At 32.2% G+C, this 62,080-nt stretch overlaps 7 protein-coding genes and 1 pseudogene across 15 annotated transcripts; 4 read left to right on the top strand and 4 right to left on the bottom strand.

Annotated features, from left to right (window-relative positions):
- The first annotated feature begins 5,940 nt into the window (after window positions 1–5,940).
- LOC140977042 (superoxide dismutase [Mn], mitochondrial-like) lies at window positions 5,941–8,446 on the top strand. Its single transcript, XM_073441569.1, has 6 exons — window positions 5,941–6,419; window positions 6,711–6,757; window positions 6,852–6,977; window positions 7,098–7,154; window positions 7,650–7,727; window positions 8,101–8,446. Exons 1-6 carry the CDS (start codon window positions 6,146–6,148, stop codon window positions 8,191–8,193), a joined length of 675 nt encoding a protein of 224 aa, XP_073297670.1. The 5' UTR covers window positions 5,941–6,145; the 3' UTR covers window positions 8,194–8,446.
- Window positions 8,447–8,983: 537 nt separating this feature from the next.
- Window positions 8,984–9,959, top strand: LOC140977041 (uncharacterized; annotated as a pseudogene).
- Window positions 9,960–15,469: 5,510 nt separating this feature from the next.
- LOC140977040 (5-amino-6-(5-phospho-D-ribitylamino)uracil phosphatase, chloroplastic-like) lies at window positions 15,470–23,615 on the bottom strand. The gene is made up of 11 exons (XM_073441568.1): window positions 23,479–23,615; window positions 23,228–23,353; window positions 20,661–20,729; window positions 20,444–20,548; window positions 18,491–18,545; window positions 17,988–18,061; window positions 17,616–17,699; window positions 17,398–17,538; window positions 16,246–16,311; window positions 15,896–16,005; window positions 15,470–15,757 (listed from the first exon to the last, which is right to left on the bottom strand). The coding sequence occupies exons 1-11, from the start codon at window positions 23,569–23,571 to the stop codon at window positions 15,589–15,591; spliced, it is 1,092 nt and encodes a 363-aa protein (XP_073297669.1). The 5' UTR covers window positions 23,572–23,615; the 3' UTR covers window positions 15,470–15,588.
- Window positions 23,616–26,490: 2,875 nt separating this feature from the next.
- Window positions 26,491–29,420, bottom strand: LOC140977038 (uncharacterized). Of its 2 annotated transcripts, none has more exons than XM_073441566.1 (4): window positions 28,909–29,420; window positions 27,791–28,526; window positions 27,367–27,439; window positions 26,491–26,907 (listed from the first exon to the last, which is right to left on the bottom strand). In XM_073441566.1, the coding sequence occupies exons 1-4, from the start codon at window positions 29,216–29,218 to the stop codon at window positions 26,785–26,787; spliced, it is 1,242 nt and encodes a 413-aa protein (XP_073297667.1). In that variant the 5' UTR covers window positions 29,219–29,420; the 3' UTR covers window positions 26,491–26,784. The 2 variants fall into 2 exon arrangements, with proteins under 2 accessions (XP_073297667.1, XP_073297668.1); XM_073441567.1 differs by having other exon boundaries at window positions 26,493–26,907; window positions 28,942–29,420.
- A 2,452-nt stretch (window positions 29,421–31,872) lies between these two features.
- LOC140977731 (uncharacterized) lies at window positions 31,873–32,769 on the top strand (the record flags this gene model as incomplete). The annotated part of the gene is made up of 1 exon (XM_073442473.1): window positions 31,873–32,769. A coding segment is annotated over one exon (630 nt), but the record flags the coding sequence as incomplete, so codon positions are not given.
- A 5,083-nt stretch (window positions 32,770–37,852) lies between these two features.
- On the bottom strand, window positions 37,853–38,752 carry LOC140977044 (protein EARLY RESPONSIVE TO DEHYDRATION 15-like). Its single transcript, XM_073441576.1, has 3 exons — window positions 38,582–38,752; window positions 38,240–38,499; window positions 37,853–38,167 (listed from the first exon to the last, which is right to left on the bottom strand). The coding sequence occupies exons 2-3, from the start codon at window positions 38,490–38,492 to the stop codon at window positions 38,025–38,027; spliced, it is 396 nt and encodes a 131-aa protein (XP_073297677.1). The 5' UTR covers window positions 38,493–38,499; window positions 38,582–38,752; the 3' UTR covers window positions 37,853–38,024.
- Window positions 38,753–40,578: 1,826 nt separating this feature from the next.
- On the bottom strand, window positions 40,579–44,494 carry LOC140977043 (GRF1-interacting factor 3-like). Of its 4 annotated transcripts, none has more exons than XM_073441573.1 (5): window positions 44,162–44,494; window positions 43,739–43,832; window positions 41,799–41,875; window positions 41,388–41,478; window positions 40,579–41,311 (listed from the first exon to the last, which is right to left on the bottom strand). In XM_073441573.1, exons 2-5 carry the CDS (start codon window positions 43,814–43,816, stop codon window positions 40,967–40,969), a joined length of 591 nt encoding a protein of 196 aa, XP_073297674.1. In that variant the 5' UTR covers window positions 43,817–43,832; window positions 44,162–44,494; the 3' UTR covers window positions 40,579–40,966. The 4 variants fall into 4 exon arrangements, with proteins under 4 accessions (XP_073297674.1, XP_073297675.1, XP_073297673.1 ...); XM_073441574.1 differs by having other exon boundaries at window positions 43,739–43,829; window positions 44,172–44,494; XM_073441572.1 differs by having other exon boundaries at window positions 43,739–43,829; window positions 44,162–44,487.
- A 7,197-nt stretch (window positions 44,495–51,691) lies between these two features.
- LOC140977037 (uncharacterized) lies at window positions 51,692–58,295 on the top strand. Of its 5 annotated transcripts, XM_073441565.1 has the most exons (12): window positions 51,793–51,903; window positions 52,132–52,168; window positions 52,537–52,705; window positions 52,806–52,990; window positions 53,235–53,969; window positions 54,076–54,156; window positions 56,160–56,472; window positions 56,544–56,743; window positions 57,069–57,145; window positions 57,473–57,574; window positions 57,766–57,952; window positions 58,067–58,295. In XM_073441565.1, exons 3-12 carry the CDS (start codon window positions 52,537–52,539, stop codon window positions 58,154–58,156), a joined length of 2,139 nt encoding a protein of 712 aa, XP_073297666.1. In that variant the 5' UTR covers window positions 51,793–51,903; window positions 52,132–52,168; the 3' UTR covers window positions 58,157–58,295. The 5 variants fall into 5 exon arrangements, with proteins under 5 accessions (XP_073297662.1, XP_073297665.1, XP_073297661.1 ...); XM_073441561.1 differs by lacking the exon at window positions 52,132–52,168 and having other exon boundaries at window positions 51,692–51,822; XM_073441564.1 differs by lacking the exon at window positions 52,132–52,168 and having other exon boundaries at window positions 51,692–51,826; window positions 54,079–54,156.
- The last annotated feature ends 3,785 nt before the right edge of the window (window positions 58,296–62,080 follow it).

Here is a 62,080-nt window from a genome sequence, read left to right as displayed (position 1 = left end):
ACATATGGTTTATATATTAGACATTTTTGAGTCAACATAGCGAAACCACATTCGACACACAAAAAAAAATCGTTGCAGATTCACTTACATCTTTTGTTATTTCTCATCAAATTTCTTTTTGTTTCGAATCGGGGATTTTCTTTATTGATTGGATATTTCTTAATCTTCGATAATAAAAGTTATGCGATAAAGAATATTAAAAATTAATTTATTATAATTTTTAAAATCAATTATCCGAGTGGGTACCACTGAATTCAATTTTCAGTTCTTTATTAGCAGAAATCCGTATTACTCATATTTGGGTAAACTTTCATTTTTTTCTGTGTGCATTGAACTTGAAGAAAATTATTTGTAATTCTCATTTTACTTGTTTAAAACATGTATTATACATATTGCATAGTATATTGATGGCTATTATTTTATTTCGATAGATCAAAATGGCTAAAAACTTTTAAAATGAGAATTTAAATCCAATATTTTGTTTAAAATATAAAAAATATAAATTAGGATATTTAGAAAAAGTTTTTACCTTATGTTACGTTGATGTGCACATTAGGTTTATATTTAATCACAATCAATTTATTTAAAAGCTATATTTTTTCATACCCATAAGCGTTGATCAGGCCTAATTTTGTCCATCATTTTGAAAATTTCCGCTTTTACTTGTATATACTGTTCCCATCCCTTCTTTCACCACAAATGAACTAGTAGTATTGATAGATAGGTTGGAATCACCCACCTAGCTAAGATGCAGGCCTTTCATTTCAGATATCCATGTGAAGAAGCTGCCACTGTGGTCATCTCTACAGTGAGGAATTGGCGAATGACTTCAAAGAGGTAATTCTTTAATTTCGGTTGATCAAATCTGCATAATATATTGCATTCTGAATGGACATGACCGAGACCATAGAAAGCAGACTCGAAGCATAAAATTGATGTAAGCGAATAATCAATTGTTCTTTCTTTTCTATCTGTTTCAAGTTAAAGCTACTTGTCGACTGGCAACCTTTTGAGAGTTGAAATTACATATTTTCTTTTTTCTTTTTGTTTTTTCGCCTTAATTTGTTCTTCTTATTTGACTCCATGTTGCCATACAAACTTTGTCCGGAGAATCCCAGCATCTAACCATCCTATCATTCAGCGATGCACATTAATCCATGCTATAATGTGAATACCTGTTGCAATATCAAGATATTAACGGTAGACCTCAAGTCTGAGAGACCTAAAAGATTATTCTTTGAGGTGCAGAAGATTATGGAATTTATTGGTCATTTCTTGATATCTTTTGGAGCCAATGTGAGATCATAACACACTCCCATTTACTTCATTGTTTGTTGTTGCTCTATTTACTTTAATCTTATTCGCCCCAATTATCAAAAATATTCTGTCATAATCTTATTTGTTACTGTAATCATCTCGATTATATCTCATGAAAGCTAGCACATTCCTCAAACCCTGAATGCACCAAAAATTGTCAAACCTTCAATCATAATACGTGGGTTTTATTTGTATCCTTACCAAATTTATACTATTGTTTCAGGTTCACTTTGTGCTGTTCTTGGATGAGATATATAATTTATGGTTGAACAAAGCCAATGAATTGCTCCAGAATTAAATTAGATCAAATTTCTTAAGAAATATCGAGTTTGAAGATGACATATTGTCAACGTTCATGAAGTCGTGAATGGTTTTTTGTTTGAAAATTTTGAACGATTAAGGAAAATCTCAATTCTATGTGGTTTATAAAGAATCCAGATTTGACAAATTAATTTGTTCGATGTTTGGTATAAAGTATTTTAATAGCTATACTTATATCTTACATTTTAAAAATTGACAATTTTAATTTTTAAAAGCCATTTCTTTTTTTTTTTTTAAAATATATAAATAACACGCATATCATTTGACTGAATGAGCCGCTAATATATAATAAATGTTGGAGATTGAAATTGTCATTAATTTTATTTTGATACTAATTTATCAAAGATTTAAATAGTAAGTAAATAGTAAAAGATACGAAAAATGAATCTAAATCTTTACTATCTTTAGATATTATAATATGAAAATTTCTCTAAAAAAAAAATTTGATAATTTAATAAGTATATATACAAATTTACCATTACCATTTTTCCAACATATTGAATAATTAAAATACAAAAAATATAAATTATTCACTCAAAAACTTCCCACTATCCAATTATTCTAACCATTATCTCATTATCTAACATGAATCTCTGTGTTTGTTGTTTCTCATTTGCACCAGTTGTGCCTTGAGGTTATCATCTGCTCTCATTTTCTCATGGCATCTGATGATGATCCAACCTGAGGAGTGGTAGACTTGTATCAGAAGCTTACCTTAGAGGAAGGAGGAGGGGTGATCGATTTAGAACAATTGCGTGAAGCAGGAGAAAGACATGAACTTAAATGGTGTATTGTGCGTTGTTTCTTAACTAATAGACCCATAAATTTCTTGGCTATGAAGAATACTTTGGCCTCTGTTTGGCAACCGGTTAAGGAGTTTGTATCACCAACCTTGGAGCCAAGTACCTATATCTCTTTCAACTCTTTCATGGAAAGGATGCTGATAGAATTCTCAGAGATGGTCCGTGGACCTTTGATCAACACCTCTTAGTTATGGCTCGTCTTGGTTTTGGCACGAACATCAACAAGTTCCTCTCTTCCATTTTGGGTGCAAGTCCACGACCTTTCTAGTGGTTTTATGTCGGAACATGTTGCGAGGAACATCGGCGATTTCATTGGAAGTTTTATTGAATCTGACCCGAACAACTTCAGTGGTTTCTGGCGATCTTACATTGCGTGTTCGAGTTTCTATGGATGTTCGTCAACTCCTGAAACGTAGAATGAGAATTAAACTAGCTGAAACAGATGAATATATTATTGTGACAGACCCAAAGCGTCTTCGAATTGACCAGGCTACTGATGTGGGCTCTTGCTATCTAGGCCTTCAAGCCGCTCACCTTTAAGTTCAGTTAACATTCTTCAGGTGGTCTTGGGCCTCTAGGCCCACAAGCAATTATGAGTACTTTAATATGGAATTCTCGTGGGCTGTCTGGCAACCCACGAACAATTCAAGATCTTTTGGACTTGGTGTCCAAACTCAGGCCCAATTTTGTTTTTACCATGGAAATAAAAATAGATAAAAATAAGTTGGATTGTATTCGTATAAGCATGGATTTTGAAGGTTTTTTGTGGTTCCTGGAGTTGGGGGAGATCAAATTTTTTTATTAACTGCCCGAACCGAATTGCACTGCATCGTTTTTCATAATATTTTATAAAAACCGTGATTAAAAATGTTAATCATAAACCACACCGCATACGCGGTTTGGTTATTTTTTTGCCAAGAACTGCACCAAACCGCACCGCCTAAACCAATTGCCATAATATTTAGCCTAGATTTATAATAAATTGTAAACAACATATTCGAATAAAGAAGTCATCATTCATTATATCTCAACTCCTTTCAAAATTATTATTCTTAAAACTTATTTCTTCTTAATTATTCTTCATATTAGTCTTCTATTAGAGTATTTATTTCTTTTGCTTCAATATTTTGTTTGAAGTTTGAAAGCAAAAAAATGATAAAATAGTGTAACTATCAATTTTGTTGTGAGTGTGTTGTGTTGTTAAATTATTAACTTAGTTTTGAATCTTGATTATTGTTTTATCTATTTTTATCTTTATATGCTTTGAACTATATTTTATATTTGAAGACAACATATTGTTGTTGTTTTCAAATAAATTAGAATATATGTTATAATATTTTTCATTAAAAAAAATCGTAAACCGACCACAACCACTTAAAACCGCTCAAAATCGCAAGGCTAATTCTTCATGTAAAACCGCGATTATTTTTTCAAAATACTAACCGACCGCATATGACAATCCGGTTTGAATTTTTTTAAAAAAAACCGCAAAACCGCACCGTGATCGTCCCTGCCTGGATTGAACAATGGAGGGGGACTTACTTTATGTTGGAAAGAACAGAATATGGCAAAGTTGTTAGCTTGCTCTGATTGTGGCTTAATTGACTTGGGTGTGAAAGGTCATTGGTTTTACTTGGGAGAAAAGTAGAGGGACTTGTCATTTTGTGGAAGAGAGACTTGATCGAGTTCTGGCTAATTCTCTTTGGTTGAGCACTTTCAACAATACGGAGGTTAACAATCTTGAAGTGGCTACATCTGATCATAATGCTATCTTTCTGACAGTTCAATTTTTTATTATACACCAACGTTGAAATCTCTTCCGTTTTGAGAACTCGTGGATTTCTGAACCAGAATTTAAAGAGATTGTTAGACATGGATGGTTGAAAAAGAACAGTCGGATATCCAAATGAAAATAGCAACATGTGGGAAAGAATTGGGGATCAAAAGTGAAACATCGGTTTGAGAAAGCTATCTTGTTTTTGTCATGAGCAATTAAGTCAGTTGAAAAGGCAGCGTACATACGATACTACGATGCAAATTGTGGAAATGAAGGCTACGCTTATCTCTTTGTTAGCTCAGGAAGAAATTTTTTGGAAGCAAAGATTAAAAAATTTCTGGCTTCAAGCAGCTGATGCCAATACTAAGTTGTTTCATACTTTCATCATTATGCAAATTATCTGTCGTCGTAAAAATACTATTGTGCAGCTAAAAGATGATACGGGTAAGCTATATTCTTGGGGTGCTGGTCTTCATGAGCTCATTTTGAATTATTCTCAAGACTTGTTCTCTTCTCGTGGCTGTGAGGATAATCATATTATTTCTCTGGTTCCCAAAAGTATTGATGATGATCAAAATCAGGCTCCTGTTATACCATTTGTGAAGGAAAATGTCTTAAAAGCTATTCAATCCATGCATCCAGACAAATCTCCATGGTTTCCTGATCTGGTACATCCATATATAGAAGCAGTTTGTATGCCATATTTGCGGAAATTCATTTGGAACTCGAAACTTCTTGCTAAAGTAAAAAATTTCTTATGGCCATCATTAGCGAATTGTCTTCCTAGCTACCGTGACATCTTTACAAAGACGACATGTTGAGGTTCAAGAATGGTGTCCCATCTGTCGACATGAGTCAGAAGATGTATTTCATGCTTTAGTTTCTTGTCCAGCAGCTCGAATCATTTGGGGTCTTATTTCTATATATAGGTAATTATCTTGGCTCCATGACTCGATTTGCTGAATGGTGTAATGTTGATGTTACAAATAAAGAGCTTGAGGATATTGAGATAGCAGCAATAATACTTTGGAGTCATATAATTTATAAGAATATGAATGATGTTGTTTGGAATGGGAAGCACAAACCAGCACCTTCCATTGTTAGATTGGCAATGGACCTTTCGGCAACAATGGCAAACGGTACATAGTGCGTCTGTCATCCCTCTTGCTGTTCAACGGCGGCAAATCATCCCAAGATGGAGTTTCACCCCCTGAAGATTTCCTAAAATGCAACGTCGACAGATCGGTTTTCAGTATTCCTTTTCATATATATCTGTTTCGGTTGCATAATAAGAGATTCATTTGACAGAGTGTTAGCAGCCTCTCAATGAAGCTTTCCAGGAAATTTTCAGCCAACTACAGCAGAAGCATTCTGCATTCGTGAGGCACTCAATTGGATTAAAGAACTTCATCTTTCAAACATCATCGTCAAATCCGATGTTCATTTGGTTATTAATGTTTTGAACAATCATGTTAATGATTCTTCTAGTTTGGGTTTGATTATTGACGACGGTAAAAACATGGCTATAGAAATCCAGTCATGTTTTTGTGTTTTTGGTAATTAATCAGCGAATCAAGTTGTTCATACATTGACTCGAGTGGTTGGTCCTATGTCTAGTTTAAAGGGTCGAGTTTACCTGTTGCCTCGAGTTTACCTGTTGCCTTCAGTTATTTCTTATGTAATTATCCATGATTTAGTTTAATATAAGTGTTTATATATATNCCAAAAGAAAGAACACGTACACCACACTACAGTGTTATACTTCTAGAAAGTCCAAGCAGCTAAACCGCCGCCAGTCCGGTCTCAATTTTGCCGTAGGAACGGTCTGATGTAGAAAAATCCAACCATCCTATAAATCTGCTGCAGCTCAAAGGTATCAATTCATTCAATTTCCGGTTCACAACTTCTTTCAAACATCTGTTCAGCAATGGCGCTTCGATCCTTGACCAGATATACCCTAGGGAACGCACCTCTCGGGTTTCGCGGTCTGCAGACGTTTTCGCTTCCCGATCTGTCCTACGATTATGGTGCGCTGCAGCCCGCCATCAGCGGCAAGATCATGCAGCTCCACCACCAGAAGCACCACCAGACTTATATAACGAATTACAATAAAGCCCTCGAGCAGCTCGATGCTGCCGTTTCCAAGGGAGACGCCTCGACCGTAGTTAAGCTGCAGAGTGCCATTAAGTTCAATGGCGGAGGTACTAATTTTATGTTGAAATTCTTTTTTTGTAATTTTCGTTTTTTTTTTGTTATGATTGTGGTCTTTGTTTTCGTGGAATTGAATCGGAGACCGGGGTAATTTAGAGGAAACTAAATATAATCCATCTTAAGTTTTCTGCTTAACATAAATGTGAGGTATGTTGAAAACATCGCCATTGAAATCCTAATGCCGGTGGCATTTAACAATTTACTGCTCCCCAAACTAAGCAAGTAATTTTTTTTATCTCAACATCAGATTGTTCTTTACCACTCCATTATTTTTTTAATAGGTCACGTTAATCACTCAATTTTCTGGAAGAACCTAGCACCTGTTCGAGTAAGTCTGCGCCTTGAGTTGATTTTTAATTTATTATGGTACTATATTTCGAAATTGGGTAAGATTTTATCTAAACGCTGAAATCTCCTTGCAGGAAGGTGGTGGTGAACCTCCTAAGGGTGCTTTAGGTTCAGCTATTGACAGTAACTTTGGCTCGTTGGAAGCTCTAATTCAAAAGATGAACGCAGAAGGTGCTGCACTGCAGGGTTCTGGATGGGTGGTGAGTGTTTTGTATATTTATATGACCATTTTGTTCTGTGGGATAGACGTTTTTCTCCTATGTACATTAATATCCTGTTTGCTTTCATTTACTTGATTTACCTCATTGATATATTTGCAGTGGCTTGCTGCGGACAAAGAATTGAAGCGGCTTGTGATTGAAACCACTTCAAATCAGGTAAATGTGGATCCTTCGCATCGTCATCACATTTTAGTTTTATATGTGCGACATGTGCTGTAGTGTCGGATCATTTCTTCAATTTATTGTACTGCTTTTACATTGATCATATCCCCGGTTTTGTATTCAATAAAGCAAGCATGTTATATTATGGTTTTGATGACATGTTAGCTATCCAAAACTTGAGAAGGATAATTTGTTTTTCTATCGGAAGTCGGAACCTTCTCAAATTTGTCTTCCTGTTAGAATACACCTGACTTCTTGTGCAAAGGCTGATAATGATTTGAGGTTTTAAACGTGCTGTAATCAGATTAGTTGCGTATGGATGACTCCGTATTATTAGCCGTTCGATAATGGGGCTTGATATCCTAGCACTTGTGACGAGAATTAACTATTAAGATGGTTCTTTTTGTAATCGTCTTGTAAATGCTTAAGATGAAATAGAAGCAATTGATATTTCATAAATCCTTTTGTGTGATCCGTTTTCTATTGCAGGACCCACTGGTTACTAGAGGACCAAGTTTAATTCCCCTGCTTGGGATTGATGTATGGGAGCATGCTTACTATTTGCAGGTATTACTTCTTCCAACATTTGCATTTTCTTTTGTAGCTTTAATAATAAAAAATTCTGTTACCTTTTTAAGCTTGTCACTGATACAAATCAAAAGCCGACAAAAGGTGATAGAAATGAAGCACTAAATATTTTTTCCACTGAGATAGACACGATGAAATGTTTATCTTGGATTTTTTTACAAAGGAAACAAGCGCATTTAATTGTCACGTTCATTTCTTGGCTAAAATGTAAGGTAGTGAGTCTTCAATGTCCATGTTGCGAATGAGTTCTAATTCTGCTATAGTCTGTTCTACTAGTTCCTGGCTTCAGTCATATCCTCATGTAGCAAGTTCTAACACGACTTATATGCTTTCTTGCTTGATATGTATGCAGTACAAAAACGTGAGACCGGACTACCTAAAGAACATATGGAAGGTCTTGAACTGGAAATATGCTAGTGAAGTTTACGATAAAGAGTTCCAGTGATCATGATTAGGAAATTGTTTGGATTGCTACACTTTATGTATCAGTAATGAGAGGAAATAAAATTTGTGTCGTCACACAACCAACTCTTTTTGTTAGCTTGGAAACTCTCCGAGTTTATGATCGTCTTCCTTTATTATGGCTCTGAAATAATCTTCTATGAAAAAAGATTTATTTTTGAAGCGCAATATCTTATGTACATTTGGCTTTGAAATTTGTTATCAGTGAAATTAATGTTAGTCACAGTTTTCTGGTTTGGGAGGCCTCATTGTACTTTCGTTTATTTCAAGAAACATTTTTAGTCTCAAATATAAGTAAACATTTTGTTGGTAATTTGTATGCTGCTGAAGACATGGATCGAGGAGCAAGGGAACAAAATCTTTCAACCTTTTTTTTATGAAAAAATTATTAATCTTATACTAACACAATGATTAGTCGTATCCTTGATATATCAAGCGAATGATTAAGAAAATCTTCTCCTTGTTACTTGCACAAACTACATTTATCCTTTTGTATGGTGAAACATACTCGCTGTACGTATCTTGAACATAATCAAGACTTATATAATAGATACGCTCCAGAATTTCTTTCTGAGTTGAGCAGTTTACTAACTAAAATCAATCAATTCAAATATATAAAATCATATATAAAGCGTAGATCAGCATAAAATAAAGAATTCATTCATTTTTTGTTGTTGACCACACATAGATGAACCTCGTTATTTGTTTTTTTATTAATTCTTCTTAGTTTTTTTTTTAAAAAAAAATTGAAATAATTAGTAGCCAGCCAAGGGGCCACATTTTCTCGTCTTAACCATTAGGCGATGGTATGTGGTGTGACCAGACCAGAAAAACAACGGCTCCAAGCCACCAATATAAAACCCAACTCATACATTTTTTTCCTTGAAGAATCACTGAAATTTGACGACATTCCAAGGAAGGAAATTAAAAGGGAAAATGGGACTGAAAGCTTTTTCCCTTTCGCCTTCACAAAATGGTCTTCTTCTTTCTCCCGGAAACACCACACAGAGCTATTTTCAGCACGTTATGGCAGAAAATCAAGACTTGCAGCAGTTACCACAAGTTGCGCCAAAAATGGGAATATCGATGACAAGGAAGAACCTGCAGCATGGAAAAGGAAACAAAACATATTCGAAAGTGTGACAGAAGCTTTAGATTTCTCGCAGGTAAGATCAGAAAGGGATGCTCAGTTGCTTGATGAAGCTAGAAATGCCACTAAATCAGGGGACAAGATGTCAAAGGAACAGGTTTCTAAGATTACTTGTTTCTTGATTAAAGATTTATTATTATTTTCTAGCCATTAATTTTGTTTTTTCAATATATATTTCAGTAATTGTTATTACTTAAAGTGATCTTGGTTTGTTGTAGTATGGAGCTCTGAGGAGGAAGATTGGTTGTACATACAAGGATTTCTTCAAATCATATGTAGAGGGTTAGTTGTCACATTAGTTTATTATTATTCAGAATGAATGTCTGATATTCGTGCATCTCTTAGTATTTCTGACATGGAACTTAAGGTTACTTTTACAGAAAAAAAGAAAATGATGGGAAATTTTTTATTAATAACAGTGGAAGGGCAATATGTGGAAGAAGGATGGGTGGACAAGACATGCAAAGTGTGCAAGAAAGACACGAGGTGAAGCGAGACAAGTTGACAAATTTGGGAAGTATGTGCATGTTTCTTGCTTGGACAAATCCAACTCAGGGAACTTCTTCACAAGACTCTTTTCAGGATGAAATATATATATATATATACTAGAAATAATGCACGTGTCACGCACGTGGGAAACATATGTTGAAGTAATTAGAATTTGAAATAAAATTAGTTAACTCAACAAAAAACAATGATAATAATATTGTAAATTTTGACAATTCGTGTTAATTAGCATATGAAACTAATTTGAAAAAAAAAACATATTTTTTTAATTTTAAAAAAAGATTTGGACTACTAAAATTTTTATCATATCTTTTTTTTATCATATTGTTTTCTTTTGTTATTTGTCATATTCTCTCAATAATGCATATATTTTATTATAATATTCAATTATTACAATCTTTTTTGACAATCAACGATATGCAATTTTTTATTTACAATGTTGTTTGATTATTATTCTCTTTCATGTAAATTGACAACAATTTCTACTTGATGCTTTTACTTTCCTAGTCACCTTTAATTTATTAGACACTTATACTTGATAACATATAAACTACACATTATTATTAGGGGTTAGCAAAATTTCGGTTAAACCGAATTAACCGACCGAACCGAGTCAATTCGAAAATTCAGTTTTCAAAGTAAAAAAAAAAATCGGTTATATCGGTTAATTCGATCGGTTCGGTTACGATTTTCAAAATTTTGAAATCGACTAACCGAATTAACTGATATAATAAATATTATTATTTAATAAATTCTTATTGTTTTTTCAATTTTAATATATATTTTTATTTTTAATTTTAAAATCAGCACTANAGTTTTCAAAGTAAAAAAAAAAATCGGTTATATCGGTTAATTCGATCGGTTCGGTTACGATTTTCAAAATTTTTAAATCGACTAACCGAATTAACTGATTTTGATTCGGTTTGATTTTCATAGGTTATGAAAATTAATTCGGTCGGTTCGGTTGTTGCTAAATATTTCGGTTCGGTCCGGTTATGACTAATTCGGTTCGGTTCGGTCCGTAACAGAACCGACCGAATGCTCACCCCTAATTATTATAACAATCTATCATCACATAAAAAGTACTGATGGATTGATTTAAATAAATATTGATTAAATGTTGTCATTTATTTGTAATTTATAATAATAATATTTTTGACAATAAATCATCTTTTTACTGACTCTTATGACATTTATTTTAATATTTCATATTAACTCATAAGTATAATTAGCACAATCAAATTACTAATGTTATATACTTATATCGGTATTACCTCAAGAAAAATAATATATTTAGTTTTTCTAATGTTTTAAAAATCTTTACGGGAACATTTGTGTACCTTTATATTGAGAAAAATTCATTACATTTATAAAGTTTGAACGGTAAATATAACTTTATAGTATACATTTAATTTGAAAACTGAATTCATTGTATGACAAACACTTCTTTCATTTCTATTTTTTGTGTAACCCAAAAGAGTTAATATTTTTTCTCTTTTATACTCTCCAACTCATTATAAAAAGTTATAAAAAAATATTTATATCTAGAAAAATATTTTTATTTATTGTTTTTCTTGTCTATATATTTTGTTATATGTGAGCATATATTCTACTTAATTGTCTTAATTGTCATATATCTTTACTATATAATTTGTGTACATTGAAGATGAATAAGTTCATTTTGTAGTTTTTTATTACCTGGACTTAGGTTGATATATTAATATTTGATATACATAGATATAAGAATTTTCAAATTCAATTTATTCACAATGATTTTTCATAATTAAGGCCAACTCAAAATAATAAAAATTAGGATTCATAATTATTTTAAATATGATATAAAAATAATACGTGGAAATTTTTTTTGACATTTTAGTTGCAAAATACAGTGATAAATACATGTAGGTGCATTATTTCATTGTGACAATTATAACTTTATTTAAATATCTTATTTCTCACTCAAGGATCAAAATTTGTTTATTTCTTATTTTGATTATCGACAAATCCAATATTTCTTTTAAATGTTTTTGTTAATAATATTTACATGAGTTTTATTGTATATTTATCCAATTTGAAAGGGATAAATTATAATTCAATATATAATAATATTTGAAAACTGTAGAATGCTTCTAAATTTAAAAATCGAGTAACATGTAAGGGATCAATTCAAAACTAAAAGTTGATGCAACATGTTTCTTCTAGCTTTACAATCGAATAATATAGGATCGAGCGTTTGTCGCTTTACCAAAAGCTATAACTGATGATAACTATGCAAGTCAAATCTTTAAATCATACAACAGCTCAAGCGCCTACCCATAGTGGACAATTATTGTACCAAACAATCTATCTCCTAATAATTGCACCAATTGCAATCAATGAAAATCAAAGTCGCGATCTTGGCTCTGATACCAATTGTAGGCTCAAGCGTTTACTGTTTTATCAAAACCTATAGATTATGGTAACAGTGCAAATCAAATATTTTAAATAGTACAACAGTTCAAGCACAACATTTTAATTACTCTACCCAACATGATCAATTATTGCACTCAACAAATAAGTTTATGCAAATAACCTTTTACTATATCATATGAATTTATAAGACATTTGAGTAGAATATATACTTGATATTCTACATAAGTAGTATGAAAAAAAAATCATTTTTCATTTATTTGAAAATTTATATTTTAAAATAAAAAAATCATATATACACACACACACACACACACATATATATATATAATGATCTCATTATTATTACGTTACAATGATAAATAAATTATTATTTTTAGTTTATCATCATAGTATTTATCTCAATAAACACATTTTTGAATGTATGATGTTAAATTTAATATTGACATTAGATAATTATAGTATTAATTCTAACATTCTTTTTTTATTCTTCTCAATATATTACTTTTTATATTTTCAAAAATATTAATCTATTTATTATTGTATACAAAGTATAATAATTATTTGGTTAATTGATCACATTTAAGATTAAATGTTTGGAAAAAATTCTAATATATCTTTAAAGACCAATAGACGATGAAAAATTAAGAAAATGTAGAACACTACAGTGCATAAACTTTTGCTTTGTACAATGACAAAAGATAAGGTGAGACCAAGTGAGATACTTGTATATATGAGTCTCATTCAACAGCCCATTATAATATTTTTATTAACCGACTTTGTCTTTCGTTTTTACTTCACTAACTTTTCAGTGTGACTCATTCAAGCATTAATTTTTTATTTTTTTAGTACATGGTGACCTCCACTCTCACCGACTTCAATCTTTAGAAGTCGGTATTAGTAGTTTATAGATAATAGACAATTATTTAATTTTTATTTTCTGTCTTTTGATTAATTGTGTAATTTTTTATGTTATACCTAATTCATTTTTAGAATTTTTATAATCATGATTAGAAGTGTACGCATACAATATAAAATTAATATATTTTAAAATGTTAATATTGAAGTGTCGAATAAATGTATTGAATCATTATTTAATAACTTTTATAAAAACAATATACATCATAATTCAGATTTAAAGATTAACATCCAAATAAAGAATTGCGATGAATATCTTATAAAATAAATTGTGTTAGCTCAAAAAGATTAAATATGATTATTGTAAATGAATTTTTCTTAATTAATTAGAAAATTTTCAGCAAATGCGCTGAATTAATTAGAATGTTTTTAATATAATATGTCGATAAATGTTTTCTATATGAGTTAGTGATTGAGTCCTTATGAACATTTTAAACAAAATTGTCTTTAGTTATAGTAACGGTGTCTTTAATTTAAAATATTAAATGAAACAAATTATCAAGATAAAAAATTAATTAGGAAATTCAAAAATATGTGACTACTCTATTAGTTTAATTGACACGCTCTTTAGTCTGATGATTTAATAGATGTTAAATCCACAATCACTGAGTTTGACAAGAATTCTTGTAGAATAAAATACAATTATAATAAATTATTTGATTGTATATGTAATAAAATTTTGTATATTTCATATATATTTGATTTATTTCATTTATAAGGTTGAAATTTTATATATTATGACATAAGATTTGTTATACATCTTAACATCGATAAATTCACTAAAAATTTATATATTAATTTCCGCTACCATATGATTCTGGTTTCGCTTTGTATATTCATTTGTTTGAATTTATTATTCCTCATTTTGCCAAGACTCATAATATGTCAAACATGAAAGTGAATATTAATTTAAAGATATGATAATATTTATATATTGTAATAAATATATTTACCCTCACAATACTGATAAAACTAAATTAAAAATAATATGTTGACGAACATATTGTCAAGAATCCAAAAATACAACTCAAATGTCAACATTGACACTCAATTTTGAGTGACTGCCAAAATGTCTCAACAACCCACGATTTTTGGACAAGATAGTAATATCACAATTTTGAAATCAAATGATATTTTCCCTTTTATATCAAAAATTCACGATTGAAAATTGATAATATTATACATATAGATATTTAATATAAACTTGTGAGAGCTCATTTAGGCTCACCTTTAAATGAGTAGACAAAATTTCAACCCAACTCACATAAACTGTTTGGCGGTGTAGGCCAAACCGACAGACCGAACCCAAACTGACAGCTCAAATCGCAACGATCTTTTACCGTGTTTTATTTAAATAATTTATAAATATAAACCGCAAAAAAATTTCGGTTGCAAAAAACTTTAATTTAAACACATAAATTCTAGCAAACTGTCACATGAGGACATGAAAAAAATTAATAAGATTCCAAAGAAAATTCACAATTCGATAATGAGTTATTTCTAAACTTTAATTAATTTAATTTACATAATGAAAAGATAAATAAAAAATCTAAATCATTGGATTAAAAATAACATATTATAATGTGGGTATGCATAAAAAAGCTAAATACTAATTTACATAATGAAAAGATATCATTGGATAAAAATAACATATTATAATGTGGGTAAACATAAAAAATTAAATATTAATAATCACACATATTTAATATATGAATAAAGAGAATGAAAAGGCACATTTAAAATAAGCAATTAATATAAAGCAAACAATTAATAAGGAGACAAATGAAAATTCACATATAAAGTCACATATTTATATATATAATAGATATAATGTTATAGGTTTTGTGGTACTAAACATTTTATTTAGAAATTTATTAAAATTGAGTTATATTGAGACGATACCATCTGCAAACTTATTTTTGCCAATATTAAAGACGTCCTGCGCTAAATCTCATATTTAAAATATTTTTTGAAAATGATAATCTAAAAAATTAATTTATTTTTCTAATTATCCCTTTATTTAAGAACTATATATATATAAATTAAAAAACAACTTTGGTCAAACTAAGTTTTTTTGAAAATATCATCTGAAAAATTAATTTATTTTGCTAGCCAACCCTTTATTTAACTTCTTATCCGGTTGGTTGGTTTGTTTTTCTGGGGCCAAGATACACTTAGAATCCGTCGATTATAGTTGATTGTGTAGTTTCATCAAATTAAAATTCAATTGTAGCTTCCACAAAAGAATTGATTAAACACATGAGAACAGATGGAGTATACTCAACACTGCTTAAATTTCTATAAAATCAAATATGGGAATTTAAGGAAAGAAAAATGGGAGAAAATGAGGCCTTAATTACACATGTACAGAGTAAAAAAATATAAGTCGGAAGTTCAGAAGATGGTGTCAATATGAAGCTTTCTCTTTGAAGGAGCTTTTTCTATCACCTGTTTTTGCAAATCCATGAAAGTCGACCCTATGTGAGCAAACAATCTCCGGAGATTAATCACAGAAAGCTCGTGGAAGCTCGCAACCGTCAAATCCGCCTGCCCAAGATCATACCTGCGATATTTTTCAGAATGTGGAATCTTGATCTAACCAAGCTAAGAGAAGGTGGCAAAACTAGATTCACGGAACTCATTTGTCGGAATATCCGAGCAAGCATTAAGTCAAATTGAAACTAATTTACATAATACATACGCTGGATGAGCACCAATCAAAGCTACAGCCATCATCGTACAATTGTGAGCTGCAGTTACTCCTCTGGGATCGTCTTCAAACACAACACACTTGGAGGGTTTTCTGTCGAGCTGCATAACAAGTTTCAAACATAATTTCATGATTTCCAGGATGTTTAATATAATAATGTGGAAAAGGAGAAGAGTACGCAAGATCCAAGGTAAATGGAACTAGAATCAATGCCAAGAAGCACAATCATCTTGTGATACACCTCACCATTATATTTCCTAGGTGAAGGCATTTGCATATCAAGAATGGAAAACTTTCTGTTACTTTTTCCACTGGTGTCAAACAGTAGGTGCCAAAAATACCTTTACAGCAGCAGAAAGGAACCTATGTGCAATGGACTCCATACCATCTTCCTCAGACACAATGGCCTGCAACTCCAGAAGAGATAATTTAGCTTTCTCCAAATAAAGACTCAGTTAGTTTACACCTTTTCACTACATTTCAAGTCACAAGCACTCCTATTAAATTTCTGACACCTACGAGATAATAGAAGACATTTCAATTTTCTGTCATCAATCGATTTTTACCTGGCATTTATTTTACAAATTACAAGTATATGTCCAGTGACACTTTACCAAAGAGACTAATCACCATTTGAACATGCAACAAAGGGGATTAAATTCCGGGAGCAAACATTGGTAGATGTAAATCATAACCATTTCACATAAATGAGATGAAGTCCATCAATAAAAAGCAAAGGGGGAAAACTCACACACATGGAGCATAAGACACGTTGACAGAGCCTTTGGGGATAGATTGGACCCTGAACATGTATGTTGGGGATACTCCTTGTATCAAACAATATGGTAAATACTAAATGACAAATGATAAGAGCTAAAGATAGTAAATCCTAAAACTCAAGGAAGTAAGTTGGTGCATAAAAGGGTTCTCATTCAATAAAGGCCGTGTGGTCTTCTTTTTCTGTACCTTGATCTTGGAAGCATAAAGAGCAGGCAAAACATGCATTACAATGCATAATCCCACGAGGCATAATACTACATGCGGAACTAGAGGATGTAGTTTGGTCAGAGGGGAAGTTATATCAAAAGAGGCAGGCAATGTGAGTGATGACTTTGTGGAGGCAGAAATTGTCATGTCCACATGTGAGATAAATTCCCTCTATGGAAGTGAAAAAAGTAACTATACATGCATGGTGCGTGGTCCAAAATTCACTGAAGCTTTTGAATTAAGATAGGGTTCCAAATAAGTAATTGGGCTCCTTTCTGTGACAATCCCAAAGCAAGATACACCAGAAATAAAACCATAATTACACTATCACAGAAAGTAAAGCAAAACAAACTAAGATTTTGAAGTTTATTCAAATATTAATAATATTCTATATTTCTATTAGATACCATAAGAAGGTAATGAACAGAAAGCTCTCAGTGTTAAAAAAAAAAAAAAAAAAAAAAANCCCAATGTTCGTAGGCATGAGAGAAGAGAAACAGAGCAACCTGGAAAAACTTCTTCAATCCCATTCGCTCTAGAGCCTCAACCATGTTTTTGCGATCAAGACTTGATACAACAGCACATGGAATGCGAGATGTAGCTATAGCATCTAACCACTCTTTTAGCCCTTCCATTGGTTCTGAAAGCTACAGAAAACATTAGAATATAAGTTACTGCAACTTAAGCGACAACATTCACGTGACATTTTACAGAACAATCTTACTTCGACAAGATTGTGATAGTACAACTCCGAGAGTCTCAACTTCAGTCTATCCAAATCAGGCTCAGCCATCCCCCAAAGCAGAACCTAGGATTCCGTCAAAGACATCTATATTTAAGTTACAAAGCAAAAAGGTAAAAATGTGTGAAGCTTATACAAGTTAAGCTTGATGTTGATGATATATCCCAAAAAGTGGAAACTTACAACTACTATTTTATCCATAAAAAAGTCTTAGATATACATATACAGACTGAAAATAACTTCTAAAATATCCAGTTCACTAAGCAAACAAGGATAGGATATTAGGTGTTTAGGTTCATGAACTATTAGAAGAAGTGGATGGAAGTTTGTGAAAACCAATGGAGATTCCCAAACCTTGCGCAGAACATGATCAGCACCTGCATAATGCAAAACTCTTTGCACACTGTCATCTCTAGGGATTTCCTTTCCTGCACAATAACCCCCCCATACATCAACCCAATTTCAAGGAATCTCAAGTGTATCACAAGTCTCTGCTTCATAGCTATGCTACAGAGTACTGACAGAAGTGGTCAATCTATGCAATTGAAAAAGATAAAATATTGAGGCAACAAAATAATAATCTCTATAACGATAACGCAAATATTTTATCTGCTCTAGAACAAAGAACATTTTTTATGCATGCGCCTTGAATCAAAACCTTGGGATGCCAAAATATTGAGGAAACTTCTCAATTTATTTGTTTATGAATTCCAGAATAAAGAAAAAAATTAGATTGAATTTACTAGCTCAATTTTTGCAAGTGCAGATCCATAAGTACCTTAGTTGGTTTCAACTGTTGTCTTACCAATACTCAACATAAGGGTATCACTATTTTTGTCAGAACATGTTAAACTTACCTTCCTCAGAAGCAAGTTTTTCCCAGGCATCCAACTTCAAAGCTCTAGTATTTGCCTGTAATACCAGATTTGAGGCTTAGAAGGCCAGTCAAATTGATACAGAACAATTAGGTACACATTGAGCAATGAGATTCACGAGAATAACATGATTGTCTAATGAAAACACAGCCGTTATGCTCTATTATTAGTTATTTTCTTTTACAAGTTGAGGTTTCATTTGTGTGATCCAAAGTGGCACAGCCATATGGTGGAGAAGCAGTTACATTCTATCAGGTACAGCCAATTTGAAAGGCAACGCTTAAAATAGAAGTCCAGCAAAAGCAATTCGATAAGAGGAAGGGTGTCCTTTTAAGACATCAATTTAAATGCTGACAATGCTAGATCCTTGAAATGCACGTGCAAAAGTTTTCAAGTAAAGTGAGAAATTAGAAGAACAATCAAAAAGATTATCAGCTAGTAAGTGAAACACTGATGACACCAGCCATCCACAATGGTTCAGAATCAATCTCCTTCAGCTTTAAACATCCTCTCCAAGTTTTACGTAAAAGGGTAATTTAAGCAGTACAGATGCCAATTGAGCAATCAGCAGTCATAACCATAAATATATTTCCCTATATGCAATGGGCTATAAATTTATAATTACTGGTGTAATATATGGCGCTGTTTTCACAAACAAAAGGTGATGATTGTTGATTCATTCACAAAAAAAATGGTTTCGTCCACCACATTGTGGTTTGACTGAAAGATTTACATAAGAAAGAACAGAATCGAGAATTCGGTCTTACGCCACTTCTGTTAGTCTTTTTTTGAATTTATTAATTCCCTCTTAGAAAGATAGGAAACCCGAAACCTTGCTAAAATTATTACCTTTTTGAATGGCCTACTTTGAATTGTTATCTTGGAATCCACGAGGAAACCTTATCAATACAAACTTGTATGACTTCTATAACACAAGAAATACTACAATGAACTTAAATAAATCAACCTGATATTTTAAATCTAGCACCTAACCCACCAGAGATTAGTGTCAACCACATGATTATGAAATATGAAGCCATGATGCCACATTGAAGTTAGAATTGAAAAGATAATTAACAAAAATTGTGTAACGTCCCAATAAAAATTTTCAAAGTGTTGCTTTAACTAAGAATTGTACTTAATATTTTTTGGAGTCCTCGTTGTATCATTATTCTAGCTTAAAATTGTAGAAATAAAGTAATACATTTTGGAAAAAGGTATAAGATTATCAAACTTAGTTTAAAATGCTTGAGGCATCACCAGGAGAGCCTCTTGCACATGCACCTGGGTATGTACCCAGGCGCAGCGGCATACTTGGGAGAGGAAGTTTTCCCCAAACCCTAATAAATAAGTAGATAAATATCAATGAATCTTTGCTTTTCACAACTTAATGAGTTCAATAATAGAATTTTTGTCATATAATACTATAGTAGATAATTAAATTTTTCTAAAGAACTAATAGTGCGCCTTGCTTCGATAAAGCGAGCGCCTCACCTTGTGCCTTGCGCCACAAGCTCCACAACCACTTTGCACCTTGGTGCCCATCACAACCATGTTATCAACATTATGATGTACTTTAAAATGATCTGATTGGGTTTACTATAAGAAATTTTATATAAAGAGCTGGTGATTGAAATCTAAACGAAGAGAAAATAATAGGAGTTTTAACCATCTGTGCATTGTGTTGTTGACATAAATCTCTAAAATGCAATGTGCGATTAAATGTATCGAGATTCTATATCAGAATAGAACCAAATGGGTACCTTGGCTGTTTATCTACTGGGCAAAAGCTAAAAAAGAAAATATATTCAATTATTTCATAATATGAACAGAGACACGATAAAATATCCACGCCCATTAGAGGTATTAAGGAGAGAATAGAACTGACACGGCTAGTAAATAACTTTCCACCATGTGATAGGCATGAAACTTTACCACAACATTATCCCAAGAGAATATAAGACCATAGGCTTCATCAGGTTTCATGGCATATCGAATCCTTTGCAGAAAGCCTTCTTGCATTCTATCATTCAAAAAATCCTATGGATGGCAGCAAACAATAAAAAATAATTATAAATTTTCCGACACAAGAAATCAACCATAAATATGATATCATAATGACGATTGCTTTCTTTTTCAGTCTAAAGCTTACCACGTCAACTTTAAGTGGCCCTTCAGGTCTAAATGTTTCAAAGCCTTCCCCATATTCAGCTCCAATGACCTACTAGATATTAAGATAAACTTCATTTCGACTGCAATATGGACTGATACATCTTCCTCAAAATACAACTTTTAGGGATAAATACACTTGAAAGTGTTCGAGAAAAATGGCATAAAGTACATATTTGTACCTGTATGAGTCTAAAATCAATACGCAGTCTATTAGTTTTATTTAAATATTGGATATTAGCTTAGTTCAATTTATTAGTTGAGTCGGTTATTAGTTTGTTAATAGTCGGTTAAAAACCGTGTGCGTATATATATACACCTTTGTACAGACTGATTACTCGCTAATTCTGATAGCAATAATATGGAAAATTCCCCACTTTGCTCTGTTCTTCTCACGTCTAACATGACATCAGAGCCTAGATTTCACCGTTATGTTTTGAACTACTCACAGTTGAGCCACTCGTTGTCTTGTAAGCTTCACGCTCGAGATGTTCATTTCTGACCGTGAGAGGATGAATCCACAGCCTACTGCTCGAGCTTTATACCCTCTAAATGACTACCTATTATATGACTCTTTGTCACCAAAGCATAAAGCTTTTGCCTTACATGTTTCTACACAGTTTGAACCATAGTTCTACCAATGAAGTTGTCAAACACCCATAATGGAGTAATGCCATGAACGAGGAATTATCTGCTTTGGAAAATAATTGCACATGGTCAGTTGTACCATTACCTCCTGGAAGCAAACCATTGGTTTTCGTTGGGTCCTCAAGATCAAATATGCCTCGAATGGATCGACTGATCGACAAAAAGCTAGCCTAGTCGTCAAGGGGTACACCCAACAAGAGAGTGTTGATTTCTTTAAAATTTTCTCACTCGTAGCAAAACTTGCTACTTTCAAGATTCTGTTGGCTCTTATTGCCATTAATGCATGGCATTTGATTCAATTGGACATCAACAACGCATTTCTAAATGGAGATTTGTTTGAAGAAGTGTATATGGATTTACCATTGGGTATTCGAATAAACATGACTCAAAATTTGAATCAAATTGCTTGGTTTGTAAGCTTCATAAGTCCTTATACAGACTAAAACAAGCTTCTCGGCAGTGGTATTCTAAATTCTCTCACTCCCTTATCAGTTTTGGTTTTATGCAGTACAAATCAAATTATACTTTGTTTACCAAAGGTGAAAATTCTTCATTTGTTGCCTTGTTGGTCTGTGTAGATGATATTATCATTGTCGGACCATCTCATTCTGTCATTGATTATCTAAAGTCCTTAAAAAGTTAGTTTAAGTTGAAGGATCTAGGTCCCTTGAAATAATTCTTAGGAATGGAGATCACAGGCTAGCATATCCCGATGTCAACAACAATATACATTGCAGCACTTGGAAGACACTGGTTTTCTTGTTGGGAAGCCAACCACTGCTCCTATGGATCCAACAGTCACTCTATTTGCTGCTGAAGGTGAGCTCATTGAGGATGCATCCATTTATAGATGTCTCATTGGTTTCCTATTATATCTTACCATAGCACGACCTGACATTACATATGTAGTACATAAACTGAGTCAATTGGTTGCTCAACCGCAAACCACACACTTGGCAACAGCACATCATTTACTCAAGTATCTAAATTCTTCGCCTGGGCAAGTCATTCTCTTTTCTGCTTCCACGATTCAGCTTAAGGAATTCTCAAATGCTGATTAGGCCTCTTGCCCGGATATCAGACGTTCTGTCACTAGATTTTGCGTCTTTCTTAGTGACACTCTCATGTCTTGGAAAGCCAAGAAGCAAACTACTACCTCTAGATCATCTGCTGAAGCGGAGTATCGAACTATGGCAGGGACTACTAGCGAATTGGTTTGGATTGTTCAATTGCTACATGATTTCCTCATCTTTCTATCTTCTCCAGTTCCCATTTTATGTGATAATCAAGCTGCCATTCACATAGCTAACAACCCGATTTTTCACGAACGCACAAAACACTATCAAGATTGATTGTCACTTTCTTCGAGAAAATATAGTCATTGGGCTTATCAAACTTCTTCCTATCAGATCGTATTTGCAACTTGCTGACATGTTCACAAAACCGTTCCCTTTCTCCACTTTGTCCACCTTTATGGTCAAGATGGCTGGCTATTCAAGATATATATCGTCCATCTTGAGGAGCATATTAGTTTTATTTAAATATTGGATATTAGCTTAGTTCAATTTATTAGTTTAGTCGGTTATTAGTTTGTTATTAGTCGGTTAACAACCTTATGTAAAAGGTACATACTGATTCCTAATCGATTCTGATAGCAATAATATGGAAAATGCCCCACTGTGCTCTGTTCTTCTCATGTCTAACATAATCAGCGCTGTGATACCTTAAACAAGCTAAATTCTTGTCAAAACAAAGCCAGTTACCCAAACCGCCTAGTTACTAAACACTAATTCTCTAGAGATAAGAATAAAAACCCGACAAAGAATCACAAAAGAAGAGCAATAAACTATAACTGACACAAACTTAGCAAATCAAAAAATAAACTAACAGAGAAAACTGGACCTCTTCCATGAAAATGTTGTTGGGCATGCTCGAAAAACCATTGAGCGACCCATTTTCATCCGAGCCGAAAGCGTTTCTTGCAAAAATGGTACGATTTCCATGCACCGAGTTTGAGCGGTTTAACATCTGTTCAGACAGATTTTGAAGAGTTAATATGGTGACAAATGAAAAATAAATTTGTTCTTTAAAAAAAAACTGGAGAACAGTTAACTAGTATTAATATTAAAAAAAATATGTGGGCAGAAGCAAACCAATAATCTGATTTTATCTGGGAAACGAGGGTGAAACGGCCTCCGAGAGAGAGGAGGTAGAGGGGAACTAGCAAAGCTCAGAGCATTCTCCATCTTTACCAGACACGAGAGACGCCAGAGTCGTGTTAAAAAGGAGATATTAGTATACAGATTGGGCTTCATTCTTTCTTTATTGGGCCATTTTAATAACCAGGCCCTTTGGGCTATTTACGCAAACTACATGGTTTTATTAATTGTTACTCGGCCTTCAATGGCCCCAATTGATTTGAATTTCATTACATTCTAATATATGGTATAAATTATTTGACCAAATTTAGCAATTATCTCTGTGTTTGGTTTGCAGGATGAAGGATCTCACATCATTGTTGGTACAAAGTTTGTCTATTTTTAATTATCCGGTTGGCCCTCATAGGGCCCGCATTGTACAAGTATTATTGTGATGCTTCATCAAAATGGGCTCGTATGATAATTTACTCATCTCAATGATGATGATTTGTTCTTTTATCATACCTTTTGGTACGTGTTTTATTCACATCTTCATCTTCTCGACACATGACGTGTGTATTGAATGATGAATCATGATCACTCATTCATAGATCATGGTTCAATAAATAGACCATGATTCAATAAGTGGCCATAATTTATCCTCTTAGCTCACGCACCATGTGCTGAGTGGATAAAGATATTACTCATATAAATATAAAGTTTTTTCTTTTATCAGTTGTTACTAAAAAATATATATACAAATGTTATTCAAATATAATATCTTAATTTATTGGTATTATTTACATAATACTCTATCTTTCATTGTTTCTTTATTACAAAAACAACTATGATTGTAAATTAATTTATATGTCATGAAATCTGAATCTAAAAAAAAAAATTGCTCCTACTGGAAAACCGTCTACCCAAATTTTAGTTATTTGAATGAGAAGTTGAAAAAATTAGTATTTTGAGCATTTCTACCATTCTATTTTTTAAAATAAGGATTATAAATAATTATATGTAGCGCATGTTAGCATCCTCACCGCGGAGAACAATTTCGGCCCGCCTATAACAAAAATCACATTAAATTATAAAAGTTTTTTAAATATACAAATATCAAATTATAATTTAAAATCATTAACAAAGAAATAAATAAATCACAGTTTTGATTTTAAATTTTGGTTAAAAATTGCACATGTTGAAACAAAAACAGGTATCCACAAATATCAAATGCATTTTCACTTAGCTAAAATATATGAATGACTTCTTATAAGCTCTCTCAATCAGTTTTTCATCGTCATAATTAATAATCGTTTCTGAAAGTAAATAATATATGTTCGACAATGAAAATTTAATTGAGTGACATAATTTTTCCATATGCAAGATACTCTTCAATATAAAATTCTAATTTTAACATTCACTTTCTTTATACTAATTATATTCCTTCCAAAGATAAAATAGTCCTTAAGAACTCTCACAATAAATCATTTATTTTACTTCTATACATGTGATTGTAGATGAGAGAAATTGTTTTTGGTATGATTTGGAAATGGAGAATGAACGAGCATTTATAAGTGAGATTTAGAGAAGAAAACAAAAAATAAAATTTTACATAATCAAACCAACCATTTTTTACTAACTCAAACCATGTGTTAATTATTTGTCAAAGTGTGTTGTTGAATTCCATAATGGTAGCTTGAATTTAACAATTCTCTCCCTCAAGCACATTTTGTGAATTTGATTAGACCTGCAACAACTATACAGTATTTCAACTTCCATGTCGACAATGATTTGATCATCATATCAAATTTGTTTTCATATGCATGAATCTTCTCAAGTTTTAATAACTTCTTATCCAATACTTCTCGTATCCAATGATAGTGGACATCGATATGCTTTGATCGTGAATGCATTGAAAGATTATTTTCAATATTAATTACAGTCTGACTTTCACATAACAACTTATATTGAGCTTATACAAAACTTTATCGTATTATTGGTTATGATATTATTAATTATATGTGACCTCACTCCATGTTAGAGTCCAATAATAAGGAAATATATATATAATATTGACTCATCATATTTAGGAACGTTGGCAAAAGGAGCTCCAAACTCATAAAAAGGCTGATACCATAACACAACGCCTGATAAATTCGCGATAAACAGTGTAAAAAAAGCGAACAATTAATACCAAATCTTAGTCTCGAACAAGTCATCACTAACAAAAATCATGACTGTAATCGAATCTGAATCACCTCACATTCAAGCTGGGCTGTGTTCTCTTCTTGGTTTTCTAATTTCTTATAAGTTCTTGTTCGTCATCTTTGGTCTTCTGATTACAGTAGTAAGTGCCAAACGAAGTTTTTCAAAGTTAAAGTTCATCAAAACTTTTATCTCCAATCAACCATGTCAAAACAAAATATTAAATGAATTAACTATGTTATCCACTGAGAAAGAAATTATTGAACAATTTGATTAGTATTTTAAGCTATAAAACTATAAGGCGGATTGTTTTTTATATTATGTATCTAAAAGAAAATGAATGTACGGTGTGATTCATGGGTTTTTTTAAAAGTAAGAGGAGGGTTGGTGTTCAGGACTCATGCTCGAAGAGGTAGTGTGATCTCCACAATCCCACCAACAAGATATATATATATGGATTTGATTTTAAGTGAATAAAGCAAAGGAAAAAAAATACATTATTACAGACACGACTATGGCCGAAGCTGCCTTTTGCGTGATTGCAGGACCGAATGATCGAATGGGTTAAAAGTAAGATGTTTGGGTACAAACAAATTAAGGCCAATTGAGGAACACTGCGGTTAGCTACAAGTTGCGTAATTTTATCACCAACCATAACTCAAAAGTTGCATCGCATATATTAAAACAAGAGGCGTTATTCAAAAATGTTCTTTTTCAAAAATAAAAATAAAAATTAATGACTCTATATAGAAACTCTTATTAGAATATCTATCATGTAATCTACCTCACCTATAATCCTAATTAAGAGTTGTAATCAAGTTTAAGGATGTTTGAAATCATACCACTGCTATTTCATAATGATGGTTGACTCGTTACAGTGGATAAACTTATCTATAGTAGACCATAGACCAATATATCTCCTCAATTACACCAAAAATTTCCATAAAAATTCACAGACAGCAGAAAATTAGTCTCAATTTCTTCACGTATTCTAAATCTATGATGCAACAGGTGGAGTTAGCAAGAAGTGCATCATTTCAGTGTGTCACTTTGAGGATGTACAAGGATTCTATGTATTGTTACGCCTACTTCAGTACTTATGTTGCTCTTACTCTCCTAATCCAATTCATCTTGTGAGATTTCCTCTTCAGCCAGTTCAAACTCATCAACATCTTTAAAATATGCTCTCTGTTGTTGGATAAAATCTAGTGGCAAGCAGCTTTCATCGTCACTTTTTACCTGAGGCATTGCTTCTGCAAATTAATACGTTGTCGAACATTGGCAAGCACGGAAAAATTTTATACACAGACTTATTTTAACAAAAAACGGTATTTATGAGAACGCTCTCAAAATAGTTAGTTCCTGATCTCTCCACTAAGCTCATATGATGGAAGAACAATGTATGTCAAGTTTCCACTCTCAGTCGACCACATATGTAATGCTCCGCCAACAGATCCGTGCAAATGAGAATCCACATAATATTCTATCCTCAGGTAGCAAGGACTTCACATCAGTTTGTGCTGGACTAAACTAATTGATCCAAGTCAATTGCATGGTTCTATTCGCGATAGAGTAGGATAGGGGTTTTACAGTATATTTCTTCCTTAATAATAGTTTAAAGAAACACGTGCATTAAACATTGGAACTAGAACCATTTTTATTTTTTTTTTGGCCAAGAAAAGAAAAAACTTTGCAAACCTTTTTATATTTTGGGCGGGGAACAGTAAGTGACTTCGATGACTTCATGTCTCGAGCTTCACCAGAATCATTCCTAAATGAGAGAAGGATATCAACAAGAGTGAAGACTGAAGATAAACAAACTTACCTTGAAAAAACAACAGAATGATTATGAACTGAAAGATGAAATATTGGTGCAAAACTGAAGGTACTTTTATGGCATAAGAAATCACGTCCCCATGATAAGAAACCGGTGACTTAGCAAACATAACTGAGCACGTCATGAAGATACAATATGCTCCCAAAGATTTGTAACATAGTGCACAAGCTAAATCAGGTAAACATCCAAACAAAGTTAAACCTAGCAAAAACTTGATTTTGTGCATAAGAAAAGTGGGAATGTGTGCATTCATGTGTGTGAGCATATATGGAAATGCAAACTAACAGTATTTTTTGGGTCCTCCTCATGGGGGGGCAACTAGAGGCCCCGGAGTCTTTTTTTCTCTTTACAGTTTTTCTCCTTGAAGGTTCGCAATTTACTGCCACAGCTGCAGATGACCCCTCAACCATGTTAACTGCAACGATAATGGCCTTCCCATTTTCCCCTGCTTTTTCATGCGAATAACCAGAATGCTTGAGAGACTTCAGTTTCTCTTTTGTTTCCTCAACAAGAAAGCCATTATAATTGAGGGCCGCTTTCCCTACAGCTTTCGTCTTTTGAACAGACAAGCCAGGAAGCTCAAGAATCACTTCTCCTCCATCCTTTTTTTTGTCAAATGAGTAGCTTGAATGGTTGGTAATTCCCTTCCCTAGCTCCTCTGTTTTATTCTTTGAGCAACCAGAATAATTCAGATTTGCATTCCTATTCTCTGTTTTCTCGTGTGAGCAGCTAGAAGGATTGATAATTCCCTTTCTAAAACCTTTGACTTTGTCAAAAGACCCACTAAAGAGGCTAAGATTTTCCATAACGTTTTCCTCTGTATTCTCAAGTGAAGAACAAAGTTTTCCAATTCTCCGAGGAGGTGAGAAACTGACCTGTCTAGCAATCGCCTTCCTTTCGTCTTTCTTCTTGGCTAGAGGAGTGGAACTACTATCAGTCATTGCAGAAGTCTTTCTTTCATTCTTAAATTCATTCGTAGTCTGTCTTCCATTATATACAATATCCTTATTTCCCATTTCACCTTCAGTAAACATCGAGAAATAAAATAAATTCTTTAACTCTTCCGATCAGAGTACATGCTTCACCAAAAATGCAACAATATCCACAACAAATTACAATTACAAGTTAAACAGAAACGTAAAATACGAACAAACAATAGAGGTCAGCTACTCAACCATTGTTTTTAAATATATGCATATAAGTATAAACAAACTCTTACTCAAGTTTGAACCCAAATAACTGGCTTCGTAGAAATTCCGGAAAAGTTATTCCATCACAACCATAAACAGAAAACGATTTCAGATCAACATTCAACCATCAGCAAGTAAATAATCAAACCAAGCAACTAAAAATGCACACCCTCGATTGTATTACATTAAATAAACATAAAAGCAGAATATCACCATTACGAGTGATTGAAGCAGCAGGAAACTTACGACTCTGGAATCGCACAGTTCTCGAATTCACGGCACGAGCATTGTTGACAGACGACCCGATACTGGTATCGGACCTGGCATTTAAGGTGGGAGACGGATCGGGGCAAACTTTCTGTCCTCTGAAACCATAATCGGGGTTCAAAATCGAAATGGGGGGTTTCAAAGCTAGACTGGAATTGGAACCAGATGAGGAGACGGGCTTGCGGAGGGTGGAGGCGGGGATGAGGTCGAAAGCGTTCGTAATGTCCGAAAAGGGTTTTCTCTTGCGAATCTCCATACTTCCTTCCAAATTGAACTGGGTTTTGCGTAAGATACTCCAATACAACTGGGGGAACTAGGAGGAGGAGGAGAATCACAGTCTTGCTGAAGAAGATGGCGGGAAAATTGGTTGAGATCTGAAAGGGAATGCAGGTACAATGGGAATGTTCACGAAACTAGTTCTCTATCTACGGAATACATGATTTGTAGAATAAATTTCAGGTGCGTCGAAGAGTAACATTTTCATTCTAGCATTGATTCTGACCTTTTCATCGAGATCATATTAACGTCGTATTGTTGTCATATTAATATCATGTCTAGTCTAAAAATAAATAAAAATCGCAAATATCGGAAAAAATAGCAGAATAAGACTGATATTTAATAAATAAATGATCAAAATCATAAAAAATAAACTTTGATTGGAGAGTAGCTAGGTTTTTTGTGAGATCACCTCAAGTATCTATTTTTGTGAGATAGAGTTAATCTAACTCATACTTAAATGAAAAATAATATTATATATATAAAAAAAATAATTAGATGGATATGAAAATTCATCTCTCCGTTGATTAAAAATAAGTTTGAGCCGACATCGTATCTGAAAAAAAAATTTGTTTTAGTATTTTGTGTAATCATTTACATGAATTTCGAATGTGAAAATATGATGACCACTCAAAAAGCAAAAAACAACAAAAACTGTGATCGATAAAAGTATCTATTAAATGAAACTCATATCGAAAAATTAAAATTAATATATGCAGAGACGGAGTCATCTTTGGGTTAGGGTGAGCTACATTTTTTAAAAGTATTTTTTTACATTTTTTTTATTATATTTGAATTTTTTTAGCTTTACTTTATTGAGGCGAATTTGAAGAATTTTTTTAACTATGAGGAATTTTTTAAAATGATCTTCTATAAATACATATAATCAAATTTAACTTTTCTTTACATTTTGGTCAAGAGGTTGAAGAACTTAATGTAAGTTGATTTTTAAAATTATTTTTATGTTTTAAATATATTTTTAGACTATATTTACAATAATACACAGATATATTAAATTGAACTAATATGATAATATAATTATGAAGTTACTACATATGTTATTATATCTTTATTTAATTTATATTAATACTAAAAGTTTTATAGAATTTTAATTTTATTATAATGTGCTAGTGTATGTTTATAAGAATTGATTTTGAGAAAAATAAAGTAATGATTTTGAGAAATTGCCCAAATTTCCAATGTGAATCACTGTATGCGATATTATATGATTTATCAATGATTGGAATTTTGTACATAATTACTTAGATAATGTATCAAGCTTGTTGTTTTCTATTAATGTTCATATTATTCTTCGATGTTTGTCAATGTCCAAATTTATGCATTATTTATTTATTTTTACTATTGGTTTTAAAAAATAATGTGAACTGACTTTGACTTTTGACCGTAATGATTCTTAAGAGTGAAATTTTGAAAAATCTGTTTTGGAATTAAGAGAAGGTCATACATCAATTCAGTCTAGGGGTGAACAAAATATCGATTTCAATCCAAATAACTGATCGAGCTTAATTAATTAGAAAAAAATCGATTTGTTTAATTGAAATTTTGTTTTTAGTTTTTTAAATCTGGTATATGCCGTTCTTGTCAACAAAATGATTCAATCACAGTTGAGCACCACTATCGATTTGATATATTTACAGCTGTAATAGATTTTCAAGTTGAAGAACTTAATAATAAATTCAAAGATGATGCAGTTGAACTTTTTAAACTTAGTTGTGAGTTTATATTTAATTATATTTTATGAAGGCTTAAGATTGGTTTATATTATCATCGCTTAAGTGTCGAAAGTAGGAAACTACTATATAAAGATGGTGAAATATAAAACAAGAAAATCAACAAATAACAATAATATCAATTTTGTCATTGTGATGGAGAAGTGAACATAAATTTACAGCTAAGATGAAATAAAGCTGGAAATCCATGGAAATGGAAAGCTATAAGTGAATTCTTATTAAAATATTTATCAGTATTAATATATTCACCTATCGGATTAAAAATTAATTTTAAAGATTTTTAAAACTCTTATTAAAATTCACATTTTAATATGAGAACTCTTGAAAATTTTAATAACAGTTAAATATTTTCACATTTCGATAAATTTTCTTTCTGGTTTTCAGTTTTTCTAGAATTTGTAAATTTAATTTGGTTTTCAATCTTATAGTTTATAATTAATTTAGTCGATTTGTATTTTAAGGAATTATTCAAACGCTCATACATAATCATTTTAATCACTGATTACATATAATAACATTTCGTGCATTGAAATAGTAGTTAATACAAAAATATAAAACAGTAGTTTTTTAAATATATTCATTCACCTATTAGATATCATATAATCAACTATTAAATTATCTCATTCTCTCTAATTTCCTTATTATCTACAAATTGTTTATTGTAATTTAAATTAGAATTTCATAATTAGAAATATGTAATACTTATATATATACATGTAAATACTGAAACAGTTCTTGTATATTAAAAAAATAAGTATATTCACCAATTGCCAGCTGTAAGTCAAACAAGGTTGGCTTTGATTGTCTTTTAAAATTGTACACTTCCTTGAAACCTGTAAAGACCCCACCAAATGCACTAATGTCTGCCACGTAATCGCAATGACTCGGGCAAGTGTATTCTCCATTTTACCCTTGTATCTTTTTAAAACCACCAAAACACCACCACCGATTCACTATAAATACCCCCGCCGCAACCTCATTTCTCCCATCATTTCCGAGCAATTTAACTCTCTCTTCTTCTGCTAACCATTTTCAGGAACTGGCTTTATCTCAGGAAAATCTGGAGGAATCCTTCAACAAAGGGGTGGTGACCGCCCTGTATGACGCCTTAAAGTGCCGCGACGCCGGAAAAATCCACGAAATCCTCGCCGCTGATCTCGAGTGGTGGTTCCATGGTCCACCGTCTCACCAGTTTTTGATGCGCGTGCTCACCGGAGATAAGGAATCTCACTTCAGCTTCGTCCCCCACAGCATCTCAGCCTTTGGCCACATTGTACTCGCCGAAGGATTCGACCAGTCCCGATCAATCGCCTGGGTCCACGCCTGGACGGTCACTGATGGGATAATCACCCAGGTTAGGGAGTACTTCAACACATCCCTCACCGTTACGCGTATCGGAAAATCTGAACAGTCCGGTTTCGGCATTGCTTCCCTTCACTGCCCTTCCGTTTGGGAGAGTAGCCTTCCTGATCTTGTCGGGAAATCCGTGCCGGGGCTCGTGCTTGCTATCTGAAGCGAGCTTCAGTTCTAGGGTTTGATCACGTGTGGATTGGATTTAGGAGACATATATATATAATAATATTGTGGAATAAATAAGTGTTCGAATAAAGTGTGTGTTCCTGTCCTATGAGCTGAGATCTGAAATTGGACGGCTGAGATTAATTTCGGGGCTCTGATCGGCTACTTCAATCCTTAGTGATGATTTCGAAATCCTGTATCGTTGTTATATTTGGTGTTTTGTGTGATGTTAATCCATTATCAATAAAATCCTATTTATTTATTTCAAAATATTGGGTGCTCAAATCTATATTTCTATATTATATAAATTTTTATTATATTATTATTAAGCTTGTCATTATCTATATTCCTATATATTATTATTATATTTGTGACATGTAACGTGGTATGGTAGATAATTTTTAAAAATAACCATAATATAAAGCACTCTATTTTTATTTAATAAAAAATATTATTATAAAAATATATTTTAATATCATAAATTTTAAATTTATTAAAATATTTTCTTTAATTTTTATCCAAAATTTTAAATGTTTAAATGATTATATTATGTATACTAAAAATTTAGAGTTGGTCTCTTCTGAGACGGTCTCACGAATCTTTATCTGTGAGACGGGTCAACTCTACCAAAATTAACAATAAAAAGTAATACTTTTAGCATAAAAAGTAATATTTTTCATGGATGATCCAAATAAGAGATCCGTCTCACAAATATAAACCTTGTATATCGTCTCACATAAGTTTTTGCCAAAAATTTATTATGATAAAAAACATTAAATTAAATTTTTTTAAAAATAACATAAAAAATATCGCATATATACATTAAAAAAAAAAAACTCGCTAGTATGATAATTATTAAATATAAAAATGTATACTAATACAATTTGATACGAGGTATGTTCGTGGATTCCACTTGTAAGGGAAATGATCGTTCATGCTCATCGAGTGGATTAACCTTACATTATGTTCGGCAGGATATATTTTAGATTTTGTCCAATATTTCAAATTTCCTGATTTGATTTCTCGAATAAAATTTGAAGTTGCGCTTGAATATAATAGATTAAAATTTCGATATCAAATTATATAAATTTTAATAATAATAATAATAATGATGTCAAGTGCATCATTTTACATGCATTATTCAAATATTTTTATCTAAGTGCGACCTTAGTCATCGTTCGAGATAAAAATTAAAAATAAAAAATAAAAAAAAGTGGTCACAATGGTGGATTTTTATTGGGGGGGAAAAAAGAGAGAGATAAACTTCAAAAAAAAGGACACAAAAAAGAAAATGATTTAACGTTGGTGGAGACATGTCCAAATCATGCTTTGGCTTGTCCATCTCCATTTATAAGTTGGAAAACTTATCATCTCAGGTAATTATTATTATTATAATATAAAAATGTCATTGATAACTAATCTCATTACAGCTTTTGTTCAAATTATCGATCTGGTCATTTCATGTTCCTTTGGGTACAATCAATTTATAAAGTATGATTTTGAATAATTCAATTTAATAATATTAAATTATCTGACGTAAAATAAAATAAAAAAAATTGATAGTATTTAAAATATAAATATATAACAATAAAAAGAGCTCGAATATTAATATGACTGAAGCAATCAAAAATAGTCAAAAATTTAACGTAGGGTGTAAGTATTTTTAAAGTAGCTATCACGCAATCAAAATTTAAGTGGTCGGTAGCGTATCCAAATTTATTTTCGTATTAAAATTCAATATTTGCTCTTGTATATCAATAAATATGAATTACTTGGTCGTGGATATAACTCGTTACATTAATTCATATAATATATTATAGAAAATTTAAACTGTATTATAAACATTAAAAAATGTATATACATGAAATCACGCGAGATGATATATAAAACAATAAATTTATGAATGAGTTATTTTTGAAGAAGTCGTTTTCTTAAAAAAAAATAGTCGACAAATGTTTCTGTTTTAAGTTTTCAATTGAGAGAAAAAATGGAACCCTTTACGAATATATTGGCATCTATTACTAATATGGCCAAATGGGAAACAGGAGATAGGGCATATTAATCCAATTGGATTTGCAAATATAGATTTTAGGCAAGTTGGAATCGTTTCAATATTCTCGTTTTAGTACTATATTAAGAAATTTGGATGGTATTGCACTTCATTACTTTATTTTTAAATAGTGGGCACTTTATAATCTTTTTCACTTTTCAATTAATGTATAAATAATTTGAGAATTATTATAATAAGAATATTCATAAATTTATAAATCATGGTAACAAAATTAGTTACTCGGCACTCCTTGATTTTCGAAACACGTGTGATTTTTTTAAGAAATTCTAATTAACAAGAGCTGTTATTGCATGGTAAATAACATCGAAGATATATATTATAAACACAAAAACTCATGAGAGACTGTTTCACGAGCCAATTTTGTGAGACAAATAAAAAATATTATTTTTTATTATAAATATGGACAAAATTAATCTGTCTCACGAATAAAAATACGTGTTACTGTCTCACAATAGACCTATATTATAAGATAACGTCTTGAATATTCGAATATTAATATATATTATGGAAATAGTTGATGAGAGGGTGAATATTCGAATATAAGTATATGCAGCATATATTTTACGAGAGATGGTGACAATATATATCGTGTAGTTGAAGACATCTATCGCAAATCGTTGCCGACAAACTTTACATTAAAAAGAAATCAATAAATTTTTGTCCATCGATCCTCAACTTTGTTTTCGGGGAACTTTGAGATCAAATCCACACACAAAAAAATAATAAATAAGATAAAATTTATCCATTTTTCCATCTTTATAGATTATTAAATGTCATTAAATCCCACTCTTCTTTTTATTATCTGATTTTTTATAATTTAATAGCATCGTCTCAAAAGTAACTAACATGCACTAAAAATACATACCAAAAAAAAAGAAGAGAATCAAACCCAAATTTTCCCTTAAAAACACAAAAATTAAAGCTTGTTGCATCATTTAATTTATTTTATTAAATTAAACACAACAACGAATAACGCATTTTTACTGATAGAGTTTATAATAAATTTATTTTTTGTTTGTTTGAGACAATAATCAATATTAGTAGTTATCGAAACCGAAAACTTGTCTCAATGTTGAGATTTCGATATCAGATATGTTACAAGTTATTGACATATACAACTAATTTTTTCGAAAACACGCATAATACGTGGATGAGAAGACTAAAATGATTAATGCAACTCATGGACGTGAATCCTTAACATTTCACAATCAAAATTTTAAATTGTGTAACGTTGTGAAACTAAGTTTTCAGGAAAATTTAAAATTTTATAAAATCATAACGAAATAAGATTTTTTTAAAAAAAAATAAATAAATAGAGTTAGACGATTAATGAACAAACTTGTTCTGTCAAGAAAACCATATAGTTAGTTGATAAGGAACTACCTAACGTGAAAGAAATTGGTCACTTTATGCTTTAGGTTTAAACTTAATTAATTTAGTCAATTAATTATTTGTCAATTAGTACACCGCCCTTCACTAAATATTCATTAATAGCCATTGAAAAAGAAGAGCCAGGCTCTGAATGTCAGCAGATCCTAAAATTGACATAGGCGTTTTTGAGCCAATCATTATCATCTTTTATTATTTCTTTTAAAAGCAAAAATTTGTGTGAGACGGTCTCACGGATCGTATTTTGTGAGACGTATCTTTTATTTGGGTCATCCATGAAAAATATTACTTTTTATGCTAAGATTATTACTTTTTATTTTGAATATCGGTAGGGTTGACCCGCCTCACAGATAAAGATTCGTGAGACAGTCTCACGAGAAACCTACTCTCTTTTAAATAGGTGTTACCCTGCATTGCTTCCTCCGTATTGCGTCTATTTTCAAAACTTACATCCAAGTCCAAACATCGCAAAATTATTTCCAAATATTTTAATTGGTATAAGATTTTTTGAGTTAAGTTCAGAAACAAATCCATGACTTCATAAAGGTTTAGACCCTAAGTGGAGGATATCATATAATTATGAAGATACATGATTTTCATTGTACAACGAGTGGTATTAGAGCCAAGTTTAGATCGAGCCATATAGTTGGAATCCTCAAATACTTGAACAAAAGAGGTTGGAGCTCCTAACAAATCCATGATGAGCTCTCGAGGCAGACATTGCTCCAAGTATCTTATCATTGTGTAGATTGGGACATCTTTTGTATAACAATTTATATATTTAAGCAATTAAGGTTGCCTTTTAAATGATATATATGAGAAATGCAACTATAATGTGAGAGCTACATTTTTTAAGAGTTACGAAGAACCCATTTCCATACTTTATTGGACTCATCAAACAGGCCAATGCTTAAAAGTCATTTAAAATCTGTTGTCCGAAAAATAATCTGAACCATATGGGCCTACATATTCGAAACTAGATTGGGCCTTAGATATTGAAATTTAAATAGTGGAAAAGCAAGGACAAATTAACACTGGTTCTTCAGCCTAAGTTGTTTCATTTCAACATTTTCCATGTCCCTTACATCATTAATTACAACAAAACCCTGAATAAATTTTATACCTCTAGACATCTACGATAAGAAGGATATTTCCTTCAAATATTTGTGAATCCTTTAATCCACATCATCAATTAAATATTTCTCAACTCAAATATCTTATATTTCACAATCAAATATCATATCAATCAAATATTTATGGATTCTACCGTCACTTTAATTAATATTTTATTTTTATTTAAATAAAATCATTTCACTACTTTACTAATAAAAAAATGAAAAATAATTAAAAAAAACACACCTGCAGCTTGTACATATTCCATTCAATTGTCTATTTATATTTCACGTAATAATTAAATAAACAATAAAAAAATAAAAAGAAACACACCTGCAGCGAGATGATTCTCGCTTGCAGTGTATGACGCGCGCGTGCATTATGAGAGTGAAACTCACACTGGCTTAAAAAAATTAAAAAAAAATTTGCAACCCAATTACAAATTTATATCCGAGTATTATTGTGACACACAAATCAATGTTGTGCAATGATAAATATTTACATGAAGATGATATTTAGATGACATGACTAAGATTATATCCACCATTGTGGATGTCCTAAGTCAAATGAAGTTGGTTTTTACACAAAGTAAAATTAATCACACCCCCTCACAATTTCGAATATAAATTGCAAAATTCATCCACCTTACTCATTATGTACATATATATAAATAAATAAATAAAGGTATACATGTCAACTTGATTTATATTTAAAAATTTTATGTAAAATATAATATACTGTTTTTTTGCATATATAAATATTATATATGACATTTTTGTAAGCAACGAACGATTTTATTACCAAGTATACATAATCGTTGGGTTCAAAAAAGAAAAAGAAAAAGTGGCATTAAATTACAATAAAAAGAAATTCATTTTACACAAACAAAAGCTTCTAAAGTCGTTAGTTCCCAAAGCGTTGAGCCGATAAATCGCAACTCACTTCTAGCGCGGCTGCTGAATCGGCCTCGGGTTCACCTTCACCTTCACAGTCCTCGGTGCCTTCTCGCAATACCTCGGGGCCTCCGCCACTCCACGCGGCTTCCTCCACTTCAACCATCCCAATGATACCAAATCCAAACCTCCATCTGCAATAAAAACAGCAGAATTAAGATTTTAAGTCCGAGTCGACTCTGCGTAGAATTGAGATGTACAATTACCTTTGGAAGCAGCGTCATAGTCATTGTCATTGATGGTGTTTTCATTGACGATCTCTTCTGGGAAGATGAAATCGGGAATCTGGATAGATGGAGAGTCCAGTTGGGGATCGGAGAAGCACTCCCGTAGCCAGTAGTCGCGGAACCAAGGGGAAGATTGAACGAGATCCCACCACTGATCCGAGAAGTCCTCCACTTGGCGGTACACTGACGGTACGAATATCGGCGCGTTAGGGTTCAGTGCTGACGTCGCCATCTTCGATCTGAGGTCAGCATAAACACAGAATCATATTAAATATACAAACACATAACAAGCACATGAACATAAGAAAAGTAGATACGTACATTGTGGGTGAAAAAGTGTGTGAGATTGATGATGAAGAACTCCAGAACTGCAATTTCAATGGAAGATCGAATTTAGTGGTGAGTGGGAGATGTTTTAGGATGTGTCGTATATAAAGAGTGATTGGAGTTTTGGATAAGGTTTTTGCATGTCACGCGCTTGTTGTAGCTTTTTGTATTTTACTCCCTATTTTTTTATATACGATTTATATATCTAAACTCTCTGAAAATCTTTATAATAAAGACAAAAAGTGGTGTCATTGGTCTTATTTTTTCCGTTCATCGTTTCAAATTGTAATTATTTCATAATTATTTTTTATAAATATTTTTTATTAGAATATAAATCGAATTAATTATACATATACAAAATACGTACACCAATGCACTTGTGGGAATTGTCCTCTGTATATTAAAATCTGTAGACACGACTTGTCGTCCATCTTGCTAATAGCTTTCGGCTCCATTTTTTAAAGTTTAAATCGTCAGGTTTCAGAATTATATTTGGTAGGGGGCGTGAATGGATTTGGATAATTCTTTTCTCTTGAGTTAGTTTTTGGGGTTGAGTTAGGTCGAATTCTCAATCTTAATATTGTATCAGAGCTCAGGTTTGGACTGCCCATAGTTGGACCACCCATTCCGCCCATAATTGCGTCATTTGTAAACTTCACTCTCTAGATTTTCATTCATGGGTGTGAGGGAGTTGTGTTAGTTGTCCCACATCGGTTGGATAATATACCCGAGAGTTTCATTTATGGATTGAACTATCATCCCCCTTTAGCTAGCTTTTGGAGTTGAGTTAAGTCCAAGTCTCAATCTTAACATGATATCAGAGCTCAGGTTCCACCGTTATGTTTTGGATTGTCCATAGTTAGGCGACCCGTTCTGTCTATAGTTGGGTCATTTGTAAACTTCACGCTTCAGATGTTCATTTCTAGGCGTGAGAAGATGTGTTAGTTGTTCCACATCGGATGGATAATATACATGGGAGTTGTATATATGGACTTAAATAATCTTCTCTCTTGAACTAGTTTTTGGAGTTGATTCAGATACAAGTCTCAATCTTAACATAAATTGTTTGATTAATAGAATAACGTTTGTGTTAATCGACTTTTATTTCTGGGTGCAAAATTTTGAGTTAACGAAGTAATTTGCATGTGCAAATGTTCCCCAATCTGTGCGAAATTAAAAACAAATATTATTATAAAAATTCTTATTAAATAGTCACATGTATAAAATTCGACCATATTTTATATATTTTTTTTTACGTTATTTTTTTATTGTAAATATGAATTAAGTGAATCTGTATCACATATATAAATATGTTATACGTATCAAAAACATCTTGCACCGAACCAACTATCTTGACTTTATTTAATTAGATTTCATAAATACAATTAAATCTCTAATGAAGAGGACACGCAGAGAGCTATGTGTTAAATCGAAGCCAATTACATGTCAACAATTGTGACCTTTGTTATTATTGTTTTTATCCTTCTTCACCATGTGCACACCTCATCGTTCTGATCCGAATCTCACTGAGAACGCGCCACAAACTCTTTTACTATTTATTATTTTAATCATTATTTTGGGGAATTACCCCCTCAGCATTAGGTCATATTATTTTAAAAAATAATTAAAAATAAATAAATTTCCTGACATTTTTTCATGATACTTAATTTTTTCAGATTATTTTTAATGTTTATGGTAAGCAGTTTACCGCGTATTTTAAAATTATTATATGTAGTTAAGACTTGCCGTTGTCTATAATTACTGATTTATATATCAGAAACTCTAATTTTCTCTATTATGCAACATGCATGTGTAGTAACTTGTTCAATTATATATTTATATTCAACGCATTGTTAAATTTATAACGGATTTTTGTATTTTGAAATGGATACGAGGAAATTCTTTTTTTTTTCTTCTTACGAATGAAGAAAATTTTGTACAAAATATTAATAAAAACAAGGTCAGAAAGATTGAATACAACTATACAAGGATACAAGGAAAATCTTAAATCGAAAGACAAGGTCGGAAAGAATGAATAGTCCACGTTTTAGTGCTCAAAAGCAGATGCATCACAAACACAAAAACTTTACGTAGATTTGCTCTTCGATATAAAACGAACGAAAGACATTGGAGCAATGAAACCAGCTTGTCTTCCTTTATTTACAATATGAGTAAAACCAGGACGAAACAAGTAAACCAAAAACACAGCTGTCCTGTCTCGGAAAGATGATAAGAGACCATCTAACTCTACAGTAAAATGGAACCAGATGTTGCTAGTTTTACAGTAGAGAGCCTATTATCAACGACCAGACGCCACCACTTTTGAGCCTTTTATTTTGCTTTATCTTCATCTGCGCTACCACGTACGATGGCATAACCTCATTGGACATCGGACTTAGGTGTGGCACCACTCTCAGGTTTATCTGGATTATTTCCTGGATTTAAAGCGGGTAAACTGCTGTTGAACCCTCCAAGATTGGCATTCTTGTGCATGGGATTCGTGCCATTCGTGGCTCCAACAGGCCACATGGCCATTAGCCCTTGTGTGGATTGTGGGTGGACTTGTTGAGGTCGTTGATGCCGCGGGTCCTGCATCGGATGTGGAGTACTGAATGGTGCTCGTTGGGCGAATGTACCTGGTTGCTGAGCCATGCCTGCTGCCTGAGGATGTGGCATGTAAAGACCCCCTTGTTGCAGTACATTATTTGGAGTCATCTGCATGTGCTGATGTATGGATAAGATCGATATGTAATGGTAAAAGTAAAGTCTTGTTAGGTATTAATGTATCTACACAAGATACCGGGGGAGGCATTGATGGTGACAGTGTCTGCGGTTGGGCATCAGCAATGGCGGCTAAATACATCAAATTCTTTTGAAGTTGCGCCTGGTATCTTTTAGTCAAGATAATACAAGTCAAAAAGGTATTCGAATTAAAACATATCCACGAAGCTTTTAAGAAATAAATGAAGCATTAGAAAACTTTTGGCGGCTTTTTTGTTAATATTATTTTTAACGAGACGTGCACACAGAAGCAGAGAGTTTCATAATCCATGAACACTTGTGAACGTCTAAAATGCACTGTCTGTCTACTTAATGGGTAATAAAGTTGGTAACAAGATAGATCGAAGCCAGAAGCAAACACATCAGCAAGAATGATCACATAAATGTATGTGCACTCACACATGAAGAGATAATGACAGAAACCACTTACTGGGCGCATTCAGCAAGTTTGCCAAGATTTTGATTGTCCAAAATTGCCAATATCAATTTCTTGTTCTCGTCAAGGTACTGCATCAATGGTTGGTATTAGTGTAGCATAAAGAGTGGGTGGGTCCTATCTTAACCCTATTGTTCAGCGTTTTGCATGTAAGAAAAGACTAAATCTACCATGACATCCAGATGAGAAGATAACTTATGTTATCTTACTTACATCGCTGCCACTCATTCGCGGTTCAGAAAAGTTAAAATGTCCTCCAGAGCTTGGAGAATATCTCAACTCACAACCAGTCTTAAATCTTCTTGCATACTGGACTACATTCTGCTTGTACCAACACTCATGATGTTCCCGTTTGACAGCATTTAAAATAGAAGATGAAGATCTCTTCAGTTTGGTACATTTGGCAATGGAATCGAGTATCAGTTAAATGATATTAGGTAACTGGGATTGGTTAAATAGATGCTTTGGCAAAGGAACCTAGTCTCTGTTAAAGGATCTTAGGTACTTGGAATTGTTTAATTAGATGCTTTAGGATGCGGTGGCCACATTGAGAACATAATGATGGCTCTCCAGAAGCCATGAAGAAATTCCCAGAGAAAGGTTGGTAAGTTGCACATGGAAGGGGCGATTGCCGATGAGGGTTACAAATGGCTGAAATCTCTTAACAAAGACAACAGGAGCACGAGATTCACCTTTAACTTTTGGTCTCATACAAACAAACTTAAAGCATTTCACGAGCGATCAAATATCATGGACATTCATACACACGACAGAAGGAAAATTGTAATTAACTCATGTATCTTTTTGGTCCATCAGACCGATTTTGAAAAAGCAATATCATATTTTCCATTTTTAGCAAAATTGTGAGAGATTTCCATTTTTCCATGCAATCCAGATGCTGAATAATTGAGGACAGTATTTCGAACATGATTGAACATTCCTGATTCGTAAAATTTACGAATAACCAATAGGCCATTAAAGTCATTTTGTTTTCATTTGATGAAAGTGATGATTAAACTTTATTGTATGAGTTGATCGAATCAGGGCCTCGATTTAACTTAACTCAAACGGATATATCAATACTTCCATTAGAAATTTACATGTGCTCATATAAAGCGAGGAAAACTTGCAAGAATACGCTTTTGAGACAACAAAGAATAAGAGCTTATGGATATTAGAGTCAGACTTATCAGCTCACCATATAATAGACTGTCAATGTCAAAATGCTATGATGCAGGGAGACCGACAATGATTTCTCTTTTGCAAGAGGTGACCTATCAGCAAGTTAAGGGTTTATACTACTTGGAATCAATTTTAGTGTTCATGAATAAGTTCATGCAACCAGCACCATAAGAAAAGTGGCATCACTATCAAAGTAAAGGCATAATATCTCCCAAAGTTCCTTGCTACAAAAGATTGAGCTAACCAAGTAAAAAATGGACCGATGCATCAAACCTAATGAGGCACAATAGCCAGTAGATCAAATGACATAAAATGGCATTATACCACATGATCATTCAGAACCCAAGAAACTCATACAAAGCTACTATTCAAATCTTAAGAATGCCCAGAAACTTGCTGAGAGTGACTGCATAATAAGGCTACAAATGAACCGAACCAAGCGTGTTTGAACCTTTTCTGGATGGCTAAAATATTTTTCAATATATTTTGAAATTATTGAAGTTCAGGCAAGCTCAAAAATATTCAAATATATTTTCATGTATAGCTAGAAACCCAAATTCAATAATTTGCTTGGAAAAAAATGATAATTAAGCTAGAAACAAACCAAATCCAAACTTTAAGTTGAACAGATTTCCTTTCAGAAAAATTTACATGAAAACTGAGCTCTGGGGCATAGCTAAAACTGCTCGAATATGCAAAAAGGAGTAACATGCAACTTGGTTCTTTTTGTTAGCATCAACAGTGTAGAATACCTTCTGGATTTGTTCGGTGGTGATGTTAGTGGATGGAAATGACGGCGTGACTTGAAACATCGGACCTGGTTGCTGCATCTCTACAGCTTTACTGCTTGATTAAAACCACAATTCTTAATTATTTAGATAAAACAACATAAAAACAATAAAAGAACCCCAATACATGAGAGGAAAGTGAATCCCACGGCTACAGTTAAGTTGGTAAAAATCAAGACAGCACAAAAACAATTCAAAAACTGCTAAAATTATTCAAAATTAGCGTACAATTTATCAAAACATGCCACACCGCGCGTCAAATTGTATAAACCATGCCACGGTCTTCCCATGATAAAATCAAACCCACCCAAACTAAATCCAAATCCCTAAATTAACCAACCGAGTTAAAAACCCTAGTTTCAAACCCCTCCAGTATTCAAAACCTACCCAAACTCACGTAATGCGTGAAAGTGTAAATTTCCGGCACGCCCAGGAGAGAAGAGCGAAGCACAACAGCCAACAGGGAGTAAAACAGTAGCGAGGAATGGCAAGTTGTTCTTTGGCGGTGCAGGCTACAGCGACGTTTAAGGATGACTGGAGTCGAATTGGGGTTGGTGAAACTATAGCTGTTTGTCGTGGATATAGCAATGTCAGTGGCGGAAGAGGGCGGCGAGAACAGTGGGAGCGGCGGAGGAGAAAAAATAGTGGAGTGAACTCTTAAGAAAATAATTTTTATGTGCCTGTTACATTAACATCTTGTGCTGTGTCGTTTTATTAAATTTGGACCTATAGCGGTTGCAGACTACCCAACTTCGGCTCTAACATATACTAGTGTTAATGGATTACGTATTTTTACAGTTTTTTTTAAAAAAATTTACTTTATATTCAAATGTAGTTAATATAATAATAGTAAAAAATAATAAAATATCATATTTTAATTTGAAATTATAAAATTAAAAAAATGTAAACAAACAAACAAAAAAATAGATCAAGAAACAAAATGTGTCTATGCTTTCCATATTGTCACGTCCCGATCCTAAAGTTGGTGACATGACAACATCCTCAATAGTCATGGTTAAATTTTCCAAAATGTTAAACCTAAAAAATATATAAATATTAGAAAACTGGTCTATTTTATTACGAATCTAATTAATACTTTTTCAATTCACAACATAAAATAATAGCGAAACTTATAAATTTTCAATCATAATAATCTAAACAAATCATCACTATTGAAACTTAGCAACATCATAAATATTCCATCAACTTCTATCTAAGGGTGTTCAAATTTCGGATAAAATCGAAAAAACCGAAAATCCAAATCGAAAAAATCGAACACCGAACCGAACCGAACCGAAAATCGAATTTTGTAATTCAGATATAAATGTTAAAATCGAAGTTTATTTGNTGAATATCGTATTATATATTTCTAAAACCGAAAAAACCGAAATAAAAAACCGAAAACCGAACCGAACCGACCGATGAACACCCTTACTTCTATCAACCGCAAAATTCATTATGTTTCTCTTTCGTGGCTTATCGAATATTGTGTTTGATTTATTGGATGATTTAAAAGATTATAGTTGCATTATTACCATCAACTTTAGCTTTTGATAAAGTAACAAGCATCCGGTCCTACACTTAATATCAAAGTCAATGTCACATGTTTGATCCTCATTTATTGTAAGGAGTGTAATTATTGCGATAGTGATTGTTGAAGTGCAATAATTATCTCTACTTAGTAGAGTAATCAAAATATGATGCTTGAGTTGTCGTACGGTTTAAAATATTAGAGTTGCACTGTTACCACTAGTTATAAGTTTTTGTAAAGCAGCATGATAGGTCCCAGTGAGTGATATGGTCGTCTCTCACTGCAAAATATCTCATAAAAAATACCAAAATCTGATTTAACATCAAATGCAGTCAAATGATTTTTACCATTATTATAAATGTAACATGTCAATCAAAAAATGTGGAAAATATGACATATTATGCTTACTCACATTTCATATCTCATATGGAGTTTTATCAGTTTTCTTATTGATCATTGTTCTATTTTGAATGTAACATGCAATATTGATAGCTTCTGCCAAAAAAATTTGTGAGATTCATAAATCAGCAAGTATAGTCCTGTCAGCTTCTTTCAAGGTTATGTTCCTTCTTTCGGCTACTTCATTTTATTCAGGAGATTGGTCAGCTGAATATTCATTATGAATTCCTTGTTCTCACAAATAAGACTCAAGAATTTTGTTAGTAAATTCAATTCATAGATCACTTCTGATCTTGATTACTGAATTTGATTTCTCATTTTGAATGCACTTAAGAAATTTAATCAGTTGGTTACTGGTGCAATTTTTAACACTTAAAAACATAATCCAAGTAAATCGATAAACATCATCAATAATATATTTCATTCCCCCTAAGTCATTATAGGAATTAGACCAAATAAATCCACATGCAAGAGTTCTAAGCATCTAGTTATTAGGTTGTTAAATTTGTTTTTAAAACTAGATCTTATTTGCTTACCCAACTGACATGTATAACATATATGATTCTCGAAAAATTTTAAGTCATACAAGCCATCGACTAAACTTAGATCACGCAAGTCGTTGATAGATCTAAAATTAAAGTGGTTCAGCCTTCTATGCCACAATTTATGTTTATCTTGATTAACTGCCACAAAACATATGGATGAGCCTAAATAGTTACTATTTCAGTCAATCTTATAGACATTGTCATTTCTAATTCCTGGTAGTAAAGTTTAATTGTTGTCATCCTTAATCAAGCACATATTTTTAAGAAATTAAACTAAGTAGTCATTATCACAGAGTTGACAGATAATAATTAGATTGTAGCACAAATTTTCAATAAGTAACACATCATTAATAATAATGTTTTCATGATTTTACCATTATCCACGGTTTTACCTTTTGCATTGTCACCAAAAGTGATTATAGGACCTTTATATTTGATCATTTGGGTTAGCTGCCTCGAACATCTACAATTCAAGTGCGAAAGTGTTTCCCTTGATGATATTTATTCTTCTAATCTGTAATCACAAGTAAAATTCAACTGGTAATTCAATCTTACTCGGGTCCAAATGGTATCAGCCCTTAAGAACCCACAATTTTGGACTAGTTTGACATACTAACCTATTTATGTGTTCTAAATGAGTTACACATACACATGTGTGTGTAATGCTATGTGTGAATTAAATACAACACGATGTTTACCTTTTCAATCTTCATTGGTCAGCATGTCTCTTCTGAACATGCTTCCAGTTATGATATCAAGTTCGGGTCTAGTTCAGTTGACACGAAAATTTTAATTTTTTTAAAATATATATATTTAATAAATATTGTCTACATTTTTATATATTGCATCTTTGAAAAAAAATTATTGTGCATTTATATCATAAATTTTCATCATTTAATAATTAATTTGTCCCTTTTTTTAAAATTTTTTTTATTTATTTGATTTAATAAATATATTTTTAATTTTCTACAATTAAACTTTCAAATTTAAATCATATATATGTGAATTTTCGTTACTATGTGCTTAAATTAAATATTATTAATTTTTTTAAATTTGTATTAAATTATTTTTAAAAAGAATAAAATCGGGTTGTCGAGTTGATCGGATTGAGTCGTGTTAATCGAGTTCGAGTACAATTCTGAGTTTTCAGTAGGTTCAGGTTCGGATCAGATCAATTTAGCATTTTTGTTACTATCATGTGTCAGCCCGGCTTGGCCCGGGTGGTCTCATCTTTCTACCTTATGCCCAAATTACCCTTTTAATATCCTACAATTACATAACCCTAACCAACATTTATTAGAGTTGCGCTTGTTTTTTTTATTTTTGGGTATGAAAAAGGACATTTTTTGAATAAAATATGTTTAAAATATGGATTCTTGGTCTTTGGGCATAGGTGAGTTTCAATAACCAGATTTAATACCACCTAGTCATTGGTATGGTTGATAAAACGAGTTTAGTGAAAAATAGGCCTAAAATTCGTGTAAGGCAAAAATCATCCCTTTATCCAACCTCATCCGCCATACCAAACAAAGCATAGTTAACTTGTGTCACGTTTAAATATTTTTTTGTTCACTGTATGACGTGCAACATCAACAATATAATTTAATCACAGAGGAAATGTACTATTACAAAAATTGGTATGTGATTATCGACTATGATTTATAAAAGCGAGAATAACAATTGTACATAATAACAATATTAATGAAAATACAGCTTTTAAAAATATGTTCGAGTTGGTGGGTAGGTAATCATTTGACCAATTATTAAGACTATCAACACTTTTTTGAACGAGTTTATCACACAGAACTTGTTCAATACTGTTTTATCTGATTAACATGATTGATAGAATATTATATTAGTTTAAATTTTTATCTAGTACACATTGAAAAAGATCAATTACGAGTTTTAATAATTAAAATTCAAAATCCATCTAGCAGTAATTTGATTTCCCTGAAAGGAAAACGTAGAGGAAACAGAAGCAACAACGCGGGAAAGCTATTTAACGCGACAATAGTTGTCTTCGTCAGATAGCAACGGGTGTACCTGAACAAGGGCAATCTGGGTCTTTCATTAGGTCAATTTTGGAATAAAGAAAATTACTAATTGTTGGTAAACATCAATTTATTTTCTAAATATATCCATCAAACCATAAAAAGATAAAAAAAAAAAAAAAAAAAAAAAAAAAAAAAAAAAAAAAAAAAAAAAAAAAAAAAAAAAAAAAAAAAAAAAAAAAAAAAAAAAAAAAAAAAAAAAAAAAAAAAAAAAAAAAAAAAAAAAAAAAAAAAAAAAAAAAAAAAAAAAAAAAAAAAAAAAAAAAAAAAAAAAAAAAAAAAAAAAAAAAAAAAAAAAAAAAAAAAAAAAAAAAAAAAAAAAAAAAAAAAAAAAAAAAAAAAAAAAAAAAAAAAAAAAAAAAAAAAAAAAAAAAAAAAAAAAAAAAAAAAAAAAAAAAAAAAAAAAAAAAAAAAAAAAAAAAAAAAAAAAAAAAAAAAAAAAAAAAAAAAAAAAAAAAAAAAAAAAAAAAAAAAAAAAAAAAAAAAAAAAAAAAAAAAAAAAAAAAAAAAAAAAAAAAAAAAAAAAAAAAAAAAAAAAAAAAAAAAAAAAAAAAAAAAAAAAAAAAAAAAAAAAAAAAAAAAAAAAAAAAAAAAAAAAAAACCCATAAACAATACAACACGCTAAAAAAACACTAAATAAAACTAGACAAAAAATTAAGAAAATTAAATTTTCAGGATAAATTAACTAAAAATATAAAGTATTATATATAAATAAAAATACTGTAAATATACACTAAATGATGAATTTTCCGTAGTCCAATAGATTCAAATATATGAGGTCATGGAGACCGGGCTTGTAGCTCAGTGATCTCACCCCTGTCGGAATAGTCAATTTTCTCGGATTCGATCTCCTTCCTCGCGTGAGTTGTAATAAAAAATAAATAAAAATAAGAGGTTATTGTTGTGAAAAAGTAAAAATTTACGGTAAAAAGTAAAAATCTCAAACTCTTAAAATTATCACACTACACACTTTATAATATTTTTCTCTCAACTCAATTGTGATTTTCTACACAAATGAGAGATCTATTTATAGAAAATTTTTACAAATAATCCAAAAATAAAATACATCATTACCTACATCATCACACACTAATTTTCAATATTCAACACCTAATTTTACCTAATTTTCAACATTCAACATTCACATTTTCAACACAAATATTTTTCACATTTATGATAGCACCAAAATATTTTGGTCAAAATTCCATCTGACACTCAATTTATAGGTGGCGGTGATTGACAGAGCAAATTGGATCCTTATTAGTTTTTTATAAATATATAATAATAAATTAACAATATCATTTTTACAGTATCAATAATTTTGAAAAACAGTTCAACATTTGTTTTGGATACTGTCTATTTAATATTTCACATATGATCGACGAAGTTGGTAATTTGAAAAGTTTGTGATAAAAACAAAATATATCAAACGATGAAACTATAATAATTTATATCCCTCTTCTTTACTAGTATATGTTTACAAGACGTACACATATAGTTTTTTTTATTATTATTAAAAAAGACGCTTATATAAATAGAATAAAATCAAAAATAAAAAAACAAATAATTGAATAAGTATTTGTATAGCTGTTGGTGAAGAAGTAACTCTAATTTTTTATATTTGTGACAACACATAATGCTCTTATTTGAATGTTGATGGGTCGTAATGTTATACCGATGAGTCTGAGGAGATGCGTGTCTATCTGTTGATGTTGTTTCATATCACTTAGAAACTAGTCTTACAATTTTCCCACCGTCGGCCAAGTCCTCATCATAAACAATATTACATGTTAAGATCTGACGTCACTATTTTAAGGGCCATCTAGCCAACCAAATCAATCGACACAACATCAGCAGCTTGACGCATGATAACTTCCTAGACAATTACTAATCTTAGTAATAATATCACTAATGCACTTCTAACCCAACTTTTCTCAAAAAATATAGAAATATGCTTATTGGGTGACTTGAATTCGTGATATCGCTTTGATGCCAATTGTTATCAACAAACGCTTACCACTAGGTCAAAAGTTATAACTGTTAGCCTATGCACAACTTTATTTCCATATACTCGTGACATCGCATAGTACACCTACTTAAATGTTATTGCATTGGGTTGCTACGCCCATGAGTCATGAGAGATGTATGTCTATGTGTTTGTGTTGTCTCATTTCCCATAAATATTAGTTTTGTCATTTTCCTATCATCCATCTTGTCCCTAGTAGAGACAATATTACCCGTTAAGATCTGATCTCACTCTTTTACGGTCTACCTAGCCAATCAGGTCAAGCGGCATAACATCAGTAACTTGGCGTACAAAAACTTCCCAAGATATCACTTACCATAGTGTTATTATTATTCGTACACGCTTAACTCAACGATATTATATATCTATATTTATAATAATGCATTAAATTGAATTCTCCTCCGTTTTTAATTAACTATATGCATTTTGTCACACCTCTACTATAAATTTATATATACTTAGTAAACCTTGTGTGTGCATGTAAATTACATTTTTATTTAAAATATATTTTATATTTACATATAATAAATTATTATATGATATATAATTAATTAGATTATTAATGTTGAATTTTTAATTTCTTTCGTTTTTTAATCACTAATTTATTATATTTTAGTTTATTTTAAAAATAATTATATTTATGAAGAATGAGTGTTTTAGGGAAGAAAAATAACATGACATGGCAAAAATAACAACTTTACATGCATCAACTTTAATCACAGTAATACATATTATATTATATTATGTATTAATAAATATATTTCAGATATGAGATGCGATTAGTGATCTGATTTTTATAATTATAAAAAATAAACATGGTATACTTTTACAAATAATTATAATTCAATTTCGATAAAAAATTCCGAGTACAAATTAATTAATAATCATCCAATAAAATATAAGTTACAACATAAAAAGTTTAAATATGTGAAAAACACATCGATTTCAATAACAAAATTGTATGCATTACCAAACACATTAAGAATATTTTTGAAATAAAGACAAAAATTTCACTGAAAATTAGTTAGTATTGGTGACTGACTAATTAATAATACTACCTGTAGTGTAGTATGTATTGCGTGAACATGAAATTTATTATACAAAATATAATTTTTATATTATAATTTTAGGCGTATAAAATTAATATAATTTGAATAAATAGAAAATAACACATTTATAAATATATCTATAATTATGTTAAATATTAGATAGTTTGTGTAATTGAAAAATGAGGGAGGGAAAAAATCGAAAACAGGAAAATGGTAATTCCCTCCCTACCGTAGGGGCATTATTGACATTTACTTCAGTTTTGTTTTTTCCGTTTCTTCCATTTTCACCATCTTTTCAGAACTTCAACATTGCAGAATGCTGCTTAAAGAAATAAAGAAAGACCGTTACCCGCGCGAGATCAGCTCCCCAATCAATCTTCACTCTTCAATTTCGCTCGAGGATTTCTGAAACTTTCCATCAATTTTCTCTCTGGTGATACTACAGACGTACGTAAGCACACGAAGAATTTTTGTTCTTGTTTTTTTCTTACTAAGGTTCAGGTACGGGAACTGCCGGGGTTTGCAGAGGTTCTTGATTCTCACATTTTCGTTTTCCATTTTTTTGTACTTTTGGGTGTTTCTATGATTTTTGTTCTCTGCTTTTTATGACGTGGTGAGAAATTTGTTGGATTCTCTTTGCGGAAATTGAAAAGGTTTTGTTGTTTGCGTTTCGCTGCCGGCGGGTTTATGAGTTTACGCTTGTTTCATCGTGATTTTCTTTGCTTAAAATTTATTTTTCTTTTGTGCTTGGAACAGCGGGGGTCCGTTAGACGGGTTGATTCACTCGAAACAAGTGCGTAGAGAAATGTTCGTTTGTGTTCTGCACCAGAGGATTTTGTCGTTTTAATTTTGTTGCCCTTTTAACAATTTCAGTATTTTCGTTGCATCGTGGACTATTTAATCGGCCTCCCCTTAACTTTAGAGCTTAATCAGTGTTCTGCGGTGTTTATCTACGAGAACAGCACGTTGAAGAATGAAGGATAATCGGGAATATTGATTTATTGTGTTTCTGAGTTTGTTTTTTGTGGCTTTTGTTATCTCTTTCATGCTTGAAGATGTTTTTGCTCCCCAAATGTAAATATTACTTCTTAATCTTATATTGTTGTTACTCTGCCGTAAAGATTGACATTTTTTAATTTTGTGTATTTCCGACAATTGTAGATGGGGGCTGGAAGAAAAAATAAAACTCATCCGAAGGAAAAATCTAATGCCAAATGGACAGTGAACTGTAGTGCTTCTGCGAGAAATATTACGAAAAATGAACTTGCCGCGGTTATATTTGGATGCAAGCATCATACGATGCAGGAATGCTTGCACAAGCTTTTGTTTGGTGAGCTTGCCGCCTGAAATGCATGCCTATACTTCAGTATTTTGCTAACCCGTCCAGTTTGAAATTGACCTGTGATATTTTCTTCACAAATTTTCAACAGGATTGCCAGCGAACCATTTTTCTTATGTAAAGCACATCACTCCTGGATTACCTCTATTTCTCTTCAATTACAGTGATCGGACACTTCATGGAATCTTCGAGGCAACTTCCCTGGGACAGATGAATATAGATCCACATGCATGGTTAGGGGGTGAAGAAGCGGAATGTACACCATATGGTGCACAGGTGTGCAAGCTAAAGACCCCTTGTTTTTGTACTTTTATAGATTCTTTTGCCTCAAAGATGATTTGAATTTTTCTATGGTTCTTATCCGTGTGCATTTGGGGGTTTTGAGGTTGGATGCAGGTTCTTGTCAATAGAAAGGATCGATTAATGAGCTCCACTTGGTTCATGCTCTCTACTGTGTGGTTCATATTGTAAATGATGTTACAGAGGTTAGCATACTCATTGCATAATTTTCTCTCTTTAGGTGCGAGTACGAGTCCTTAGACGATGCCGGCCGTTGCGTGAAGAAGAGTTCAAACCAGTAATGGCTAAAAATTATTATGAAGAGAAGCTGTTTTGGTTCGAGCTTGACAGAAGGCAAGCCAATAGATTAACAAAGTTATTCTCCGCTTCACCCTTGACGGAGAATACACCCCATCGACCAGTTGTAGCTCGATCAAACATTAATCGACCAGTTGTAGCTCAATCAAACAATATGTTTGATGCTTTGCCCTCCTCCGACGTCGATGAGGCAGTTGAATCTAAGGACCTCAAATTAGAAGAGTTGCCTGCACCACCCAACCAGTTTATCTTGCAGCAAGATTCATGGCATGGTTCCAGCTCAACAACTGAAATGAACTTGAAGGAAAGTCATCAGCATTCTTATGCCTCTGTCCTTTTGAACAAAAATGCTTCTGTTGCACAGCAGTGGTGTCATGGCATAGAGAATGGTGGAATTTCAATCATTCGTGATGATTGTAGAGGGGCTGAAGATTGTTCCGATGAACTGAATGTGGAATGTGCTTCATCACCCCCTAACACATGGGAAGAGCGCATATCCACTGGGGATGGAGTTAAAAAGTTTGAAGCTTGTCTAGATGTGCCCAACATGAAATGTGGTTCATCTTTCTCTGAGGACCGGGGAGAGAACAAGAACATAATATCGGATGGGTTGGTTAGGGATATTGAGCATTCTGAGTATCACTCTGTGGTCTGGAAGGTACCTTGAGCTTAGTATATTATCATTTATGCATTCGTTCACGTGCAGCTTGTTCAGAATCATTTTCTAATTTAATTTTTCCATTTTACTCGGTTGTATACATTAGAAGTTGATTGGAGAAGTTGAAGAATTGAAAGTGTCTCATTTAGAACAGCAACTTCGAATCAATTCCTTGGAGCACGATCTGGTATGTTTGCTTACCCAATGGTGTGACTCTGTTTGCAGTCAAGGCTCCTGTAATTGAATCAAGTCCTATTCATATTTCTGAGCTTAACATTCTATGTCCCTTGTTTTTATGTTAAAATATTTTGTGAAATGACTGATAATATTTTTTGTGCAGAAGCCAATACACTAAAGTTGTTTATATGTGAATTTTGGAAAGTTAATTAAGTTCAAATTTGGTAAAAGATAGACTAAAACCTTTTATTGGAAGGAGGGTATCGAGAGTTTTTGGATGGTTTTGCATTTTAATTCTCTTTTGAGTTTTTATATCTACACATTAATTTGAGTTCTAAAATTTTGTAATGCTATATGGCAGTCATCAAAATGTCATGTCATGTATGTATATGAATATGTGCTAAGTTTGGCTATGCATTGAAGTTTGTTTTGTACAAAATCTTTGTAATTATTAGAATCCATCAATAAACTGAATCTGACCAATATCCCAACAATGTGCAGATATTGTCTTTATTCAATTTCAAACACCAAGGATTATTAACTACAGTTAATCTTAATTTGATTTGTACATCCTTCAGCCTTGTACATCCCAAGCTCTGCCTTCATATGTTCAATATCTTACTATATCGCTTGTTATGTGGTGCAAACAGCAACCTTGCTACTATCCTTTGCTTTATCGTTTTTGGATGCCTTACCAAATTTAGATAAAACAGTGTTTGAATCCAGGCCAAAAGAAGATGTATGATCAATTAAGAAGCGAGTAATTCTAAGACTCTAAAACAATGAAAAGGATGAACATAAATTAAACTGGAAACTTTTGAGCTCCATCTTGACAGTGACCATGAATTCTTTACTATTTTCATCAGGGGGACCAAATTAAAATGCCCAGAACGTTGAAGGGTGTATTTACTGTTACTCATAAATTTATGGCTGAAATCAGAGAAGCTGGAAACTACAGGGACTACTTAAAATCTGAACAAAATCTAACCTGGGAATTGAGAGAAATTCACGACAGGGACTAATTAGAATTGAACAAATCGGACTTGGGAATTGAGAGAAAATCATCTGCACCTTGAGCAGGAAAAAGTGAACAAGTTGAATATGTTATCTAGGTAATTAAGTGAATTAACCCTAAGATTTTACTGAACCTTATTTAAAAAAGAATTTTTAATTCAAAGGAAAAAATATATATTCAAGAATTCTTGAAAGAATTAAATAATTCAAGAATCCTTGTTTTAATGAATTTATATTAGTGAAAGATGATTTTCTCTTCCCAACCTTCTTCAATATTCTAAGTTCTTGGATCTAAAACAATAAAACTAAAACCCCACGACCTTTCTTGTAAGAAAATTTTCCCTTTTCCCCCTCTAATTTTTTTCCTCAAAAGTTGTGTTGCCTTGAAAAAAAGAGATCTTGAAAGAATTCAAACAAATCAAATAATGAAAAGCGAAACAAGGATGATTCAGGAAAAAACAGAATAACAACGAGAACCGCGAAACAAAAAAATGAAAAACATACAATGAAATTAAGGATTAGAGCAATCACTTGGCAAGTGTATGCAATCTTTATTGAAATTTGTTTGGCTTTCAAGTCTTAAATCCTGTCACAATATATGTACTGGTACTACGTCACACTTTTGTCATTATCTATATAATTATGACGGTTTGTGGTGCAATAATGCTAGCTTTAGGTAGTCTTGCTACCTTGTCTTAGCATGATTGGGGGTGTATTCTTTTGTTGCTCTAATTGGTATTATTCTCTCAGCCATATCAAATGAAAATTTATGAATCACGGGCTTGGCCTGCATTTTTTGCTTATGCTGACAGCATTTAGATTCAGAGTGGATGAAGCATGTTGTATTTCGATCACTGTTTGCCTGTGTACCTGTTATTTTGATTTTAGCATGGCATTTTGTGAAGCATCTCATGCTTAGATTTTTAAAGGATTGTCAGAAAGGTAGTCTGTTTTTACTGTTTTCTCAATGTTATGGTGAAATTTTTTTTCCCTGTATAGGACATCTCAAAGATGGAAATTCACCATTTGAAGGAGCGTTGTAATTTGTTGGAATCTGGGCCATCTTTAAGAAGAAATTACTGTGAGATTGAAGGATACGAAAGTTTGAATTCTACAGTGAATGAGTTGGTGTTCATAGTTGGAGGATTTGATGGATGCTCATGGCTTCCAGTTTTGAGTTCATATTCCCCTTCTAAGGACTTAGTCAAACCACTTGTCTCAACAACTGTGCGATCATATGCCTCTGCAGCCAAATTAAATGGAGAGATCTATGTGTTTGGTGGTGTACAGAGTGGTGTATGGTATGACACAGGTATAATTGTCCAAATACTACATGTCTATTAATTTTCTCTCTTTCTGGTAAATTTGAACGTTTGTTGGCAGTTGAATTATACAATCCCACAAATGGTCAATGTATACAACGACCTTCTTTAAATAGAAGAAAGGGAAGCTCGGCTGGAGCATCTTTATGTGAAAAAATTTTCGTTACTGGTGGTGGAGATGGAACCAAATGTTTCTCGGAGGTGGAAGAATTGGATCTGAGAGCTGGAAGATGGATCCTTGTTAGTCCGATGCTTGAACGGGTAAGTTAAACATCCTATATTATTTTCAGCCCATAACATATTTCAAACGGTAAACAAAAAGATTCATTCCTTTTGGTGGATACTAGCTGTATCTTTCTGTTCCATACCCAGAATAGAGTATGCAACAGCATTCAGTATTAGTGGCAAATGTGCATGTAAATACCAAGTTAATTATCTTAGTTATCGTTCTTTTTTTAAAAAAATATTATTAGGTGGAGTTAATAATCCACGCTTATGAAGTTTGGATAACGACGACTGGTTACTGATCCAGAGTTGATCTTATCCGTGTTTTATGTTTATTTTTTTTTGCCTTCTTCCCATGCAGCGATATGCCCCAGGAGCTGTAGACATGAACGGATCACTTTATGTTGCTGGTGGCTTTGATGGAATAGATTACTTGAGGTGAGAAGATTTACAGTCAGACTGTCTTTTTTATTATTTTACCTATTGGTATACACTATTTTACAATGCATTCACAGGTTTCTTCTTACTAATTGTGACTCTAAACGACAATTTTTTCTGGAAAATGTTTTAGTTCCAGAGATTGATGTTGGGTTCCCTGGTTAGAGTTAAGGCTATAGTGTGCTCTCTAATTTTAGGTTCAGAACTTCAAGTAGTATTTCAAATACTTCGAATCTTTTTCATTATAAATTCATTCTGGATAACATCTCTTTTGTTGTTATGTCGTTCGACCTACTTTTTCTAAGTTTTTTTTTTAATTTTTGGCAGGTCCCTTGAAAGATTTGATCCTAGAGAGCGTTCATGGACTCGACTAGGTTCTATGAGTGCAAAGAGAGGATGCCATTCTTTGGTTGCATTTAATGAAAAACTGTAAGTTCTGATTCTGGCTCAATTCTTCTGTGAGATATATATATATATTCCATTTTCTTTATTGAAGTGCATATATATTAAACAATAATGAATTTAAGTGGATATTTTATCCAGAGGCTAATCCTTAATTTTAACTCGGTTTATATTCTAGTGAGTTTTCATACTTGAGAAATGAATGCTAAATCTTGCAGATATGCTTTGGGCGGGTATGATGGAACTGGAATGGTGGCCACCGTTGAGGTTTTTGATCCACGTCTTGGTTCGTGGATGAGAGAGGAGCCAATGAAGAAATCTAGGGGAAACTTCGGCTCAGTTGTGCTTGGAGGAAAAATGTATGTAATTGGCGGGGTAGACGGTGATGGCGAAGTTCTGGATGCGGTATGTGGCTTTCATGTTCAAGAACCTCGAATAGATCCACTAATATGATTTCAACTAATTTGGACCAAGAACTTGGATGATAATGGTAATTATTATTTTTGAACCTTTCGACAGGTCGAATATTACGAGGAGGGCCGTGGCTGGCAGGTTGCTGGACTGAGAGCACTTGGTAAAAGAAGCTTCTTCTCTGCTTTTGTCTTGTGATCGCAGAAGACATTATGTGATATATCTGGAAATGCTTCCTGTGCATGTTACTGCACCAACTGTGAATAATAACCGCAGATGTAAGTGTATGAAACATGAAGAGGTTTTTCCTTTGTGGGATAGACGTCATTTTTATATTCAGACATTAAATCTTATTATTATTATTATTATTATTATTATTATTGTTATTATTTTATGCCATGGGATTTCTAAACTACCACATAAGTGGGATTTGAACCCAAGATTCAAATTTTTTTAAAATCGCAATTTTTTTCCCTCACGTCTACAGAATCAAATTTTATAACTACCAAAAAAGATATTTAACAATATTCAATTTGAAACTAAAATATTGAATTTTTAAAACCTTAGAGTCTTAGAGATATAATATAACAATTACTACATGTCGTATTTTTTTTCAATTATTTGACATGGTCTTCATGGGAAAATGCTTCATCAAAACGAAGCCAACTTTGAATTAGTTTTTATTAAATCAATTATAGCAATGTGTGCGCATAATTAAATTTTTATTTAACATATAGTTTTATAAATAAATTTTTATATGAAATAAGATTAGAGTCATTCATACATATATGTCTCACAAAATTAACCCGTAAGATCGTCTCACACGAGTTTTTGTGTTATTTATGCAAAAAATTTAATAATAACGAGNTCTGTGAGACTATTTCACATGAGTTTTTGTGTTATTTATGCTAAAAATTTAATAATAACGAGCGACTCTTTGCACACGTTGTATGCATATATGTGATATTTTTTGTGTTACAGTTCTTTTTTTAATTTAATTTTTTATTATACTTTTTTTTTATTTAAAGAATAATATAATCATTTAAAAATTCAAAAATTTGGATAAAGAAAAGAAAATATTTTATTAATTTTAAAATTTTTGAAAAATGAATATGATAGCAATTAGAGTATACATAGGTTTGCAAAATAAATTGTGTAATATTTTTTTAATTAAATAAAATANTATTATTGCCATATAAATTTAATAGAAAATTGTTTTAAGCTAGTTTTTTTTAATACAATTGTTTTTTTTTTGTTTTTTTTGGGAAACTATAATTCACCATCTGTTCTTATAAATAAGCAAATGCAAGGGCAAAAGCCAGCCACAAAATCCACGTTCCCATATTTTACATGTAATGGAAGGAAGTGCATATGTTCGAGGCGTAACATTTAATTTTGTGATGTTCAACTCTATCAATAATCCAATAATCATTTACCAAAATTATCACGACATTAAAAATTTAACGAAGAAAAGGGACTTAACATTTTACACTTGTGTGGAAAAACCCAGAATGTTGTGAAAAATGTCAAGTATAAAAGCTTTCATAATCATTTAGCTAAATAAGGAGCCTTGATGGAAATATTATAGGACTCTCTTGAATATAAAGTAGCGGATCGTGACATATGTATCTTGAATATGAAGAGTGACGGATCGTGACACGCGCGATACATGTGTTTCGTACAAAATTAGAGAATAAAATAATTTTATTTAATTTTAAAATAAAAGTCATTAATTTTTAAGAATGAAATGACAATATAGAATATAAAATGTAAAAAAAAAATCTGGATTTTGTTGGATAGTTAGAGGGTGTCTTGAGAATTATTAAAAAGAATCAGCACATTTGAAAGGAAAAATAGCACATGGCTTTGAGATCAAATACCCAGGACTGCTTAAATACTTTTCTTGTTATGGAATTTGCAAGATCATGAAGGAATTTTGTGAACCAAAGAAAATACATCCCTGAACTACTCAAGGGGAGGACTTCTCTATGGTGCAAAGTTGCTGAGATTCCAGTTGAAGCTAACCTAAAACTTAATCGTGCTAAGACTGAAGATCTGATTGAAAGAGAGAAGTTCCAAAGATTGGTGGCTGGCGGGTAGATTAATCTACTTATCTCATTCTCGTCCTGATATAGCTTTTGCAGTAAGCATGGAGAGCCAATTCATGCACGCACTAGGACAACTGGACAAGAACACTTTGATGCTTCTTACATAATATTATGGTATCTAAAAAGGACATCTGGGAAAGGCCCGATGGTTAGAAAACATGGCAACCTACAAATTGAAGTTTATATTGATGCAGATTGTGCTGGTAGTACCAGTTCAATTTCAGGTTATTTTGCCTTATTTGGAGGGGATCTTGTTACACGGTGAAGTAAAAAATAGAGTTTTGTGGCTCGAAGTAGTGCAGAGGAAAATTTTAGATCACTTGTGCATGGAATTTTCATATGGATAAAGAGGCTGTTGTCAGACCTGAAGATGTCATTTATTTCACATGTGAAAGTTTACTTTGATAATAAAGCAGGAATTTCGATTGCTCATGATCTAGTTTTATATGATAGGACAAAACATGTTGAAGTTGACAAAGATTTTATCAAGGAGAAAATTGAAAATATCCTAATCTGTATTTCCTATGTGCCAGTCCAACCACTCAACAGATTGCTGATATACTCACCAAAGGTTTACACAAAAAACAATTTGAATAGCTAGTAAACAAGCTAACTATGAAAGACATCTATAAGCCAGCTTGAGGGAAAGTGTTGGAAGATATGATATTCTTAATAAGATTGTGTATATCAATAGAAATTGATTTCTAATTGATTTAGTTTCCTAGAATCATCTCTTGCACAATTGGTAGTTTCCTAGAATAGCTTTCTTGTTATATTATATAATTGTACATTGAATCACTTCTTTGAAATAGAATAAAATAATTCTCTCTTCCCGTGTACTCAGTGGCGGAGCCAGAAATATGGCTCTGCCGGACTAGAATTTTTTAAACGCTAGAATCTTTTAATATTTTAAATTGATCTATCCGGGCTAAAGCCTGGATATATACAAAATGTACATATAAATTTTAAAAAAAAAATCGGATCACCCGGGCTAAAACCCGGATATATCTTCATGTAGCTCCGCCGGTGCGTGTACTACAAATGTTTTTAGTTCAGTTTTTGATGTATCATAAGAAGATGACCAATTGACATGAAACACAAAATATATAAGATTAACTCGATTACCATCGAAACTTTGTATTTTGTAACTAATGCTTGCAAAATAAAATTGATATTGCGCAATATATCACTTACCCAATGATTTTGACGTTCTCTGTTTTTGATAGTCATGGGTAAACAAAAAACTCTTTCTTTGTATTTTCCAATTGATTTGTCATCTTATCTTACAATTCGTCGCCTCTCACCAATCTAGTTATACACTTGTACAAACACTCAGTCACTTACTAATCATTTTCTATGTTAGGATTTGAATAAAAAAACTCTAGTTCAAGAAATATCTGGTCGCATGCAAAGGTCGATAGATTGAATGCTCCATCTTTTCTTAATGATCTCTCATAAATGGGCCGCAAACTTCTAATGCATAAATTATAATTTTCCAAAAAGAAAACATCAATTTCAATTCTGATATATGTTTGTAGCCGCATCTTTAGAAAATCGACTATTTACCCACTTTTCAGATGTAAAAATCTTACTCAAATTTTCTTGTTGTACTTGAAACCACTTTAAAGTAAAAAAAAAAAGTTGCGAAACGTATAAAAAAAAAGGTTGTGAAACATATCTTTGCAGTTCTTGTCAAGTCTCTTTGTCCAGCAAACTCCCTCATCAACTTGATGTTGCTGAAATCCGGGATGGTAGCTGGGAGATCGGATCTTCACTTGGGAAGCTCATATCGGACCTTCAAAATCTGGAAGTACAAACAAGAACGTTAGAAGGGGGCCGGAAGGTTGTTTCAGAATAGCCCCTCCGACGCTCAAGTCAGATAATAGAAAACTGAGAGAATAATGTGCGTAGAGTGAGTGAATATATGAATGCATAAATAATTAATGAAATTTGGTATGTATAAGAGAAGAATAAAGTCATGATATGGTACGAGATTTGATTAAATCTTCGCGGA

The sequence above is a fragment of the Primulina huaijiensis genome, chromosome 5, assembly GCF_012295235.1.
Source record: "Primulina huaijiensis isolate GDHJ02 chromosome 5, ASM1229523v2, whole genome shotgun sequence".
Classification (NCBI taxonomy): Eukaryota; Viridiplantae; Streptophyta; class Magnoliopsida; order Lamiales; family Gesneriaceae; genus Primulina; species Primulina huaijiensis.
Note: the sequence above shows the minus strand (reverse complement) of the source record. Positions and strands in the feature narration are given on the sequence as shown.

What these genes read in the sequence shown, in the direction of transcription:
- LOC140977037 (XM_073441561.1), top strand. Translation starts at nt 52,537, where the DNA reads ATGGGGGCTGGAAGAAAAAATAAAACTCATCCGAAGGAAAAATCTAAT. An exon ending in ATTCCTTGGAGCACGATCTG is followed by an intron (nt 54,157 to 56,159) that starts GTATGTTTGCTT and finishes TTCCCTGTATAG; the next exon opens with GACATCTCAAAGATGGAAAT. An exon ending in ATGGCGAAGTTCTGGATGCG is followed by an intron (nt 57,953 to 58,066) that starts GTATGTGGCTTT and finishes ACCTTTCGACAG; the next exon opens with GTCGAATATTACGAGGAGGG.
- LOC140977040 (XM_073441568.1), bottom strand. Translation starts at nt 23,571, where the DNA reads ATGGAGAATGCTCTGAGCTTTGCTAGTTCCCCTCTACCTCCTCTCTCT. An exon ending in TCTCTTGGGATAATGTTGTG is followed by an intron (nt 18,546 to 20,443) that starts GTAAAGTTTCAT and finishes CTGGTATTACAG; the next exon opens with GCAAATACTAGAGCTTTGAA. An exon ending in AAAACTTGCTTCTGAGGAAG is followed by an intron (nt 18,062 to 18,490) that starts GTAAGTTTAACA and finishes GTTATTGTGCAG; the next exon opens with GAAAGGAAATCCCTAGAGAT.
- LOC140977038 (XM_073441566.1), bottom strand. Translation starts at nt 29,218, where the DNA reads ATGGAGATTCGCAAGAGAAAACCCTTTTCGGACATTACGAACGCTTTC. An exon ending in AGGAGGACCCAAAAAATACT is followed by an intron (nt 27,440 to 27,790) that starts GTTAGTTTGCAT and finishes TCTCTCATTTAG; the next exon opens with GAATGATTCTGGTGAAGCTC. An exon ending in CCCGCCCAAAATATAAAAAG is followed by an intron (nt 26,908 to 27,366) that starts GTTTGCAAAGTT and finishes GCAATGCCTCAG; the next exon opens with GTAAAAAGTGACGATGAAAG.
- LOC140977042 (XM_073441569.1), top strand. Translation starts at nt 6,146, where the DNA reads ATGGCGCTTCGATCCTTGACCAGATATACCCTAGGGAACGCACCTCTC. An exon ending in AGAACCTAGCACCTGTTCGA is followed by an intron (nt 6,758 to 6,851) that starts GTAAGTCTGCGC and finishes ATCTCCTTGCAG; the next exon opens with GAAGGTGGTGGTGAACCTCC. An exon ending in AGCATGCTTACTATTTGCAG is followed by an intron (nt 7,728 to 8,100) that starts GTATTACTTCTT and finishes ATATGTATGCAG; the next exon opens with TACAAAAACGTGAGACCGGA.
- LOC140977043 (XM_073441573.1), bottom strand. Translation starts at nt 43,816, where the DNA reads ATGCAGCAACCAGGTCCGATGTTTCAAGTCACGCCGTCATTTCCATCC. An exon ending in CCACCGAACAAATCCAGAAG is followed by an intron (nt 41,876 to 43,738) that starts GTATTCTACACT and finishes CCATTGATGCAG; the next exon opens with TACCTTGACGAGAACAAGAA. An exon ending in CACCATCAATGCCTCCCCCG is followed by an intron (nt 41,312 to 41,387) that starts GTATCTTGTGTA and finishes TCCATACATCAG; the next exon opens with CACATGCAGATGACTCCAAA.
- LOC140977044 (XM_073441576.1), bottom strand. Translation starts at nt 38,492, where the DNA reads ATGGCGACGTCAGCACTGAACCCTAACGCGCCGATATTCGTACCGTCA. An exon ending in CTATGACGCTGCTTCCAAAG is followed by an intron (nt 38,168 to 38,239) that starts GTAATTGTACAT and finishes TTTTTATTGCAG; the next exon opens with ATGGAGGTTTGGATTTGGTA.